This window comes from Eschrichtius robustus, chromosome X (assembly GCF_028021215.1).
Source record: "Eschrichtius robustus isolate mEscRob2 chromosome X, mEscRob2.pri, whole genome shotgun sequence".
NCBI classification, from domain to species: Eukaryota; Metazoa; Chordata; class Mammalia; order Artiodactyla; family Eschrichtiidae; genus Eschrichtius; species Eschrichtius robustus.
In genome coordinates, this window is record NC_090845.1 from 94566106 (window position 1) to 94638194 (window position 72089).

The window sequence follows — 72089 nt, forward strand, 5'->3', positions numbered from 1 at the left end:
TGGAAAACTAAAATTTCTGATTTTAAAATCAATACATTTCATGTATGTAAATGGGTCGACCATTTGATACACATATCTCAATTTTTTTCTCTTTAAACAAGTTTAAAGATTAGAACCAAAGATAGTATATAAATGCATCTATTGTAGTGAAATAAAAACTATTATAATAGTGATAGCTGTGAAAAGTACTTTAAAATTTTTAAAGATATTTACTCCAAAATCATTGTAGCAAGGTATAATACCACCAACAGTGTATCTTTTTTCTAAATACTTTAAGTCAGGGTAATAGTTTATTTTTAATGTTAGCAAAAGTGATAAGAATACATTGATTTTTATATCATTTTTGCACATGCATATTTAGAGATTTAATGAGGATGATCATCCTCCTCTATCCCTACAGCTAAAAAACCTAAGAAATAACATAGCAAACAAGCAAAGAAAACTCTGAAAGTTAGAAAGGAGGAGACAGATTGGCTAGGGAGTTGGGATTTAAAGAACACAGCAAGTTAGCTACTTTGGTTTCCTTATTGCCTCCTGTATATCCCAGACAGTGCATTGCAGAATCCTCCAACTCAAAAACACCAACAGGCACAGACAAAGTAAAAAAATAAAAGTTCCAGTGAAAGTCTATTCCCCCTGGCCAGATCCTGGATAAGAGTGGCTTAACAACAGAAAAACTTTTTGACAATACCCACCCTACTCCAGTGAAACACAAATGATAAAACCACACTCCTCTCCCAGTTTCAGTGGGGTGAACAGAAAGTGTGTTATCCATCCTATATACCCACCCCATGGAATTAGCTGCACTCTAATTTCCCTACCTGGTAGTGTCAGTGGGGCTGGCCAGGAAGCTAATTCATGCCCCACCCGGAAGAAGCAAGCAGCACTGTGATTCTTCAACCAGGTGATGGAGGGGCTAGCAGGCAGCTGATGTGGAGAAAAGGAAACCCTCGTGCACTGTTGGTGGGATTGTAATTGGTACAAACACTATGGAAAACAGTACAGTATGGAGGTTCCTAAAAAATTAAAAATAGAACTACCATATGATCCAGCAATTCCACTTTTGGGACATATCTGAAGGAAACAAAAACATATCTGCACCCCCATTTTCATAGCAGCAATATTTACAACAGCCAAGACATGGGAACAACCTAAAAATCCATCAATGGATGAATGAATAAAGAAGTGTGGTATATATACACACACAATGGGATATTACTCAGCCATATTAAAAAAAAAAGAAGGAAATTCTACTGTTTGCAACAACATGAATGGACCTTGAGGACATTATGCTAAGTCAGACACAGAAAGACAATCACTGTATTATTTCACTTATACATGGAACTAAAAACAAAATCAAAATCAAACTCATAGAAAAAAGAGACCAGATTTGTGGTTACCAGAGGTGGGAGTGTGTAGGTGTAGGGGATTTGGATGAAGATTGTCAAAAGGCACAAACTTGCACTTATAAAATAAATAAGTCCTGAGAATGTAATGTACAACATGATAACTATAGTTAACACTGGTGTGTGTTATATAAGAAAGTAATAAACATAGTAGAGTTCTCATCACAAGGAAAAGCACATTTTTTCTATCTATATAAGATGATAGATGTTACCTAAACTTACTATGATAATCATTTCATGATGTATGTAAATAAATCATACCTTAAACTTATACCTTAAACTACATTAACTACCTTAAACTCTGGACCTGCCGAAGAGGCAAGAGACTTTTTCTTCGCTCTTTGTTTCCTGGTGCATGAGGAGAGGGGATTAAGAGCACTGCTTAAAGGAGATCCAGAGACGGGCACGAGCCGCAGCTATCAGCGCGGACCCCAGAGATGGGCCTGAGACGCTAAGGCTGCTGCTGCCGCCACCAAGAAGCCTGTGTGCGAGCACAGGTCACTATCCACACCGCCCCTCCTGGGAGCCTGTGCAGCCCACCACTGCCACGGTCCCGTGATCCAGGGACAACTTCCCCGGGAGAACGCACGGCGCGTATCAGGCTGGTGCAACTTCACGCTGGCCTCTGCCGCCCCAAGCTCGCCCCGCACTCCGTACCCCTCCCTCCCCATGGCCTGAGTGAGCCAGAGCCCCCGAATCAGCTGCTCCTTTAACCCCGTCCTGTCTGAGTGAAGAGCAGACGCCCTCAGGTGACCTACATGCAGAGGCGGGTCCAGATCCAAAGCTGAACCCCGGGAGCTGTGCCAACAAAGAAGAGAAAGGGAAATTTCTCCCAGCAGCCTCAGAAGCAGCGGATTAAAGCTCCACAATCAACTTGATGTACCCTGCATCTGTGGAATACCTGAATAGACAACGAATCATCCCAAATTGAGGAGGTGGACGTTGGGAGCAAGATATATTATTTTTTCCCCTTTTCCTCTTTTTGAGAGTGTGTACGTGTATGCTTCTGTGTGAGATTTTGTCTGTATAGCTTTGCTTTCACCATTTGTCCTAGGGTTCTGTCCATCCATTTTGATTTTTTTTTTTTACTTAAAAAAATTGTTTTTCTTAATAATTATTTTTTATTTTTTATTTTAGTAACTTTATTTTATTTTATTTTATCCTCTTTCTTTCTTTCTTTCTATTTTTTCTCCCTTTTATTCTGAGCCATGTGGATGAAAGGCTCTTGGTGCTCCAGACAGGCATCAGGGCTGTGCCTCTGAGGTGGGAGAACCAACTTCAGGACACTGGTCCACAACAGACCTCCCAGCTCCACGTAATACCAAACGATGAAAATCTCCCAGAGATCTCCATCTCAACACCAAGACCCAGCTTCACTCAACAACCAGCAAGCTACAGTGCTGGACACCCTATGCCAAACAACTAGCAAGACAGGAACACAGCCCCATCCATTAGCAGAGAGGCTGCCTAAAATCATAATAAGGCCACAAACACCCCCAAAACACACCACTGGACGTGGACTTGCCAACCAGAAATACAATATCCAGCCTCATCAACCAGAACACAGGCACTAGTCCCCTCCACCAGGAAGCCTACACAACCCACTGAACCAAAGTAGCCACTGGGGACAGACACCAAAAACAACGGGAACTACGAACCTGCAGCCTGCAAAAAGGAGACCTCAAACACATTAAGCTAAGCAAAATGAGAAGTCAGAGAAATCAACAGCAGATGAAGGAGCAAGGCAAAAACCCACCAGACCTAACAAATGAAGAGGAAATAGGCAGTCTACCTGAAAAAGAATTCAGAGTAATGATAGTAAAGATGAACCAAAATCTTGGAAATAGAATAGACAAAATGCAAGAAACATTTAACAAGGACCTAGAAGAACTAAAGAGGAAACAAACAACGATGAACACCACAATAAATGAAATTAAAAATACTCTACAAGAGATCAATAGCAGAATAACTGAGGCAGAAGAACGCATAAGTGACCTGGAAGATAAAATAGTGGAAATAACTACTGCAGAGCAGAATAAAGAAAAAAGAATGGGCTTCCCTGGTGGCACAGTGGTTGAGAATCTGCCTGCCAATGCAGGGGACACGGGTTCGAACCCTGGTCTGGGAAGATCCCACATGCCGCGGAGCAACTAGGCCCGTGAGCCACAACTACTGAGCCTGCGCGTCTGGAGCTTGTGCTCTGCAACAAGAGAGGCCATGATAGTGAGAGGCCCCCGCTTGCCGCAACTAGAGAAAGCCCTCGCACAGAAACGAAGACCCAACACAGCCAAAAATAAATAAATAAATAAATAAATAAATAAATAAATAAATAATTTTTTAAAAAAGAAAAAGAATGAAAAGAACTGAGGACAGTCTCAGAGACCTCTGGGACGACATTAAATTCACCAACATTCAAATTATAGGAGTCCCAGAAGAAGAAGAGAAAAAGAAAGGGACTGAGAAGATATTTGAAGAGATTATAGTTGAAAATTTCCCTAATATGGGAAAGGAAATAGTTAATCAAGTCCTGGAAGCACAGAGAGTCCCATACAAGATAAATCCAAGGAGAAACACACCAAGACACATATTAATCAAACTATCAAAAATGAAATATAAAGAAAACATATTAAAAGCAGCGAGGGAAAAACAACAAATAACACACAAGGGAATCCCCATAAGGTTAACAACTGATCTTTCAGCAGAAACTCTGCAAGCCAGAAGGGAGTGGCAGGACATATTTAAAGTCATGAAGGAGAAAAACCTACAACCAAGATTACTCTACCCAGCAAGGATCTCATTCAGATTTGAAGGAGAAATTAAAACCTTACAGACAAGCAAGAGCTGAGAGAGTTCAGCACCACCAAACCAGCTTTACAACAAATGCTAAAGGAACTTCTCTAGGCAAGAAACACAAGAGAAGGAAAACACCTACAATAACAAACCCAAAACATTTAAGAAAATGGGAATAGGAACATACGTATCGATAATTGCCTTAAATGTAAATGGATTAAATCCTCCCACCAAAAGACACAGACTGGCTGAATGGATACAAAAACAAGACATGTCTATATGCTGTCTACAAGAGACCCACTTCATACCTAGGGACACATACAGACTGACAGTGAGGGGATGGAAAAAGATATTCCATGCAAATGGAAATCAAAAGAAAGCTGGAGTAGCAATTCTCATATCAGAAAAAAATAGACTTTAAAATAAAGACTATTACAAGAGACAAAGAAGGACACTACATAATGATCAAGGGATCAATCCAAGAAGAAGATATAACAATTGTAAATATTTATGCACCCAACAGAGGAGCACCTCAATACATAAGGCAAATACTAACAGCCGTAAAAGGGGAAATAGACAATAACACAATCATAGTAGGGGACTTTAACACCCCACTTTCACCAATGGACAGATCATCCAAAATGAAAATAAATAAGGAACACAAGCTTTAAATGATACATTAAACAAGATGGACTTAACTGATATTTATAGGACATTCCACCCAAAAACAACAGAATACACATTTTTCTCAAGTTCTCACGGAACATTCTCCAGGATAGACCATATCTTGGGTCACAAATCAAGCCATGGTAAATTTAAGAAAATTGAAATCATATCAGGTATCTTTTCCAACCACAATGCTATGAGACTAGATATCAATTACAGGAAAAGATCTGTAAAAAATACAAACACATGGAGGCTACACAATACACTACTTAATAACCAAGTGATCACTGAAGAAATCAAAGGGGAAATAAAAAAACACCTAGAAACAAATGACAATGGAGACACGACTACCCAAAGCCTATGGGATGCAGCAAAAGCAGTTCTAAGAGGGAAGTTTATAGCAATACAATCCTACCTTAAGAAACAGGAAACATCTCAAATAAAAAACGTAACCTTGCACCTAAAGCAATTAGAGAAAGAAGAACAAAAAAACCCCAAAATTAGCAGAAGGAAAGAAATCATAAAGATCAGATCAGAAATAAATGAAAAAGAAATGAAGGAAATGATAGCAAAGATCAATAAAACTAAAAGCTGGTTCTTTGAGAAGAGAAACAAAATTGATAAACCATTAGCCAGACTCATCAAGAAAAAATGGGAGAAGACGCAAATCAATAGAATTAGAAATGAAAAAGGAGAAGTAACAACCGACACTGCAGAAATACAAACGATAATGAGAGATTACTACAAGCAACTCTATGCCAATAAAATGCACAAGCTGGAAGAAATGGACAAATTCTTAGAAATGTACAACCTGCCGAGGCTGAACCAGGATGAAATAGAAAATATGAACTGACTAATCACAAGCACTGAAATGGAAACTGTGATTAAAAATCTTCCAACAAACAAAAGCCCAGGACTAGATGGCTTCAGAGGTGAACTCTACCAAACATGTAGGGAAGAGCTAACATCTATCCTTCTCAAACTCTTCCAAAATATAGCAGAGTGAGGAACACTCCCAAACTCCTTCTACGAGGCCACCATCACCCTGATACCAAAACCAGACAAAGATGTCACAAAGAAAGAAAGCTACAGGCCAATATCACTGATGAACATAGATGCAAAAATCCTCAACAAAATGCTAGCACACAGAATCCAACAGCACATTAAAAGGATCATACACTATGATCAAGTGGGGTTTATTCCCGGAATGCAAGCATTCATCAATATACACGAATCAATCAACGTGATACACCATATTAACAAATTGAAGGAGAAAAACCATATGATCATCTCAATACATGCAGAGAAAGCTTTCAACAAAATTCAACACCCATTTATGATCAAAGCCCTGCAGAAAGTAGGCATAGAGGGAACTTTCCTCAACATAATAAAGACCATATATGACAAACCCACAGCCAACATCGTCCTCACTGGTGAAAAACTGAAACCATTTCCACTAAGATCAGGAACAAGGCAAGGTTGCCCACTCTCACCACTATTATTCAACATAGTCTTGGAAGTTTTAGCCACAGCAATCAGAGAAGAAAAAGAAATAAAAGGAATCCAAATCGGAAAAGAAGAAGTAAAGCTGTCACTGTTTGCAGATGACATGATACTATACATAGAGAATCCTAAAGATGCTACCAGAAAACTACTAGAGCTAATCAATGAATTTGGCAAAGTAGCAGGATACAAAATGAATGCACAGAAATCTCTTGCATTCCTATACACTAATGATGAAAAATCTGAAAGTGAAATTAAGAAAACACTCCCATTTACCATTGCAACAAAAAGAATAAAATACCTAGGAATAAACCTACCTAAGGAGACAAAAGACCTTTATGCAGAAAATTATAAGACACTGATGAAAGAAATTAAAGATGATACAAATAGATGGAGAGATATACCATGTTCTTGGATTGGAAGAATCAACATTGTGAAAATGACTCTACTACCCAAAGCAATCTACAGATTCAGTGTAATGCCTATCAAATAATCACTGGCATTTTTCACAGAACTAGAACAAAAAATTTCACAATTTGTATGGAAACACAATAGACCCCGAATAGCCAAAGCAATCTTGAGAAAGAAAAATGGAGCTGCAGGAATCAGGCTCCCTGACTTCAGACTATACTACAAAGCTACAGTAATCAAGACAGTATGGTACTGGCACAAAAACAGAAATATAGATCAATGGAACAGGATAGAAAGCCCAGAGATAAACCCACGCACATATGGTCACCTTATATTTGATAAAGGAGGCAAGCATATACAGTGGAGAAAAGACAGCCTCTTCAATAAGTGGTGCGGGAAAACTGGACAGGTACGTGTAAAAGTATGAAATTAGAACACTCCCTAACACCATACACAAAAATAAACTCAAAATGGATTAAAGGCCTAAATGTAAGGCCAGACACTATCAAACTCTTAGCGGAAAACATAGGCAGAACACTCTATGACATAAATCACAACAAAATCCTTTTTGACCCAGCTCCTAGAGAAATGGAAATAAAAACACTAATAAACAAATGGGACCTAATGAAACTTAAAAGCTTTTGCACAGCAAAGGAAACCATAAACAAGACGAAAAGACAACCCTCAGAATGGGAGAAAATATTTGCAAATGAAGCACCTGACAAAGGATTAATCTCCAAAATTTACAAGCAGCTCATGCAGCTCAATAACAAAAAAACAAACAACCCAATCCAAAAATGGGCAGAAGATCTAAATAGACATTTCTCCAAAGAAGATATACACATTGCCAACAGACACATGAAAGAATGCTCAACATCATTAATCATTAGAGAAATGCAAATCAAAACTACAATGAGATATCATCTCACACCGTTCAGAATGGCCATCATCAAAAAATCTAGAAACAATAAATGCTGGAGAGGGTGTGGATAAAAGGGAACACTCTTGCACTGTTGGTGGGAATGTACATTGATACAGCCACTATGGAGAACAGTATGGAGGTTCTGTAATAAACTAAAAATAGAACTCCCATATGACCCAGCAATACCACTACTGGGCATATACCCTGAGAAAACCATAATTCAAAAAGAGTCATGTACCAAAATGTTCATTGCAGCTCTATTTACAATAGCCAGGACATGGAAGCAACCTAAGTGTCCGTCATTGGATGAATGGATTAAGAAGATGTGGCACATATATACAATGGAATATTACTCAGCCATAAAAAGAAACAAAATTGAGTTATTTGTAGTGAGGTGGATGGAGTTAGAGTCTGTCAAACAGAGTGAAGTAAGTCAGAAAGAGAAAAACAAATACAGTATGCTAACACATATATATGGAATCTAAGGGAAAAAAAATGTTCATGAATATCCTAGGAGCAGTATGGGAATAAAGACGCAGAGCTACTAGAGAATGGACTTGAGGATATGGGGAGGGGGAATGGTAAGCTGTGACAAAGTGAGAGAGTGGCAAGTGAGAGAGTGGCATGAGAGAGTGTATACATATATACACTACCAAACGTAAAATAGATAGCTAGTGGGAAGCAACCGCATAGCACAGGGAGATCAGCTCGGTGCTTTGTGACCACCTAGAGCGGTGGGATAGGGAGGGTGAGAGGGAGGGAGATGCAAGAGGGAAGAGATATGGGGACATATGTATATGTATAACTGATTCACTTTGTTATAAAGTAGAAACTAACACACCATTGTAAAGCAATTATACTCCAATAAAGATGTTTAAAAAAAAAACAAATGGAACCGAAAAAAAAAAAAGGATAACCAACAAGGACCTACTGTATAGCACAGGGAGCTCTGCTCAATATTCTGTAACAATCTAATTGGGAAAAGAATTTTAAAAAGTATAGATGCATGTATATGTATAACCGAATCATTTTGTTGTACACCTGAAACTAACACAACATTGTTAATCAACTATACTCCAATATAAAATAAAAAGTTAAAAAATAAAAAAAAAATTTAAAAATTAAAAAAAGATAAACATATAGAACAGTGGGATCGAAGAGAGAGTCCAGGAGCAGATTACACATACCTGGACAACTGATACTTTACAAAGTTGCCAAGGCAATTCTGTGGAGAAAGGTTAGTCTTTTCTACAAATGAGGCTGGAGCAATTGAATATCACATTTTTAAAAAAATGAACTGGATCTAAAACTCACACTAGGTACAAAAATTGACTTAAAATAGATCATAGAACTAAACTTGAAACCTAAAACTATAAAAAATTTAAAGGAAAACATAGAAGAAAACTTTTGTGACCTTCAGTTAGACAAAGATTACTTAGATATGACATCAAAGTACAATCCATATGAGAAAAAATTGACAAATCAGACTTCATCAAAAATTTTAAATTATGGTCTTTGAAAGACATTACTCTAAGAGAACAAAAAGACAAGTCAGACTGTGAGAAAATATTTGAAAAGAAGATATCCCACAAAGGACTTCCATCCAGAATATATAAAGAGCTCTGAAAAACAAACAATCCAATTAGAAAAGAAAAACAGGCAAAGATTTGAATCAACACTTCACCAAGGAAGGTTTACAATTGGCAAATAAGCATATGAAGGATGCTGAATATCATTAGTAGTTAAGGAAGAATAAATCAAAACCACTGAACATGTAATAGAGTGGCTGAAAAAACGTGTATACCAAATGTTGCTGAAGATGTGAAGGACTGAACTCTCATACACTTCAGATGGGATAGTAAAATGGTACAATCACTTTGGAAAACAGTTTGACAGTTTCCTAAAATGTTAAAATACACCTACCATATAATCTAGCCATTTCACTCCTAAGTATCTACCAAAAAGAAAAAACTAGCATGTGTCCATACAGACTTGTGCAGGAATAGCAGCTTTATTTTTAATAGCCAAAAACTGGAAACAATCCAAATACCTATTAATAGATGAAAAAATAAACAAATTGTTGTACATCCATTCAATGGAATACTAATCAGCAATAAAAATAACAGTAATAAAAAGGAATAAACTGTTGATACATACAACAAGGATAAATCTCAAAATAATTATTCTGAGTAAAAGACATAAAAAAGATTGCTACTGTATAAGTGCATGTACATAAAATTCTAGAATAAAGCAAACAAACAAGTTTATAGTGACAGAAAGCAGCTCAGTGGCTGACTGGGGACTGAGTGGGAAAGGGGCAGAACAAAGCAGTGCAGTGAAATTTGGGGGGTTGATAGATATATTAATTATATTGATTGTAGTGATAATTTCATTGGTGCATACATACATCAAAACATTAATTATAAAAATTTATATATGTGCAGTTTATTATATGTCAGTTATACCTCAATAAAGTTGTATAATGAAAAGCAGGTTATGAAACACTAAGTAAGAGGATCTATACACTAGATACTACAATATGTAATTGCTGAAAAGAATGAGTTGGTATATGTAGTAATATGGAAACATATCATGTTACGTTTAAAAAAATAATAAAATGCAGAATTGCATGTATTCCATGGCCTCATTTTTAAAGTAATAGAATACATGCGTGTGCATAATATGTAAAAAATCTGGAAATATATGGCAGTAATTAACAGAGTATATCTGGGTAGGCAGGCAGGAGGTGGGGGTGGTAGAGATACAGGACCATATCAACTTCTATATTATACAATTCTGTACTGTTCACATTTTCTTTAAAAACATGCATTATATTTGTTATCAGAAAAATGATATAACATTTTTAAAACATAGGGACTATCTTGTTAAAATTATCTTTTAAATGATGAAAAAATATTTTTGGTATGAAAGTGTTCAAGTATTTTGTCGAATACAATAATCCTAATTTCAAATAGCATTCACAGGCATATGTGTGAAAATTTATGAAAGATAAAACTACAGACATTAACAGTGAGTACCTCTGGTGTGTTATACTAGACAGTATATATATATATACCTTCTTGTATTTCTGTATTTTTGTATTTTCTATAAGCATGTGTAATTATTTTACAGAAAAATACTGGCAATAGACACTATATTCCTACTGTACCTATTGTACCTTTCCCATCCTTCCATATTATAGGTGATAAAAACCCATTGACTACTTTCCCCAGATCCCATTTCCAGCTTGGTGTCTATTAGGTTCTGTTAATGGGAGGCACTATCAGGAGATTAGAAAGTAGGAGAAAGAGAGAAGCCATTTTTCTTTTTTGTTTTTTTCTTTCTTTCCTTCTTTTCTTTTTCTTTTCTTCTCTTCATTTTTCTTCTCTTTCTTCTCTTTCCTTCCCTTCCCTTTATTCTCTTCACTTTTCTTCTCTTTCTTTTCTTTCCTTCCCTTCCCTTTCTTCCCCTTCCCCTATCTTTCCTTGATTCCTCCTCAGGCAGAAAGCGCCCAGTTGTGCAGGTAAGTCACAGATGCTCTGGCAGCCTAGGCAGCAGTGTGCTCCAGGCTCTGGCTCTAACTGTAGCAGTGGGGGTTCCAGAAGCCTTGTTGACATAGCACTTGTCTGCTCTGATCCCCATAGCTTCAGGGCACTCATGTGCTTTGGCTCTGATGATGAAAGTAGCAGGTGACTTCAAGCATGCAGATTTCTGTAACATCAGTGTTGCTCTCTCTCACACACATGAATACAGACACACATACTTACACCTTAAAATAAAATAACAATGAGAATATGTTGGTCTTGGGGTATTATGATAGTACTCTTATAGTTCTTTTCTTTCAAGTAGATTCCATGCATGAGGCCTCCTCTGTATGATCCCCATTTTTTTCTCTTCATTCTTATATCTCTACTGCATTCTCATTGACAAGATTCCTTCTTTGACATAAGACATTCCTTTGCTGATTTTTCTTCTCTGCCCTGTCCTTAATCCAGTATGTTCAAATATTGCCCATTCAAAACAAGTTTTCAAGCCCCCTTGGAGTTTTAGGAGGAAAAGACAAGGGCCCCAAAGGTGAGAACAATTAGTAATCCTAAAACAAAAGAGTCTGATTAAAACCACTGCTTCAGAAGAGAATCAGGAATTAAACACAGACCAATGCCCCAAGGATTTTTCCAGAGCATAGAGAATCCATGCTAGATTTCGCATCTATATTCACCTACATTAATGGACCATGTGTACCTTCAGATACTTTGTGGTTCATTTGGGCTTCTTTTTTCCTTACTCCTATTCTTGCTATGCCTTCTTTAACCTCTTGATACACACCTACATAGGTTAGTACTAAACACTTTTAAACATTATTACTTTGTTTATATGGCTTCATATACCGTGTTGTTAGTCTTCCATACTTAAACTTCTTTTTCACAAGTTTCCTGGAAATTCTCAGATATTTTCATTTCAATTGCACTACAGTATTCTTTTGATTACTTCTATCAACTCTAGAGATAGTTATTAAGATTTCTCTAATTTTATACTTATGCACTCAAAAAACTGAGGTATATAGACATTAAATAATTTACATAAGATCACATGACTAATAAGTGGCAATATGGGGAATAAATTCATATCTATCAGATTGCCTGTCATATTGAGAATATCAAATATATAAAAATCCTGGCATGCACTTCCCTGACAATTTATACAGACTAAACAGTGGACCTTGTGAACAACTATCTATCTATCTATCTATCTACCTATCTATCATTTCTCACTAGAAAATGAGGATAACCTCTATTCAAAGTAAATACAGGAATAATTCTGGTCCAGCCTAATCCTTCTTTTATGGGCCCCCTAGAGAGTAAGATGGCTCCTTCTTGCTTTAGAGTTCTCAAGAAAGACCAGAAAGGGACCTGCTTTATGGTGTTAATCCCAAGAAGAGTTGTGTCACGCTGCAACTGTAACCTGTGATCTCAGAGTGTGGCAAGAGCTGGTGTTATTTTTTTAATTACCTGTGTACTGTGATAATGTAGTTGTCAATTCTTCATCACCCTTACTTAATTTTCTTTTAATTTACTGTAATATCACCCTAAGTGGTCTAACTCATAGTATCATTAGCCATTGGCAGTGTCTAAGTTTTAGTATTGACTCAGGAACACAAAATCTCCAAATGGAGCAAACTCAAATTTGTATTCCAAGAGGTCATAGGTCAGAGGATTCTCTGTGGGACTTCATTTCTCTGCACTGGAAGCACTTTTTCCCTCACTGCCATATTCACACACATTTCACCAGAGATTTCTCAGCCCCCTTTGGCGATGGCAGTGACTCACTGATTAGCTTGCCTTTCTCTGTGTGTGAGCGCTCAACTCCAGTAAATTCTTTTCTCCTGCTCTTGCACTTAAGATGAGCTGACACTTAGCCCGTATGCGTGCTTATGATCATGCTGTTTGTTCATAGCCAGTCTTGTATATTGGTCAAGGCCAATGACTTAGGGATTGTTAACATGCTTTGTATATCATCTGAGAAAAAATCTGCTTTAGATAAATTTATCTCTAACGTGTCAAAATTTATTAACTCACTAATAAGGGAAGCAGCAAGATAACAAAAACATTTAGAAGAGAATGTGCCAGTTCTGAAAGGACATTGAAATGGAATGGTTACAAAATTGGAGACTATGAATACTTACATAAATACAAGTAGTTTTTTATAGTAACTCAAGTTTCCTTTCACAAAGTCTTAAACACATAATGTCCTTGCCAGTTGTTACAAAGCAAGCTTGTAGCAATATGGTACATGCTGACTATCAGTCAGAAGATAAAAAAAACAGAGCATTTATGCAGCAAATGTTCTGAATATATCTGCCTAAGATTGGGATTAAGTTTTCATCCTCCAGCAATAGTGAGTAATAGGGACATCTATCAGGAAAGCATGAAACAAATTCAACAGAGATTGGAAACAGCATACCAAAAAGTAAGTTAGTGCCAGTGGGTTTTTTTTCAAGCTGAAATGAAGATACAGAATACAAAGTTTGCCCATTTCTTAGTTTGGGGATAATTGTTTTTTCTTTGACTATCACTACTTTTGGTTTCCTCCTCCAAAACGCAATACTCATTCTCATTTTAACTTACTGTTAGATTAATCATTTTTTACAATTTTTGAATTTAGCAAAAAATGAGCACAGGTTTACTTTATACACTATTATTACAATCATGATCATCAGTAAGATTTGTACTTACATTGATATTGTTGCTTTAATTCAACTTCAACATCTAGGAAGAATTTCCATATAATTCCAAAGTAAATCAATCTTAATGGTAACAAATTACATTTTTCTATGAATCTGGGGTTTTAGAGTGTGTTCTTTTTCTATATAACCTGGTATATTTACATAAGTGCATCAAGAATGTTACTGAAACTGAGTCCCCCTAAAGCTGAGTTTATGATTAACGTCTCTATCCAAAACTTTATTTCCTTTCTTCTCCAGAGCCTGTTCCCCTCAAGATTGAGGAGTATCAAAGAAAAGGGGGTATTGAAACCATATACAAGCCCCAGTGTCCCTGTCTTCTGAAGCAAAAGACTTCGGCTTTAGTCTCCCAGGCCTCCCCTGAGTCTGGAAAGGCTGGCTCAAGAGTTAATGATTAGGAAATGTGAAGATGTAGAAACAAAGAATAGCTTTTTGGTTGGGAAACTGGTAACAATTTAGACTACAAATCCACCACATAGCAGAATCACTGAACTCCCAGTTCCCTGAAAGATATAGATACAGGCCTGACACACATTCCTACGTTGTTTTTACAGGAAGCAGACCCCCACCAGATGAAAACTGCTGACCACAAGCACATAGACCCCAGACAGGTTGAAAACAGAAGATTGGTGATGCTTGAAACTTAACCTTTATGCCAACCAATCTGAGAATTATGCATGAGCTGATCAAGCACCCTGTAGCCCCCTCCTTAACACTGCCTTTAAACACCCTTCCCTGAATGGCATTGAGGAGTTTGGGTCTTTTGAGTATGAGATGCCCGTTTTCTTTGCTTGGTGCCCTGCAATAAATGTTGTACTTTCCTTAACCACAACCTGGTGTCAGTAGATTGGCTTTACTGTGCCCAGGCAAATGGACCCAAGTCTGGTTTGGTAACATTACTAAACATACACATGCCTCCTAGTTATATAGCTAACAACTTTTATGGAGAGAAACTACCAAGGCCTGATAACTTTTGTTGGAAGATTATGAAAGGAATTCAAAGCTCTGTTTTAAATAGTTCCTATTACTTCAGAAATGCCCTTTCCCATTTTCATGACTTATGCAAAGCTAGTGAACAAGGACCAAGAAATTCACCTATATTTGTTTGCATACTTATTACTGTGCAGCAACCCCACATTTCCAGAGATCGACCCAAATTTCTAAGGTTGCTGACCTGACAGAAAAGCGATATTATTTACTACCTGTGAGGCAGGGACTCTTTGAGCAACAGAGCAAGTACCAGACAGTTCCCTGGGAGGTCTTTTTAGGCATTGATATCAAGTATAATCCTTGTTTCTTGGTAGTAGTTTTGTCAATTCTGATTAGGTGATTTTACCTTCAAATGTAATATTTCCAGTGTGGTTACAGTTACAAATTTGATTTGATTTCTGTTGAACTACAGTATTGTTTCAATTAATTTTGTCAACTCTAAAAATAGATATTAAGATTATACACATTTTATAGATAAAGAAATTGAGGCACACAGAAGTTAAGGAATTTATTTAAGATTACACAACTAATAAGTGGCAGAGCTGAGAAATAAATTAATGTCTGTCAGACTGCCATCATATTGAAAATATCAAACATGTAACCATTTTGCCATATGCCTCCCTGGCAATATACAAATGCTAAAGAGCGGGATTTTGAACAGTCTTCTAGGTATCTAGAGTTATCATCTCTAAGTTTTTTATTCCCCTGAAAATTCATATTTACAGTCTGCTTTCACATTAAAATGTCATAATATAAACACATACGAAATTTTATGTGTTTCTGAATTCTAATGGGCTATGCTCTATCCTGTAATATTCTGAAGAAATTAATCTGTTGCATCCTAAAATTTGATGACATGAACTACACCATAATATATTCTCTGTGGATTTTGTTGGCGGGGGGCAGGGGGAATCACTTGAATTGCATGCCACTTGAAGGGTGAGATATTTCTGTTACCCTATGATTTTGGGAGGTAGAATTTAAAAGGAGGAGGAGGAAGAGAAGAAAAAAGAGAAGAAAGAGAAGAAAGAGAGGGACTTCCCTGGTGGTGCAGTGGTTAAGAATCTGCCTGCCAATGTAGGGGACATGGGTTCAAGCCCTGGTCCAGGAAGATCCCACATGCCACGGAGCAACTAATCCCATGTGCCACAACTACTGAACCTGTGCTCTAGAGCCCGCGAGCCACAACTACTGAAGCCCACGAGCCTAGAGCCTGTGCTCTGCAACAAGAGAAGCCACCACAATGAGAAGCCCGCACACCGCAACAAAGAGTAACCCCCCGCTCATCGCAACTAGAGAAACCCCATTAGTTAATGTTAAAAAAGAAGAAAGAGAAAAACTTGATGGTGTAAAGACTGAATAGAGAATATCAAGCACAATACCTAAAACATCTCAATGCTAACAATCACAAATTTTTCTCATTCATTTCACTTAGTCTTCCCTTAGTCACATATAACTAATTCTTGTTCCATTCGTCTTCAATCAGCAGTTTATTGCTTGAAGCCCTTGCATCTGGACTAACATAGTACCAGAAAATTTGAATCTCCAGTCCTTTATACAATCCATTCATTGTGGATCTAAGGCTAACTTTCATGGAACTCTCTTCCATTATACCCAAACATTGACCTGTAGCTTGTGACAGGGACCCTTAAGTTTACATGTGTGTGGAAGGGAGATACAATACTGACAGGCTTTGTTAATTTATTAGAGCAGTTGAATATATCAGGATAGGAGCATGGATTAACCTACTGGGTAAGATACACAAATGTATGGACCTACCATGACCTTTCCTTAGAGATTTAGGCAATATTTGTCAAAAGTAAGTGTAAGAACATTTTATGGATTGTGATTGACAAATCTAAAGGTCTTGAAAAATCTTCCCACAGCAGACAGCAGGAGCAAGAAGAACTACAATCCTGCAGCCTGTGGGGAAAAACACCACATTCACAGAAAGATAGACAAGATGAAAAGGCAGAGGGCTATGTACCAGATGAAGGAACAAGATAAAACCCCAGGAAAAAAACTAAGTGAAGTGGAGATAGGCAACCTTCCAGAAAAAGAATTCAGAACAATGATAATGAAGATGATCTAGGACCTCGGAAAAAGAATGGACGCAAAGATCGAGAAGATGCAAGAAATGTTTAACAAAGACCTAGAAGAATTAAAGAACAAACAAACAGAGATGAACAATACAATAACTGAAATGAAAAACACACTAGAAGGAATCAATAGCAGAATAACTGAGGCAGAAGAACGGATAAGTGACCTGGAAGACAAAATGGTGGAATTCACTGCTGTGGAACAGAAAAAAGAAAAAAGAAGGAAAAGAAATGAAGACAGCCTAAGAGACTTCTGGGACAACATTAAACGCAACAACATTCGCGTTATAGGGGTCCCAGAAGGAGAAGAGAGAGAGAAAGGACCAGAGAAAATATTTGAAGAGATTATAGTCGAAAACTTCCCTAACATGGGAAAAGAAATAGCCACCCAAGTCCAGGAAGTGCAGCGAGTCCCATAAAGGATAAAGCCAAGGAGAAACACGCCGAGACACATAGTAATCAAATTGGCAAAAATTAAAAACAAAGAAAAATTATTGAAAGCAGCAAGAGAAAACGACAAATAACATAAAAGGGAACTCCCATAAGGTTAACAGCTGATTTCTCAGCAGAAACTCTACAAGCCAGAATGGAGTGGCATGACATATTTAAAGTTATGAAAGGGAAGAACCTACAACCAAGATTACTCTACCCGGCAAGGATCTCATTCAGATTTGATAGAGAAATCAAATGTTTTACAGACAAGCAAAAGCTAAGAGAATTCAGCACCACCAAACCAGCTCTACAACAAATGCTAAAGGAACTTCTCTAGGCAGGAAACACAACAGAAGGAAAACACCTACAATAACAACCCCAAAACAATTAAGAAAATGGTCATAGGAACATACATATTGATAATTACCTTAAACGTGACTGGATTAAATGCTCCAACCAAAAGACACAGGCTCACTGAATGGACACAAAAATAAGACCCATATATATGCTGTCTACAAGAGACCCACTTCAGAAGTAGAGACACAAACAGACTGAGTGAGGGGATGGAAAAAGATATTCCATGAAAATGGAAATCAAAAGAAAGCTGGAGTAGCAATACTCATATCAGATAAAATAGACTTTAAAATAAAGAATGTTACAAGAGACAAGGAAGGACACTACATAATGATCAAGGGATCAAACGAAGAAGAATATATAACAATTATAAATATATATGCACCCAACATAGGAGCACCTCAATACATAAGGCACCTGCTAACAGCTATAAAACAGGAAATCGACAGTAACACAGTAATAGTGGGGGACTTTAACACCTCACTTACACCAATGGACAGATCATCCAAAATGAAAATAAATAAGGAAACAGAAGCTTTAAATGACACAGTAGACCATATAGATTTAATTGATATTTATAGGACATTCCATCCAAAAACAGCAGATTACACTTTCTTCTCAAGTGCACACAGAACATTCTTCAGGATAGATCACATCTTGGGTCACAAATCAAGCCTCAGTAAATTTAAGAAAATTGATATCATATCAAGCATCTTTTCTGACCACAACGCTATGAGATTAGAAATGAATTACAGGGGAAAAAACGTAAAAAACACAAACACATGCAGGCTAAACAATACTTTACTAAATAACCAAGAGGTCAATGAAGAAATCAAAGAGGAAATCAAACAATACTTAGAGACAAGTGACAATGAAATCACGACGATCCAAAACCTATGGGATGTAGCAAAAGCAGTTATAAGAGGGAAGTTTATAGCTATACAAGCCTACCTCAAGAAACAAGAAAAATCTCAAATAAACAACCTAACCTTACACCTAAAGGAACTAGAAAGAAGAACAAAAAAACCCCAAAGTTAGCAGAAGGAAAGAAATCATAAAGATCAGATCAGAAATAAATGAAAAAGAAATGAAGGAAATGATAGCAAAGATCAATAAAACTAAAAGCTGGTTCTTTGAGAAGATAAACCAAATTGGTAACCCATAAGCCAGACTCATCAAGAAAAAGAGGGAGAGGGCTCAAATCAATAAAATTAGAAATGAAAAAGGAGAAGTTACAACAGACACTGCAGAAATACAAAGCATCCTAAGAGACTACTACAAGCAACTTTATGCCAATAAAATGGACAACCTGGAAGAAATGGACAAATTCTTAGAAAGGTATAACCTTCCAAGACTGAACCAGGATGAAATAGAAAATATGAACAGACCAACTACAAGTAATGAAATTGAAACTGTGATTAAATATCTTCCAACAAACAAAAGTCCAGGACCAGATGGCTTCACAGGTGAATTCTATCAAACATTTAGAGAAGAGCTAACACCCATCCTTTTCAAATTCTTCCAAAAAATTGCAGAGGAAGGAACACTCCCAAACTCATTCTATGAGGCCAGCATCACCCTGATACCAAAACCAGACAAAGATATTACAAAAAAAGAAAATTACAGACCAATATCACTCATGAATATACATGCAAAAATCCTCAACAAAATACTAGCAAACAGAATCCAACAACACATTAAGAGGATCATACACCATGATCAAGTGGGATTTATCCCAGGGGTGCAAGGATTCTTCAATATATGCAAATCAATCAAGGTGATACACCATGTTAATAAATTGAAGAATAAAAACCATATGGTTTTTATTATTTATAAAAACCATATGATCATCTCAATAGATGCAGAAAAAGCTTTTGACAAAATTCAACGCCCATTTATGATAAAAACTCTCCAGAAAGTGGGCATAGAGGGAACCTACCTCAACATAATAAAGGCCATATATGACAAACCCACAGCAAACATCATTCTCAATGGTGAAAAACTGAAAGCATTTCCTCTAAGATCAGGAACAAGACAAGGATGTCCACTCTCACCACTATTATTCAACATAGTTTTGGAAGTCCTAGCCACTGCAATCAGAGAAGAAAAAGAAATAAAAGGAATACAAATTGGAAAAGAAGAAGCAAAACTGTCACTGTTTGCAGATGGCATGATACTATACATAGAGAATCCTAAAGATGCCACCAGAAATCTACTAGAGCTAATCAATGAATTTGGTAAAGTTGCAGGATATAATATTAATGCACAGAAATCTCTTGCATTCCTATACACTAAGGATGAAAAATCTGAAAGAGAAATTAAGGAAACACTCCCATTTACCATTGCAACAAAAAGAATAAAATATCTAGGAATAAACCTACCTAAGGAGACAAAAGACCTGTATGCAGAAAACTATAAGACACTGATGAAAGAAATTAAAGATGATACAAGCAGATGGAGAGATACACCATGTTCTTGGATTGGAAGAATCAATATTGTGAAAATGGCTATACTACCCAAAGCAATCAACAGATTCAATGCAATCCCTATCAAATTACCAATGGCATTTTTTACGGAGCTAGAACAAATCATCTTAAAATTTGTTTGGAGACACAAAAGACCCCGAATAGCCAAATCAGTCTTGAGGGGGAAAAAACGGAGCTGGAGGAATCAGACTCCCTGACTTCAGACTATACTACATAGCTACAGTAATCAAGATAATATGGCACTGGCACAAAAACAGAAACATAGACCAATGGAACAAGATAGAAAGCCCAGAGATAAACCCACGCACCTATGGTCAACTAATCTATGACAAAGGAGGCAAGGATATACAATGGAGAATAGACAGTCTCTTCAATAAGTGGTGCTGGGAAAACTGGACAGCTACATGTAAAAGAATGAAATTAGAACACTCCATAACACCATACACAAAAATAAACTCAAAATGGATTAGAGATCTAAATGTAAGACCGGACACTATAAAACTCTTAGAGGAAAACATAGGAAGAACACTCTTTGACATAAATCACAGCAAGATCTTTTTTGATCCACCTTCTAGAGTCATGGAAATAAAAACAAAAATAAACAAATGGGACCTAATGAAACTTCAAAGCTTTTGCACAGCAAAGGAAACCATAAACAAGATGAAAAGACAACCCTCAGAATGGAAGAAAATCTTTGCAAACAAATCAACGGACAAAGGATTAATCTCCAAAATATATAAACAGCTCAATATTAAAGAAACAAACAACCCAATCCAAAAATGGGCAGAAGACCTAAATAGACATTTCTCCAAAGAAGACATACAGATGGCCAAGAAGCACATGAAAAGCTGCTCAACATCACCAATTATTAGAGAATTGCAAGTCAAAACTACAATGAGGTATCACCTCACACCAGTTAGAATGGGCATCATCAGAAAATCTACAAACAACAAATGCTGGAGAGGGTGTGGAGAAAAGGGAACCCTCTTGCTCTGTTGGTGGGAATGTAAATTGATACAGCCACTATGGAGAACAGTATGGAGGTTCCTCAAAAAACTAAAAATAGAATTACCATATGATCCAGCAATCCCACTACTGGGCATGTACCCAGAGAAAACCATATTTCAAAAAGACATGAACCCCAATGTTCATAGCAGCACTATTTACAATAGCCAGGTCATGGAAGCATCCTAAATGCCCATCGACAGACGAATGGATAAAGAAGGTATGGTACATATATACAACGGAATATTACTCAGCCATAAAAAGGAACGAAATTGGGTCATTTGTTGAGACTTGGATGGATCTAGAGACTGTCATACAGAGTGAAGTAAGTCAGGAAGAGAAAAACAAATATCATATATTAATGCATATATGTGGAACCTAGAAAAATGGTACAGTTGAACCGGTTTGCAGGGCAGAAATTGAGACACAGATGTAGAGAACAAACGTATGGACACCAAGGGGGGAATGCCGTGGGGGGATGGGGGTGGTGGTCTGATGAATTGGGCGATTGGTATTGACATGTATACATTGATGTGTATAAAATTGATGACTAATAAGAACCTGCTGTATAAAAAAATTAATTCAATTAAATTTAAAAAAATTTTTTTTAAAAAGGAATCATATCAGACACTACAAGACCAAATACGTAGACTTTAATCTGGGAGAAATCAAAATGCTTTGTATGCTAAAAGAGCCTCAAGAAAAGCTGGCCACACTTTCTCTCACTTCTGTTAGAACTAAACAAAACTATCTTTTTTTTCTTACATCTTTATTGGAGTATAATTGCTTTACAATGTTGTGTTAGTTTCTGCTGTATAACAAAGTGAATCAGCTATACCTATACATATATCCCCATATCTCCTCCCTCTTGCATCTCCCTCCCTCCCACCCTCCCTATCCCACCCCTCTAGGTGGTCACAAAGCACCGAGCTGATCTCCCTGTTCTATGTGGCTGCTTCCCACTAGCTATCTATTTTACATTTGGTAGTGTATATATGTCCATGCCACTCTCTCACTTCGTCCCAGCTTACCCTTCCCCCTCCCGGTGTCCTCAAGTCCGTTCTCTACATCTGTGTCTTTATTCCTGCCCTGCCAGTAGGTTAGGTTCATCAGTACCATTTTTCTAGATTTCATATATATGCGTTAGCATATGGTATTTTAAACAAAATTTTCTTGCTTGCTAAGTGATGTATTTCTATACATTTTTTTTCAGTATTAAACATTTTGAGGTTACTTAGTGGGTACAAAACTTTACAACTGTCATATCTTGAAAATAATGAACAAATTGCAATAAAACAAATGGAATAGCAGATGAAAACAAAATGTCAGCTTTATTAAGAGGGGGAAATAAATTGTAGGATATTGCTCATTATGAGAATAAAATGAGAGTAACAGAAACCCAGATTTAAGCAAACTGTCCATCACCTAGAGGCCTTTCCGGTCTAGAAGAAGCAGAGAGAGCTTACAAGTTGCACTGCTTGAACTTTTGTTATAGGGAAGTAAATATCACAAGTAGGAAAGAACATTGTGAATTGTCTGCTAGTGCCCTTTGTCTGATTCTACTATGTTGTGCGTTTCTTTCTTATTGAAATATAACAGCTAGTTTAGGGATATTTTTGTTTACCCAATCATATACATTGAAAAGCATTTCTAAGTTTGTGGTTGATTTTCGACTGTGGCTTATTGTGATATTACGATTGATTTTTTTTTTTTCAATTTCGGTTTGGTCAGATTTTGTTGGGGGATTTTTCTCTAGAAATAACCTAAGGAAGGAAGTATTAGGAGACCTGAATGAAAGAAGAGACATACTGTATTGTGTTCCAGGTTCAGATTCAAAACTGTAAAGAATTAATTCTCCCTAAAATAAAGTTATTAATCCACTACAATCGCAATCAAGGCACTTAGCATACATTTTAGTGAAGCTTGACTAACAGGTCTTAAATTTACCAGAGATAAAGTATGAGAGATAGCCTGAAAAAAATATGTAAGGATTATTTTACCTGCATCTTTATTATATGAAAAAGAGATTTGCTACCTCCTTTTCTTCTTTCAGGAAATCACAGACCCTAGGGGTTTAAAAGAAAATTGAACGGACATATGTTTCCATTACACGTTAAAGTTCTTTAAAATGAACATTTCTTTCCTTTAACTGTATTTCGGTTCAACTTGGAGGTTCTCCTCCTTCTAAACGAGGGAAGGACCTCCTGCTTTCCCCATCACAGGGAGGGGGCGGAGCATCCCCTAGAAGCTTGGAAGTGAGCCGGCCCTGGCCAGTCTTGGGGGAGGAGCCGCATTACATACAGACTTCGGAAGCCTCCGCCGAAGAGAGAAGAGAAGAAGCTTGGAGGTAATGGCTGTCGTAAAAAGCTAGTTATTTTCGGAGATTTCTGGGGACTTGGCAGTTAAGGTGAGAAAAGAAGGGACTGCTGCTTTGGAGTCGTGGGAAAGGAGTGTCGTTTTGTGAGAGCCGTTGTTTCTGTGAGGGAATTATATCTGGATTTTGTATTCCTTCCAGATATTTTAAAAGTACACACTTTAAAAGTGGGGGAGGTGATCAGATTACACCTGTGGAAAAAATACTTCATGAGGTTGCAAAAGCTGACTTTCGAATAGGGCATTTTATCTTTCAATCAAAAAGCAATGGTAACAGAGATAAATGATGAAACAAAACTTGAAAATTAATCTTCCTTACTTTGACAAAAAAAAGATTGTGATAATGCCAAATGAAAAATGAAGTTATTAGTTTGGAGTGTTGGCTTTTTATATTACTTTGGTTGTTGATTGTGTTTCCAACAAATCTTACTGTTTTGGTGGAGTTTGTGTAGTAATAATCTGAAGTAATGTATAACTGCAAATTTAAGTACTTCTGGCAATAAGAAGTTTAGTTTATTGTCAGGGAATACTCAATGTCTTAAGAGGATCGCTTTTTTATAGATGTGCAAAGGACGATCACTGTCTACATCTCTACCTAGCTATCAAAAGAATGATATAGTCCTATTTGTACTGTAATATGAAAAATATTTGTAAGATCATAAACTGAAGAATAATAGACATATTGATGTAATAAAACACAGCAATATATCTAGTAATAAATGTCTAAGGAAAAAAGAGAGGAAATTTTCCACTTCTTTTCCCACATTTCACTTAGCCGGAGTAGCTATGTCAGCATAAAAAAAAACTGAGATGAGAATTTAAAAACATGGGGGAAAAAAACTACCTGCCAAAAAAAAATGTGTAAACATATAGAAACATGGAAACGTGTTCAAATATGTTGGTGAATAATTGTAATTTAAAATAGTGTATTCTAATATGTACATATATATGAATACATTATTTGAAATTACATATATACACACACACATATATATATGATGAGGGAAAAATCAAGGGGATTAGACTCAAATGTAAGCAGTAAACAACTCAGGGGTTGGAGAAAGAATGATGAGTATTTTCTTCTTTAGATTTTATGTACCTTTAGATTTTTTTTGGAAACACATAACGGAGCTGAAAGGGAAAAATCCATTTTGTTACAGACATTTAAATAGATACCCGCACACACTCCATTGTCTTTAGCTGAAGGTGGGTTTTTCTGTGGATCTGAGAAGGCTGGTTATCTGGTTGCTTGTGCGTTTCTTGCAGTTCAAATATTTAGACTATTGTACAGACTTTGGTTCAAGCAGAAGATGTTTATTTATATTTTTATGTACTTTGAGAAATAATTCAAAAAATGTTTAAAGCATATTATGGAATAGTCATGTAGGATAGTACATCCATAATTTTGAATACTATGCAGCTGTAAAAAGAATAAGCTATTGCAATGAGCTAAATGCAAAAATAAGAAAAGATGTAGAAGGTATACTCTAAAAATAAGCATATTGCAGAATGGCCTGTAATAATATTAGTACATTATATGTAAGAAAATTTTGGAGATATACATGCTACTTTATTAATTGGGGATATATAAGTGTAGTTGGAAACAGAACATTTCAAACTTTTATATATTGCATTTCTCCATTTTTAAATCTTATTTTTAAAATAGTAAGCTTGAATAATTTTCATTGTGAGAAAATGAGAAAAAATTTTAGAAATGAGAATAATCTTGAAAAGTTATTCACAAAAAGATGATGTAGAAAATATTTATTGATGTGGAAAGTTGTTAAAATATATTCTTAGGAGGGATAAAGGTCTGATTTCAAAAAATATGCACATTTATTAATATGTATAAGAAAAATCTGTTAATATATAGAGCAAACCATTATATTTTGAACATTATTGTGGGGATTTGCTTTTTTTCTTGAAACATTGAAAGATGGAGAAAGATATACAATATGCATGAAAGATATTATAATAACAAACGTTAAAATGAGGAAATATGATCCCATTTTTCTATAACACGCACACAACTCTTAAGTTAATGAAAAAGTCTAGAAGCCTGAGAAGGCTACTGTCTGGATGGCTCTAGTTCCCACCCTTCCTGACCAAGGACCTGAGTGTCTGCAGCTCTGGTTCTAGTCACAAGATGGCGCTTGCCAGGTGTTCTAAATTCAGGCAACCATTTTCATGAAGTGGACAAAGCAATGAAACGTATTTTCTATTATGAGACAGATTATGAGACAGTATGTAGAGTGTGACTGAGGTTCGTTGAAAAATTGCACATGTATAAAATAAAAAAACACACAAAGACTGATGTGAGAGTTCAAACAGAAAGCATTAAAAAAAGTAGCTACACAGATTTGGCCTGTAGAAAGGCACAAGGCAATTGTTATTTCCCTTCTTTCCTGTCCCCAAAGCATACTTTTCCCTAGAGGGATGATTTTAGCATGAACCTAATAACATAACTGTGTCACAAAGAACATTTCAAATAACAAAAACAAGAAGGAAAATAAACAAGGCATCTACATCACACATGAGATTTCATCTCATTCCTGTGTTTCAGAATGACATGCCTGCTGAAGTTTTGGTAGGGAAGCTTCTTTACACCTTTTCCATTTAATTGGTTTGATCCCCTTGGACAGCTTAGGTTAATATCAGAGATGCACATGACCTGGGGAATCTGCACGTGATGCCAGTTGAGCCTCAGAAAGTCAGCACGACCACAAAAGTGCCAAGCAGGGAGAAGGCTCTGCTGGACAAGCGGTTGGAGTGAGAATAAAAACAACCGGATCACAGGGCCAGACCCTGCACGATCCATGTGACATTGGGTAAGGCTCTTCCCATCTCATGAAATATTTCACATTAAAGACATGTTGAGAACTTGGGGTATAATTTATTTGGCTTCCTGCTTTGCAGCCATAGCATTTTAAAAGTCACGTTTCATAGTACAATCATGTTAGGTTGAGAATTTGAGCTACAATTCATTTCGCTCCTGGTTTTGCAGCCGTAACGTTTTGTAATTAAAAGTCATAGCTTCTAGTTTTGGGGTAAATATCTCATGTATTAAAACCACTATGAAGAAATAGTGCAAGAGGCTACTCAGGTGTCTACCAGAGGTTCCAGCCAATGACCTGACTCTACAATCCTTGACACCTTTGCTAGGTTGTCATCACCACATGCTAGATAGCATAGTTACAAGTATTTCTTAAGACCTGCTTAAGGTCTCACAGCCTTCCTTGAATAGACTTCTGCATACTCTCTTGAATAAGGTTGTTGATGCTGAACCTCACTATCTGTGTCCATGAGATCTTTGGTTGCTTTGGACAGACAGGGCAGCACTAGCAGCTTTGGAAACATTAAAGCCCAGCATTCCCTCGTGATAACCCAGTGGGATTTAAAAGGCCCAAATTATCCAGGAACACAAATAATTTTCCTGCCACTTCCAAAGCCCCTCCCACATGCATTCCGTTCTTACAGTACAACAGAAATAAGAAAGATGTGATATTGGGTTTGTGTTATCATAATTCTTCTCTGTTTTCCTTCCCCTCCCCCAAAAGATGTCCATGTCTCCAACCTCCTCTGTCTGATATGCACTACTTATTTTTCTGATTCGTATCTTGCCTCCATCCTCATTGTCCACGTTCTTTCTGCTTAAGAGGGTAAACTTCTTATCTGATCCCTTTTCTTTTTTGCCATATTTCAGTCTAATCCAGTTATCGCCCATTGAAAACACTTTAGTCAAGCTACTTCGTGAAGTTTCAGAGGTTAAGAAGAGGCTTCAGCAGGTGAGAGCCGTTTACTAACCCTAATGCAATAAAGTTAAGGGCTCTTCAAAAACACTGATTTTCTAGAAAACCAGGCAGCTAGAACCAGACCAGGGTCCTGAGGAATGTTCCAGCACAGTGTGTGTCTGTTGATTGAGTTCTTGTCCATATCCCAGTGCACTAACTGAACATGTGCAAATTCAGTTTCTCTGTGGTTAAATTAGGACTTCTTTTCCCCCTTTTCCCTCCTTCTTGTCTCCTCGGTCTCTCACTACACACTTAGACAGCTACTAAACTCTTTTTTTTTTATCATTGTACCATTAAATGTGGTTTAATATTTAGACACCCTAGGTTAATGTCAGAGATGCTTGTGAGTCATGCATGTTTCTTAACTGTGCTATCTAGTATGGGGACATGACAAGTTAGCATAGTTATCAAGGATTTGAAAATTTTCTCTCCACTGAGCTAGTAAAGGTCTCAAACCCACAGCTGTCTGCCTGCCTGCCTGCCTGTTTGAACACATCAAAAACGTAACTCTGTCATAATGCCTCTGTGACAAAACCCAAGGCTAGACATTGGGTTCTACAGACAGAAATCCATATCGCCTCACCAAAGAAACTTCGATGTCCTTTACTCAGATTGGTTAACGGAATAATTTTGATCCAGCCTGACCCTTCTGTTATATGTGTCTGGAAGAATGGTGACTTCTTTCTTTAGAGCCCCTGATGCAGACAGTTTTCTTTCTCTCTGTTTGTTAATCACAGGAAGAGCTGTGTCATACTGCAGCTCTGTTTCTCTAACCTGAATTAGTCAGAGGTGGCAAGAGACAGGAGTTGTGTTTACTTGTTCTCTGTGAAGATGGATGGGGTTGTGAGGGCCTCACCAACTTTACCTACACTTTATAATTTTTTGTGTTTGAATTAGCATAACATTAAGAGAACTAACCCTCAGAATGATCCACGGGCAGTATGTAGGTTTTGGCACTTCCTGGGAAACAACACCCCTAGGTTAAAGGCAATAAAAATCTAAATTTAACTCTTAATTTCTTGAATATTTTGTGAACAAAAAAGCTCAATAAAAGAGGATATTGAATTCGAAATTGCAAACAACAAAAGTACAAGAACAAGAAGTTGCCAATTGTAAATGAGGATAAGATGAAATGGGCATTTCCCTGCATAACAAATGATTTTCAGTCGTTGTACTGCTAGGAGCCTGCAACACAAAAGAGACAGATCGTAACTACTCCATGGCTAAGTGAAACTATAATGCAGATATGGTCAGTGCAAGAGCACAGTGCAGAAATATATATATATATTTTTTTAAACTTTTTGGGTTTTTTTTATTTATTTATTTATTTATTTATTTATTTATTTATGGCTGTGTTGGGTCTTCGTTTCTGTGCGAGGGCTTTCTCTAGTTGCAACAAGTGGGGGCCACTCTTCATCGTGGTGCGCGGGCCTCTCACTGTCCCAGCCTCTCTTGTTGCGGAGCACAGGCTCCAGACACGCAGGCTCAGTAGTTGTGGCTCACGGGCCTAGTTGCTCTGCGGCATGTGGGATCTTCCCAGACCAGGGCTCGAACCCGTGTCGCCTGCATTGGCAGGCAGATTCTCAACCACTGCGCCACCAGGGAAGCCCAGAAATATATTTTTTAATTTGTGTGAGAGGTGGAGAGTTATAGATAAGTACGGTAATTATTGAAAATTGTTGTGGTTCACCAGTGTGTTCACCAGGAAGGACATAGATTGACACTCACTGGAGGTTACATTCACTAATTCCCCTACAATCTGAAGGTGAATGACATCATCCTTGGTTCTACTCAAGAGACAGGAGAGAACACATCTTTCTGTTTGGGATTCTGATAAGACTTTGGCTTTGATTTTGTTTTGCCCTCTTCCCAGCTTTGTGACCTTGCAGATACGTGAGCAAGAGTGCCCATTTCCTCACTCTCTTGTCAACTCTCCATTGTATCATTTTTTGGCCTTATTATAAGTCAAATTAGGTAGAAAAGTGAAATCTCATTGCTGTCTATGTTTGCATCTCTTTATTAGGGGAGGTGAGTATCTTTATGGATTGTTTAGTTTTAATTTTTATTTTGGATGTTTGGGTTTTGAGGAGCCCCACTGAATAGCGTCTCCCTTTCTCCACTGAACAAATTGAACAAACTGATATAAAACAAATGAAGTTGCAGATGGAAGCCTAAACGTCAGCTTTAGTACAAGGTGAAGGTAAGTTGCAGGGCATTGATTATTGTGAGTCAAGCGGGCTTTAAAACAACAAATTTAAACAATTTTACCAGACAGCCTGGAGGTTTGCAACTGTACAAGGACAGAGATACCCGTGCAGAGATGTAGTTGCACTGCATGAGCTTGCTCACAGGAAAGTAAATGTTGGGAGTGGGTAAGAATTTTTCCCTCAGAATATTGTGAATTGTCTATTTAAGTCCCTTGCTCATTTTTTTACCTCACTTGTTTTCCTTATTGATTTGTAAGAGCTACTTTAGAGCTATTTTTTCAATGGAAAACAGCTTGTCAAGTTTATTCTTACGTTTTCAACTTTGCTTTATAGTGTTTTTTTACCATAAGTAGTTTTTTTTTCAGTTTTAGTATATTCAGATACATATCTCTCATATCTCTCTTCATTAAGGATTTTGGTTGATGTTTTGCGTTTTAAAAAATGACTTTACTTGAAAAACACTGAAACTTTCTGAAGGATGAAGGAGACAAACTGAGTAAAAAAGAGACATATCATGTCCCAGGGCCAGAAGCATTAAAATTGTAGAGATTTAATTCTCCACAAAATAATGTATTAATTCACTACAATCACAAACAAGGACTTTTGTGTGGTCTTTTAGTGGACCTTGACCAGCTGAGTCTTAAAATAATTTGTAGAAATGTTACCAGAAAAGGCAAGAAAAATATGTAAGAGATATTTTCAACTGGGTCTTTACTATATGATAAAGGGATTTGCTATTTCTCTTCAGGAAATCATCTACCTCTGTGGTTTGAATGGAAATGAAAGAGACACATGTTGCCATTTCTCTTTCAAGTCCTTTAAAAATGAACGTTTTTCCCCTTTAAGTGAATTTCAGTTAACTTGGCGATTCTCCTCCCTCTAATTGAGGGAAAGGCCCCCTGCTTTCCCCATCACAGGGAGGGGGGCGGAGCATCCTCTGAGAAGCTTGGATGTGAGCTGTGCCTGGCCACTCTTGGGGGAGGGGCTACATTTCACGAGGCTGCAGCTGACAAGAAGCTTCAAGGTAATGGCTGTCTTAAAGCTAGTTTTTTTCTGGGAATTTCTTCGGGCTTTAGTGTTACGGTGAAAAAAATAGAGACTGTTGCCTGGGAGAGGTGGGAATAGAATATAGTTTGGGGGAAATTCCTGTTACTGTGACAGAATCAGTCCCCTGGAAAATTCAGTTTCTCCCGATATTTTTTGAAGTCCACAGTGTGGGAATGGGCGATCAGATTACAGCATCTAAATTAAGACTTAAGTGAGGCATGCTGTTCATGTTAATTTTTTACATGGCATTCCATGTTTCTATCTTCGTTACAGATTTTATTATGTTTAAACATTTATTATTCTACAAAAAAATAACTGATAGAAAAATGTAACCATAAAAAGTGCTTGGCACATACAACCACAAATATAAATGTACAACGAACGTGGAAGGGATTCAGATATGCTGTTGAGTGATAACATTTGTAAAAAAAAAAATGTGCATTTTTCTTACAGAGGGAACTAGATTCCCATGTTAATAGTCAGCATCTCTGGAGTGTTCAGATTTCTGGGGATTTCAAAATATATTTTAACCAGTTTCAGCATTTTTAGAACTGTTTTATTCCATGATAATTTTTATAATTAGTAGAGCAAAATGAAGCTGAAACAAATTGTACCCATTTGGTTTTAGACACATAAGCATTCACAGACAAACACAGACATTCAGACATACGCCCCCCCCCCACCCCCGCCAGTCTTTTGCCGATAGTGGAAATTTTCCTGGACCTGATCAAGCGCGTAGCCTGTTTGCTGTGTTGGCTACACCCTGCCTGTGTCCTCCTTGCAACTCATTCTTTCAGACCACAGGTATGGCCATGGTCAGCAATAACCATTTTTCTATATCTTTTAAGTTTAAGAGTGAGACAGAGAGAGGATTTGGTTTATTTCTACTAGCAGTTTTAAAAGTATTATGTGACGTGGTGCATCCATACAACTACAATTGAACGTTAAATAGCTGACAAAAGTATGAAAATGTAGCGATTTGAAAAGATGTCTGAGAAGTAGTACTAGCTGAATAATGCAAATTGCAGAATGGCAAACACCATATTAGGTCATTTAAAGCTAGAGGACTGTGTTAATACAATATGTGTAACAACATCAGAAAAAATAGAAGGGTACCTACACTAAATGGGATTATTTGTATAGTGTGAGAGACAGGACAGTCCTTACTTTCTCTATTTTAAAATAATTCTTAACGCATATTTAGTCATTTCTTAACAATATCAGAAAAAAAGTTTGAGGTAAAATGTTACAAATTAGGGGGAAAATTACATTTGAAGTGATTGAAACAAAGTTACATTGAAAATACTTATTAATATGGAAAAACTTTCAAACTGTGCGCTTGAGCACGGTAAAAAGCTGGTTTGAAATTATATATATTCATGTATATATGTAAAGAAAAATATTGAAAGATACTCAGGAAATAATAATATTGATCATTTTTCCAGAATTATACTTTCTTTTTAAAAATCTTATCTTTTCAATTTTCAGTAAGCATGCAATTTTTTTGTCAGACCATTGCAACTAAAGACATTAGCATTCCATTTTTTGTGTGATGCATAAAAAAACTCTAAATTTGAGTATGGTATATTCTAGAAGCCTGAGAAAATTGCTGGCTTGCCAGGATGTAAGTTCCCACCCTTCTCCCTTAAGAACGATCTAGTATTAACAGGATGCAGCTCTGGTACTGGTCACAAGATGGCGCTTGTAGGGTTTTCCATGTTTTCTCTAGGCAACTATTTTTATGAAGTAAGGAAACAATGCCATGAAATGTATTTTATGTTAGCAGACTATCAGACAACATGTAGAATGTGATTGTAGTTCCATTGAAAAAATTGTACATGCCTAGAAGAAAAAGCCCTACACGAGGACTGATGTGGGAACCCAAACAGAAACATTTTGAAAACAAAGCTACACAGATTTGGCCTGTAGAAAGGCACAAGGCAATTGTTATTTCCCTTCTTTCCTGTCCCCAAAGCATACTTTTCCCTAGAGGGATGATTTTAGCATGAACCTAGTAACATAACTGTGTCACAAAGAACATTTCAAATAACAAGAACAAGAAGGAAAATAAGGCATCTACATCACACATGAGATTTCATCTCATTCCTGTGTTTCAGAATGACATGCCTGCTAAAGTTTTGGTGGGAAGCTTCTTTACATCTTTTCCATTTAATTGGTTTGATTCCCTGTCTCCTTTTGGACAGCTTAGGCTAATATCAGAGATGTACACGACCTGGGGAATCTGCATGTGATGCCAGTTGAGCCTCAGAAAGTCAGCGCGACCACAAAAGTGCCGAGCAGGGAGAAGGCTCTGCTGGACAAGCAGTTGGAGTGAGAATAAAAACAACCGGATCACAGGGCCAGACCCTCCACAATCCACGTGACATTGGGTAAGGCTCTTCTCATCTCATGTTAAAACATGGTTAAATTGAGAATATGGAGTGCAATTTGTTTCTTTTTTTTTTTGAAAAGATGAATTTATTTTTATTTTTTTATTTATTTAACATCTTTATTGGAGTATAATTGCTTTACAATGGTGTGTTAGTTTCTGCTTTATAACAAAGTGAATCAGCTATACATATACATATATCCCCATATCTCCTCCCTCTTGGGAGGGAGATGCAATTTGTTTCGATTCTGGTCCAGTGACCATACTTTTTAAATGAAAACCACGGATTCTAAGCAGGAAATAATTAAATGTGTTAAGCTCCTATGAAGAAATAATACAGAAGACACAGGACGCAGCCCCAGTCCAGGTTGCACTGCCCTTCTGTGCCCCAAGGCCCGCACTGGCCATCTAAGGAGAGCCACTGGCTGTGATCGCTACTAGGTAGTATATTTCTGTGCTTTGAAGATAAAGCAGAAATCTTCTTTAAAAAGAAAAAGAAGTTATGCAAATGAGTATGATGATGTCTACTTATGGAAGACTTGCAGGTCCCAGCCAACTGCCTGACTCTCAATAAATCCTTGAAAACTACCCTATCCAATAAGTAGCCATGACAGCCATTCCAAATATCTGGCTCCTAAGCTCATCCTCTTAATGAGGTCATTGTGTTGTTGTCTGAATCCAAGAGACACAAACCCCAGTATCTGTATCTTGCTGCCTAGATAGGGCAGCACTGATAACTTTAAAAGTTTAAAAGATCACCCTAGAATTAACCTCAGGAGGCCCCAAAATACCAAAACACCCAATAACAGCAATGGTGTCCCTGATGCATTTCATTCCTCAACACTCCCCTTTCTGAAGCTCCCACCATACACACACTCATTCATTCCTTATATTTAATAGCTATAATAGGCCTACATACAGGGACATTATAGAACTATTTCTCTTTTCTTGTATTTTTAAATATATTTCCCCAACCACAGTATGTTTCTTTGGTGCCCAGTATTTATTCATCTTTTTGTCTGTCTTCACCATTTTTATTTTCCACCTTCCTTCTTTGACAGAGAGATCCCTTTGCTTATTCTCTTTTTTCTTTCTGTTTCTTTGAGTATTGCTCATTCAGAATTGTTTATTCAAGCTTCCTTGCAAGTTTTCAGGAGGATATGTATAAGCACAGAAGGGGGAAACTACTTAGTAGCCCTAAGGCAATAGATGCCTGTAAAATCACTGTGTTTGTGGTTAACCAGTCAGTCATATACAGACCAATGACCTAAGGATTTTTCTAGATGATTTGGAGTTCACTGGTTGATTCCCAGTCTATATCTTGATGTACCAGTCAATCACATGCACATTTATATCTTCAATGGCTCATTTTGAAATCTTTCCTTCTTTTCCCCTTCCTTCTTATGTTCATATCTACTCCTTGCTACACGCTTAGACTGTTACTGAACTTTTAAAAATTATTTTAACCTTGTAGTATATTTTGATATCTGGTAGTTCCAGTGGTCCCTTTAGTGAGCTATTAAAGTTAGAACTCAGTCCGAAACCCATGTCTGAATATCTGTTTGAGAACTTCTAACACATAACAAGCTTGGCATAAGCTTGTCTGAGAAATTCTGAAGTTTAGGCAGTATATCTTTAACAGTCTCTCATATCTCCTCACTAAAGAACTGATAAGTACCTTTATTCAGAGTGCTCACAGGAATAATTTTGGTCCAGCGTGGATCTTTCTTTTCCTGTGGGTGTCTCAGAGGCTGGTGGAGGTGGAGGGTGCAGTGAGAAAGGGATTCCCTTTATCTTTAAATTCCCCAAGGCAGATACAATGAAGGTCTTTCTCTTTGCTTGATAATCCTCTGAAGAACACTACAGCCTAGTCTATCTACTTGAATACTCAGTGTAATGAAGTGTTTTTTTTAAGTTTATTCTTTTTTAATAAATTTATTTATTTTACTTATTTATTTTTGGCTGCGTTGGGTCTTTGTTGCTGTGCATGGGCTTTCTCTAGTTGCGGCGAGCAGGGGCTACTCTTCGTTGCAGTGTGCAGGCTTCTCATTGCGGTGGCTTCTCTTGTTGCAGAGCACGGGCTCTAGGCATGCAGGCTTCAGTAGTTGCAGCACACGGGCTCAGTAGTTGTGGCTCGCGGGCTCTAGAGTACAGGCCCAGTAGTTGTGGCACACAGGCTTAGTTGCTCCGTGGCACGTGGGATCTTCCCAGACCAGGGCTCAAACCCGTGTCCCCTGCATTGGCAGGCGGATTCTCAACCACTGCGCCACCAGGGAAGCCCTGTAATAAAGTTTATTTGCTGTGTGCTGTGATGATGACGTTGTGGGGTCCTCATCAACCTTCCTTTCATTTTATTTCTTTTAATGTTTCCCATTCCATCATCCTGACTCTTGAATTCCTAGCAGCTTCATCCATGGGCACTGTGTAGGTTTTAGCATTACTTGGGAAATACAAAAATCTCCAAACATGGCAGGTTTATCTTCTTGTGACCTCTAGGTCACTGGTTGGTGTTTTTTTTTTTTTTTTCTTTTTTCCCAATCATGTTTACATACATTTGACCAGAGATTATTGTGTCCCTTTGGCCCTGGCAGTGATTCACTATCTGGCTTGCCTTTTTCTTACCTGGAATGCTCATCCTTAGTAAGTTTTCTTCTGATACTCTTCTGCTTTAAGTGGGCTGACATTCAGCCAGTGAACATTAATAATAAGATCTTAACTTTGTTTACAGGCAGTTTCAACTGTTTGTGCCTGTGCCTTAGGGGTCATTGAATATTTCGAATATCCATTAAGAATCTAAAATTTCTTTCTTTAACTATGCTTATGGCCCCCTTGTGGTTTTTGGGAGTATTCTAAATGGACCATTTCTACTCTTTTATATGGACCTCACACACTAAAAATATTGACATTTGTTTATTCTATAACCATTCTGTCTCTCTTATGTTATTTGGCTTCTACTTTCTTACTGGAGACATATTCTTAACCAGATCTCCGTCTCCAGATTATAGCGCTTTGACTTCTCCTTCCTGTCCTTCTACTCATAAGGTTGAATGGCACGCATCAAAAGTCAGGTTCTTAGGTGCCCCCCGCAACATTTTTAAAACAAACTCAGAAGTAGAAGTTAATAAAAGTTAGTTAAAACATGGAAGCAACCTAAATGTCCATCGCCAGAGGAATGGATAAAGAAGATGTGGTACATATATACAATGGAATACTACTCAGCCATAAAAAAGAAGGACATAATGCTATTTGCAGCAACATGGATGGACCTAGAGATGGTCATACTGAGTGAAATAAGTCAGACAGAGGAAGACAAGTGTCATATGACATCACTTATATGTAAAATCTAAAAAAAGATACAGATGAACTTATTTACAAAACAGAAACAGACTCACAGACACAGAAAACAAATTTATGGTTACCAAAGGGGAAAGGTGGGGAGAAGGGGTAAATTAGGAGTTTGGGATTAACATATACACACTACTATATATAAAATACATAATCAACAAGGATCTACTGTATAGCACAGGGAACTCTACTCAATATTCTGTAATAACCTATATGGGGAAAGAATCTGAAATAGAATGGATATATGTGTATGTATAACTGAATCACTTTACTATACACCTGAAACTAATACAACATTGTAAATCAACTATACTCCAATATAAAATAAACATTAAAAAAATAAAGATGCTAAGCATAACAAAAAATATATAAAGAAGTTAAACAAATTGAATATCTAATATATTCTTTGTACACTCCAGAGGATATTTTTACACATACCTGTGGAACTCACAACCTCCTTTGGCAATCACTGGCCAAAAGTAGAAACAAAATTCCTGTGTGTATCCCCATTACTCTCACTGTAAAATTCCAACTTCTTAGGTAGGTCATATTCTGATTGGATGCCTGTTTAAGACTTAGGTTTATTAAGGTATAATTTACATAGAGTTAAATTCACTCTTTTAGGTATATAATTTGATGAGTTTTGACAAACATATACAGTCATGTAATAACCAGTACAGTCAAGGTATAGAATATTTCCATAACTCCAAAATGTTCCTTCTTGCCTGACTGTAGTCAGTACTCTCTCTCAACCCCAATTCCTAGCAACCACTGGTCTGATTCCTGTCCCTATAGTTTTTCATTTTCCAGAATGTCATATAAATGGAATCATACAATATCTAGCCTTTTGCACGTGGCTTCTTTTACTTAGCATAACGTTTCTGATATTTACCCATGTTAGTGCATGTATTAGTAGTTTATTCCTTATTATAGCTTACAGGTATTCTGTTATTTTACAATTTCTGTATCCACTCACCAGTAGATTTATAGTTTATGCTGATTATGATTAAAGTTGTTATAAACATTCCAGACAGATCTTTGTACATAAGTTTCATTTCTCTTGGGTAAGTACCAAAGGAATGGGATTTCTGGGTTTTTGGTAAGTGTATGTCTATATTAGAAACTGCCAAACTGTTTTCTAAAGTAGCTGTGATATTTTGTATTTCCACCAATAATGTATAAGTTCCAGTAGCTCTGCATCATTGCAAGCAGTTGATATTGTCAGATTTTTTTCTCTTTTTAATATTAGCCATTTTTATAAAGGTGTTAGTGGTATCTCATTGTAGTTTTACTCACATATCTTTAATTACTAATAGTGTTGAGCATTATTTAATGTGTTCAATTGATGTTTATATATTTTCTTTGATGCAGATCTATTTAAATTAGTTGTCTATTTTTTAAATTGGGCTGTTAATCTTATTATTGAATTGCAAGAGTTCTTTATATATTCTGGATACAATTTTTTTAATCAGATACTTGTTTTGCAAATATATTCTCACACTCCAGATTTTCATTTTATTTTTTGAAGAGCAGAAGTTTTCAAGTCAAATTTATGAAATTTTTTTATGGTCCATGCTTTTTGTGTTCTAATAAATCTTTGCCTAAATGAAACTCTCAAAGATTTTCTGCATTGTTTTCTTCTAGGAATTTCATAGTTTTTGCTTTTATATTTAAGTCAGTAATCATTTTGAGTCAATTTTTGTATATGGTCTTATCTAAGGGTTCAGAGTGAATATTTTTGCCCATAATGTCCAATTTTTCCAGCACTATTTGTTGAAAAGACCATTATTTCTCCATTTAATTACCATTGTCAGAAATCTGTAGACCATATTTGCTGGTCTATTTGTATTTTCTTTATCTATATGTCTATCTTGTGCCAAATAATACACTTTTTTGATTACTATAGTCTTGATATCAGGTAGCGTGAGTCTTCCAACTTTGTATTTCCTTCTCAAAATTGTTCTGGCTGTTCTACTAGTTCCTTTACTTTTCCATATACATTTTAGAGATACCTTCTCAATTTCTACAGAAATCCTGCTGGGATTTTGATTGAGATTGCAATGATTCTATAGATATGTTTGGGGAGAAGTTACATCCTAAAAATAGTTCACCTCTCAGTCAGTGAACTTGATGTACTTCTCCATTTATTCAGCTCTTCCTTAATTTCTCTCGCCATTTTTTTTGAAGTCCTCAGCATGCAAATCATGCACATATTTGTTAGATGTATTCTAACAGTATTTCCTGGGTTTTGATGATATAATAAATGGTACTTTGCTAAACTTCAACTTCCACATTTTATTGTATAGAAACAAATTATGTTAGCCTTATACGCAATTATACTGATAAACTTATGTATTAGGTCTAGTAGCTTTTTTTTCTATTGGTAAATTCATTGGGATTTTCTGCATAGATCATCATGTTGTCTGCAATTAAAAACAGTTTTATTTCTTCCTTTCCAATCTGCATGGCTTTAATTTATTTTTCAGGTGTTATTTATTGGTTAGGATCTCCAATATAATGTTGAATAGAAGTGGTGAAAGCAGACACCCATGCCTTGTTCCTGATTTTAGGGGAAAAGCGTTCCATGTTTCAACATTAAGTGTGATTTTAACTTTAGGTTTTTTATAGATAACATTGACCAGGTTGATTGAGATCCCTTTAAATCCTAGTTTGCCAAATATTTTTATCATGAATGTCTGTGGAATTATGTCAAATGCTTTTTCTGCATCAATTGAGATGTTCTCTATTTTTCTTCTTCATTTAGTCTGTGATATGGTGAGTTACATTGATTGATTGGCAAATATATAACCATCCTTACACTTCCAGGATAAACACCATTTATTCATAATATTTTATCCTTTTTCTATACCATTGGATTTTTCTGTATCATTTTCTATGTAATTCTATATCATTTCTGTATCTGTATCATTGGATTTGTGTCTTTGTTTCTGAGGCATATTGATCTGTAATTTTCTTTGCTTGTTATATTTTTTTCTAGTATGAGGTTAATGCTGCTATCATAAAATACGTTGGAGATTGTGTCCTCCTTTTCTCACTTCATTATCATCTGGCTTGCATAACAAACTTTATTTTGCTTAGAGTGCAGCCTGAATGCCAGAGGATTTTTCCCAATGGTCTTTCTCCATCCTAAATTTTCAGCAGTCCCTTTACACCTGTGTCACTGGTTAGGGAGCGTGGTGTCTCTCTTCATGCTCTTGCCTGTTTTGCAGCAGTGGGCCTCTGTTATTAGGTGCTAGGCTCGTGGTGAGGCAAGGGGTGTTCTCTGTTTTTCTGTCTAACCTCAACCTTAGAGAGGCACTATGTACCTAGACCTGGTGGTTGCACTTTCTCAGCATTCTTTCCTCCAAATGTCAGCTAGCCTCTGATTTACATCTGGGGTTGACCTTTGGTGGGAGTTATATTCTTGTCCCTTCCTCAGCAGTAGCTCACCACTGCTTTTTACTCATATAGGATCCTGGACTCAAAGGTTTCCTGCTCCTTCTCAAGGGCAGAGGTTTTTTGCTTTTACTGCTCCCCAGTAGCTATGGATTTCTGCCTTTGTCTTGGGGATGGGAGGGTTTCCTATCTCCCCCTCCCCAGGAAGGTGGCTTCTGCTTTTCCCTTAGTGACTTAAGGCTTTTGCTTCCCATGATTGAAGGGTTTGAATTAGTGTGTGGGGCTACGTGTCTGTCTGCCAGCAACAGCTGATTGCCTCCTGCATACCTGAACACTGACATGGGTTCCTTTTGGTCTTCTGCGTTGTCCCCAGTCATGTTTGTGTGCTTCTGGTTAAGGACTGTGAAAAATAACTTAGCAGTGAGTGTATAGGTGTCTTGGGTGCCACATATTCCAAACTACTGACACACTAGCCCATTAAAAGTTTAAGAATTTAAAAATTCATTAAGCTTTCAGCTGATTTTTTTTTTTTTACCTGCTTGTGTGACAGCTACTTCTGTCTCCATGCTTTGCCAAAGGGGCTGGTTACCCTTTGGAATTCATTTTACCTCAGTTCTGTGATGAGCTCAAGGGATATTATAGTTTTGTAGATTATTTAGATTTTTGTCATTAAGTTATGGGTGACATTCTTTTACAGCTTTTTATATCCTAATTTGAAATGGAACTGATGCTTTCTAATAATATATGTATGGGTGTTATTTTTGTTTTCTTTGTTATTAAATGTGCTTTAGGAAGAAGCAGAATATTTCTAAAGCATACTTACAAGAGTTGATTTTTATATACTAGTTATTAAATTTTTCCATTTAAATTTTTATTTTTTAATTATTAAACATTAAATCATACTTTAAAGTATCATACATAATATATGACTTTTTGTATACACTTCTTTGGATTTTACACATGTATAAATTCACATAATCACTATCACAGTCAGGATATGGAAGATTCCATCACCCCAACAACTTCCTGTGCTATCCCTGTATAGTCACACCCTCTCCCTACCTGTAACCCCTAGCAGCCACTGATCATGTCACTATACTTTGCTCTTTTTGAAAATGTCACATAAATGTAATCATACAGTATTGTGGTAGACACACCCTAGGTGACCCACTCCCTTGTGTAGTTCCCTCCCCTTAGGTATGGCCAGAACCTGTGACTTGCTTCCAATCAATAGAATTTGGCAAAAGTGATGGGATGTCACTCACTCCCATAATTATGTTATAAAAGACTAATTTATGTTAAATTAGATACAGGATTCTCTTTTAAGTTGCAGTGACTCCCAGTACATAACTATTTCAAATTCATTAATTAATTCACCATTCATCCAGCCCACATTTTTAGAGCATTTTTCATTTGTGATGAGGTAGGTTCAGTGTGTTTTAATGATTAAAAGCATGGACTCTGGAGTCAAAGTACCGGATTCAAATCCCATATGCCCAGTAGTCTCTAGATATCCTCGTAAAAGTTAATTAACCTCTCTAATGCCTCATCTACAAAGTGGTAATATTCAGAATACCCACCTAACAAGATTTTGTGAGAATCGAGGGAGATGGTGTATACAGAGCACTTGGCAGAGTGCCTGGAACATGGTAAGAAAACACTTTTGGTTTCTATCATCTTTGTCATTATTATTAATAATATTACTCTTGTTATGCAGAATGAGTTGGGTATGGGACTCTCCTACATGAAATAGCCATCTGGTTATTAAATGAAATAATAGGCCAAGTGCTGGGAACAGTGCCTGGCATATGGAAAACTTTATAGGTATTAGATATTATTATATCTATAATTATTATCTATCTTCATTAAGATAATAGTAGTAGTAGTATTAGCATTAATTATTATTGGATATCATTCCTCTCCCCTCCTTCTACAGAGCAATGAAATATAAAATGTTGTCCAAGGAATTAATATTTTACTTTGCATTTTGTTTGGAAAATGGTGTGGTGGTGTAGTATTTCCTGATTTATGTGCAATATAGAAAATAGACAAAGTAAACACAGCAAAGTATAATTTTAATGTAATGACCATATTTTATGTGCATTTGGTTTTTCCCAAACATGTGAAATAAGAAGACAGAAAGAAATATTATGTTATAAAATATATAATTGAATATATCTCTTCATTTAAATAAATCCATATTTACACTAGCCTGATAATCCTCTTTAAATTATGTAATAATACTTTGAAAGCTTTGAAAAGATTAATTCTATAATAAGAAAATTATTTTTGTTGGTGATTGTATATAAGATCAACTTTTTTTTCTACAACTAGAAAGAGAGACTGGAAAACACAGTGACCTAGGTAAGCTAGAACCTTATTGTTCCACTGGGTTAAAGTGATTGGAATGGGGTGGACCCATTATTCAGAGGTTCAGGATCTTTCATCCCTAATGAGTTACATCCATTTTCTAAGTCACTTCTTGGTCCAGAATGGCTGTCCAAATTCTGTCATGGTCAAATTCTAGGGGGGGAAGTAAGATAAAGAGGGAAAATGAAAAAAAAAGTAAAGCCCAAGAGGACTGTTTACCCCCTTTGGAGGTACCTTCTCTAGAATCTTCACAACTATTTCTGTTTATATTCTTTGGCAAGAACTTCCAGCACATGGCCATGGCTCTTTGTTAGGGAGTCTGGGAAAAGAAATATTTTAAGAGTTTACACTGCCACCCTGAATGCAACTGGGGTTCTGTTAATGAGGAAGAATGCAAAGAGTGAATTTAGGGTGGGCAAATAGAAGTTTCTGCCCCAGTCATTATAAATATGATACATGGTTGTTAAAAAAAAAAAAGTAAACAAATAACAGAAGTCTATGAAAGACCAAAAGGGAAAACTTTCTGTGGCAGAGAGAATGCTACGTGTTCACCAAATTCTGTTTCATTTTCCTTCTGGGCCATGGGGAGACTACCTTCCCCAGCCTCTATAACAGTTTTAGCTAGTTGACTGTGACCAGCAGTGAGCGATGTTTGCCAGACCTGGCCCTGAAACCTTCCACAGGATTCTCCAATGACCCTCTTCATAAGATTGTTAGCCAGGTGCAAAAACTGTGGAGGACTTCAAGGCCAAAGAAGATGGTAGAGCCATAGGATGGAGGAAGTTTGAGTCTCTTAATGACTGCTTAGAACGGAGAATCCTCTCCCTCTCCGGCCGTTTGATGACCTCCATTGAAATTTGACATCAGCATTATAAACTCTTTTGGGGCTGAGCCTCTGAGATTTAGAGGTTGTTTATAGCACAAAACATTACATACTGTAATTATTAGAGCCCTCAATAATATACTGGCCTAGAGATTATATTCATTAGTTTATTAGTATGTATTATTCCAATATTAATGCTTACCTAAAGGTGGATTTTAAAATTTTACATATATATATATGTTTTTTTATTTTCTGTATAAATACATTTAAAACACATATAAAAATAAAATTTATATATAAATATATATTCATATACATTACATAGTATATAATACAGAGGCCAAAAAAACACTTCATTCCCAAATATCTCCATTCCTCAAATTATCACAATGAGATATCACCTCACACCCATCATAATCACTATCATCAGAAAGAACACAAATAACAAATGTTGACGAGGATGTGGAGAAAAGAGAACCCTTGTATACTGTTGGTGGGAATATAAACTGGTGCAGCCACTGTGGAAAACAGTCTGGCGGTTTCTCAAAAAAAACTAAAAATAGAAGTACCATATGACCCAGCAATTCCAGTCCTGCATATATATCCGAAAAAAACACAAAAGCACTAATTTGAAAAGATACATGAACTCCAATGTTCGTAGCAGCATTATTTACAATTGCTAAGATATGGGTGCAACCTAAGTGTCCGTAACAGATGAATGGATAAGGAAGATGCCATATGTATATACAGTGGAATACTACTCAGCCATAAAAAAAGAATGAAATTTTCCCATTTGCAGTAACATGGATGGACTTGGAGGGTATTATGCTACTGAAAGACGCTTAGCATAATATCACGTATGTGGGATCTGAAAAATATCACAAACTAGTGACTATAACAAAAATGAAGCAGACTCACAGATACAGAGGACAAAGTAACGCTTACCAGTGGAGAGAGGGAAGAGGGGAGGGACAATATAAGGGTAGGGGCTTATGAGGTTCAAACTACTATGTATAAAATAAGCTACAAGGATATATTGTACAACACAGGGAATATAGCCAATATTTCATAATAACTATAAATAGGAGTATAACCTTTAAAAATTGTGAACCACTATATTGTACACCTGTAACAAAAGAAAAGATTATGTATTTTGAGTGCTAATATAGAGTCGTTTCCATAGATACCTAATCAAGACTAATAAAGGTGTTTTCTAAACCAAAAAAAAAAGAATAAAGTAGACAGCAGCCACTGAAACCTAAGGCTTTGGCTGCTCTGGCAGAAGGATGCCCAACATCATCCTAAGTTTGGGAGGACCCTAGAACTGAAGTCTTCACAACCCGTAATATCTTGTGTCTCTTTACATCTCCCATTCTGGATTTCAAACTGGATTATACATTGAATGCTGTCAATACAGCAAACATTTGTTAAGCATGTGTATTTCTAGATGTTGAACTGGGTTCTGAATTAATCAGGAGCAGATAGTAATTCTCTTTGACCAATGTATTAGTTTACTTCTTCTGCTATAATAAAAATTTTTACATATATATGTTTATTTTATATATAAATAAGTGTATATATAAAATAAATACATTTATATATAAATAAGATATATAAAAATAAATTTATATATAAATATTTATATATAAATATATATATTACATATTATATAATAGAGACCAAATAAAACATTTCATTCCCAAATATCTTCATTTCCAAAATTATCACTAGCAATATTTTAAATTGAATTTCTAAATTAAATCAGAAATCTAAATTTTAATTTAACACAGGAGAATTTTAACTAACAAAATGTGCAAGATATATTTCAGACATAAAAGCAAATACATGTGAATTTTTGAAAGTTAATTTCCCCCACATTGAATTGTGTGAGTGAAAAATACCAATAAAATATAAGAAGAAGGAATTGCCATTTATTGATGAGGGTATATGAAATGGGTGCTTTCCTGCCTAATGAGTGATTTTCATCCTCTGATCAGAAATATCCGTGTTCATGAAGACGTCTCTGGAAATTTCTGAAGCATTTAAGAGAACTGAATAAAAGGAGAGACATACCATGGCCTGGAAACAGAAAAAAAAAAATTATAAAGAAGTCATTTTCCCTAAAATGATGTGCAGTTTCAGTGCAATCCCAGTTAAGATCCTTAGTGAACTATTTTAATGAAGCATGACCAGCTGGGTTTTAAATTTACCTACCAAGGTAAGGTGCAGAGAAGGCAAGGAAAAAATATGATAAAATAGTTTAAATTAGTTTTTTTTAATAAAGTGATTTGCAAACTCTTTTTTTCAAGACATCACCACCCTAAGGGAAACTAAACGGACACTTGTTGCCAATTCACTTTCAAGTTCTTTAAAAAGGAACATTTCTACCCTTTAACACTTAAGCAGTTTAACTGGGCAATTCTCCCTCCCTTAATTCAGGGAAGGACCGGCTGTCTTCATCACAGGGAGGGGGCGGAGCATTCTCTGAGAAGCTTGGGAGTGAGCTGCGCCTGACCACTCTTGGGGGAGGAGCTGCATTTCACCAGGCTGCAGCTGACAAGAAGCTTCCAGGTAATGGCTGTCTTAAAGCTAGTTATTTTATAGGGATTTCTCAGGACCCTAGAATGAAGATGAGAAAAATAGGGACAGTGGTCTTAGAGTGGTGGGAAAAGTGTGTAGTTTTGAGATAATTGCTGGCATTTTGAAAGAATTAATCCTTTGGAATTTTTGTATCTCCCAGTGCTTTAAAAGTCCACAGTGGGAGAAGGAGTGATCAGATTACAGCCTCTATATTAAGACCTCAGTGCAGCACGGGCGTTCATGCTAATTTATTGACTTGGCATTCGATGTTTATATTGCTAGACATTCTGTTACTGTTTGAATTTTTAAGCATTTATTAATTTACACAGAAAATGATGGATAAAAATATATGGCAGCATGGAGGGAAATACTTCTATAATTTGATTGACACATAGACTATGTATGTGTCACCTGTACATGAGCATGGAAAGGGGAACAAGTATGTATTTGAGTGAAGACACTTGCACACATATATGCATGTATATATGTGTGATTTTTTTAAAAATCTGGGAGAAAATAAGCTCCCATGTTAGCATTTCTGGATGGTCAAGTTACTATTTTAATATTATTTCTTAGCCTATATCACCATCTTTAGAGTAGATTTCCCCATGATTAATTTTATAATCATGAAAGAAAAATGAAGCTGAAACAGCATATCCAATTTGCTTCAAACACATAAGCATTCATAGACGCACACAGACATGCAGACATACCCCCCCACCCCAGTCTTTTGCCGATAGTGGAAATTTTCCTGGACCTGATCAAGCGCGTAGCCTGTTTGCTGTGTTGGCTACACCCTGCCTGTGTCCTCCTTGCAACTCATTCTTTCAGACCACAGGTATGGCCATGGTCAGCAATAACCACTTTTCTATATCTTTTAAGTTTAAGAGTGAGACAGAGAGAGGATTTGGCTTATTTCTACTAGCAATTTTAAAAATAGTATATGGCAAGGTGCATCCATAAGTGGAATACCTATGTATCTGGAAAATAAAAACATAATCCTTTACATGTAGAGATTTGAAATGTCTGAGAAATAAAGTGAAAAAAGCAAATTGTAGCATAGCATTTGTCATATTATCTCACTTAAAAATAAATATGTGTGTTAGTAAAACATATATATGCTACTATATAATTCATGCAACCAAATCTGGGAAAACATATCTGCCACACTATTAACAGGATTGTTTATTTGTGTAGTTGGAGAGACAGGACTAGCTTTACTGCTCTCTATTTTTAAAATATTTAAAATATTGATATATACTTACTCATTTACGTGTTTTACGTCATCAGGAAAAATATTGAGATAAAATGTTATAAATGTAGGAAAAACCTCATTTAAAGTAATTCATAAATCATGTGGAAAATACCTATGTAGGATGATGTTCAAACTATGCTCTTAATTGAGATCTGATGTTGTTTTGAAATGATATGCATTTATCTATACATGTAAAAAACTCTGGAAAGATAGAAAATATTCAGAGTGATTATTTATATAGAGAGTTGTACTTAGTTTTACATATATCCTTTTGCATCTTTTCAATTTTAATAAGCCTCTGCATGTTTTATAACCAGAAACATTATAGTTGAAGACATTTTAATCCTCCTATCCTACACAATAAACCCCTTGAACTTAGAAAGTTCTAGAAGCCTGGAAAGGCTCCTGGCTGGCTAAATGTCGTTCCCACCCTTCTCATAAATAAGAAAAATCTGATAGTGATTGAGGCTCTGTGTGTAGCGCCTGCGGAGGCTGCAGTTCTGCTTCTGGTCACAAGGTGGCGCTTGACAGGTTTCCTAAATTTTCTCCAGGCAACCATTTTTATGAAGTAGGCCAATAAAGCAATGAAACATATTTTGTATTAGTGGACTGTGAAACAGCATGTAGAGTGTGAATAAAATTCTGCTGAAAAAATTGTGTGTAAAGGATGAAAAATTCACACGGTGATTGATTTGAGGATTCAAACAAAATCTATAGTCGGGCTCATAGTAGACACAAGGCAATTGTTACTTCCCTTTCTTGTCCTAACCTCACACTTTTCCTGGGAAAGATGATTTAAACATGAACCAGATATCATAACTATATCACACAGAGAGAATTTAAAATAATAAAACCAAGGAGGACAGTAAATATCTACATCACAGATGAGATTTCATTTCATTCCTGTGTTTCAGAATGACATGCCTGTAAAGTTTTGGTAGAGAAGTCTCTTTATGCCTTGCCCATTTAATTTGTTTGATTCCCTGTCTCCTTTTGGACAGCCTGTCTCCTTTTGGAGTGAGAATCAAGACAGACGGATCACAGGGCCAGACCCTTCCTGATCCACATGACATTGGGTAAGGCTCTTTTCATTTCACAAAATATTTCACATTAAAAATATGTTGAGAACTTGGGGTATAATTTATTTTGTTTCTTTCTCTGCAGCTTTAGCATTCTTAAATTAAAAACTACATTTCATATTAAAATCATGTTAGGTTGAGAATTTGAGGTGTAATTCATTTTGCTCCCTGTTCTATAGCCATAATGTTTTGTAATTAAAAGTAATAGCTTCTACTTTGGGGAAAGAATCTCATGTGTTAAACCACTATGAAGAATTCATGCAAGAGACTATTCAGATTTCTACCTGAGGTCCTATCCAACCACTTGACTCTCAAGAGATCCCTGATAATTATCCTATCCAATATGTGAACCTGGTAGCCATTCTAAATCTTTACCTTCTAAGCTCATGCTATTAACAAGGTCATTGTGTTGTGGTCTGGGTTCAAGAGACAGAGACCCTATTATCTTTGTCTGCCTGCTTTGAGTAGACAAGGAAGCATTTATAGCTTAAAAATTATAAAGCTGTGTGTTCAGCTACAACAGTGCTTCCAAAGAGTTCTTAGACAAGTAGCCTCAGCATCATTTGATAACTTATTAGAAGTGCAAAACATTGGATTCTGTCTAGACCTTCTGAATAAAATTCTCAGGATAGGGCATAGAAATCTAGTTTTAACAATCCTCCAGATGATTCTGATGCACGCTAAGTTCAGAGTCCCGCTGCCCCAGGTATAACATTAGGGGCACAGAAGTCTGAAAATATCTAATAACATAGAGTTCCTGACACACCACCTCTGCCATCATGCACGTACAGTCACTCTTTAATAATCATGTGCAATAATGAGGGTAAGTTCTTTAGTTTGAGATATTATAAAAACACTTTTCCAATTCTCATCCCGCACCTTATATTATTCTGCATTTTTCTCCTCCGTCTGATGCCCCACTGAGCATTGTCCTTTCTTCTGTCTCTTCTCTATTTGCAGTTGCTCACCTACTTTGGCAAAATAAATTTATTTGCTGATACTTCTCTTCTCTTCCTTTTCGTTATTTCAGTATCTTCCATATTGTCCCATTCAAACAACGTGTTCAAGCATCCTTGGGAAATTCAGCTGGAGGAGAACAGGCCACACAAGCTGTAAACCCTTTGTAATTCTTTGTAGTTTTAAAAGGGGCATTGCTAAAAGTATTGTTTGTGGTAGGAACTTCCTTAGCAGTGACAAGAATAGCCAGACACCTCAATCTCTGCTAGTAAACTCTTGGCACACAAATCTAAATCATAATGGATGCCAAGTATGTCTTATGCAATTGGCAAGACCAATTGTGGCCAGCAAAAGTTTTGTCCAGATCTGAGGCTTCATCAAACAGTAAGAGAAAAAAGACATTTTCCCTAGAAGTTCAGATACTCTCACTAGATGAAACGATTAAAGTGGAAAGCACAGAAACAAAGATCCTCACTAAATCTCAAGTTGAAGCTATTGCCTCCTCACTAGCAGCACAGTCAGAGGCCAGTGACCCACCTAGAGAGGAAACAGCCTATGCAAGGTCACTAAAAATGGCACTGGATATTCTGAATGAGAGAACAAATTTGATTCAAGCAAGCAGTTCAGATGAGGGAGAGACCACGACACTGTCTCAAAATGTACCACAAAAGCTTTCTGACTCACCCCCTCGTAAAAAGTATCGGAAGCACGAAGGAGACTTACCAAAGTGTCTTGAGGGAAATGAAAATTCAACATCCCTGTTAGTATCTTCAGAGAGTGATGATTCCCTGTATGATGATAAATCACGGGTGCATGCAGTCACTGATACTATTCCAAGTGAAATGGAAACAAAGTCATCACAAAACTTCAGCTGGCGCCACACTTTCCCTTCACTTTCAGAAGATGAGGATGAAAAGGAGAGCCAGAAAAAGATTGACATCTCAACAATTATGCCTTTGCATTCCACAATTAAAGAGGAATATGTTAAAGATGAAAAGTTCACTCCAACTTTACCATCAGATAGCTTCACTGTGCCCAAAGCTTTGAAAGAGGAGGCACAGGACATCTGCCCAGAGGCCCCGGCTATTCCCTCTGAATGCTCTACCTTCTCAGAGAATAGTGAAGATCCTGGAGAGGGTCCCTCCAATCCATGCTCAGATACCAGCCAGAATCAACCTACTGTGGAATCAGAGATGGGTGCTGTGGCATCCCCTAGGCCTTCTTCATGGGAACACCAGGTTTCCTTTAGTGCCTCTAACCATGCCATGGATTATTCACTCCTTGTGAATAATGAAAGAAATCTTCAGACACTGGATTTTGAGGAACTTGGGGAAGAACTTCAAGCTTCTGACAAGTCAGTTCATCTAAATTCTATTGATGCTTCCATATTAGATGACAGTGAGGAGGATGAAGAACTTCCACGTTTCATTTTTCATTATGAGCCACGTTCATTTGAAACAGGAATGATAGTCTGGTTTAAATATCAAAAATATCCATTTTGGCCAGCAGTGGTAAAAAGCATCAGGCGAAAAGAGAGAAAAGCAAGTGTGCTTTTTGTTGAGGCAAATATGAATCCTGAAAAGAGAGGCATTAGAGTGCCTTTTAGAAGATTAAAGAAATTTGACTGTAAAGAGAAACAAGCACTAGTGGATAAAGCCAGGGAGGACTACAGTGAAAGTATTGACTGGTGCATCTCGCTGATTTGTGACTACAGAGTTAGACTAGGTTGTGGTTCTTTTGCAGGCTCTTTCCTTGAGTATTATGCTGCTGACATTAGTTATCCACTTAGGAAAGTAATCAAACAGGATACCTTCAGGAACTTATTTCCAAAGCTGCAAAATGAAAATCCTGTGGAATCAATGGTTGTGACTTCCCAGACCAAGAAAATGTCCTTCCAGAAAATTCTTCCAGACCGAATGAAGTCTGCTCGGGACCGAGCCAACAAGAACCTAGTGGACTTCATTGTGAATGCAAAGGGAACAGAGAGCCATCTTTTAGCCATTTTAAAAGGCACGAAAGGGTCCAGGTGGCTGAAATCATTTTTGAATGCAAATAGGTTCACACCCTGTATTGAAACATACTTTGAGGATGAAGATCAGTTGGATGAGGTGGTGAAATATTTACAAGAAATCTACAAGCAAATAGATGAAAAAATGCTGACTCTGATAAGAGATGATAAAATTAAATTTATCCTGGAAGTTCTTCTGCCGGAAGCAATCATTTGTTCAATTTCTGCTGTTGATGGATTAGATTACAAGGCAGCAGAAGCAAAGTATCTAAAAGGGCCATCTCTAGGATACAGGGAAAGAGAATTATTTGATGCAAAAATCATATTCGAAAAGAGACGGAAACCATTAACAAATGAAGCTCGTTAAATCTTCTGAGAGTCCAAACCGTAACAGGGAACTTCCATAGATGCTAGTTTAAAAAAAAATCTCTGAATGATTCTAACATATAAATATTTTCCAGAAATGGGAGACTTTGGGTGATGAGTTCACTTTTTCTTTGCAATCTCTAGGATCTATGACTATTGCTACATCTTCATTTCCTTTTCCTGTGCTTCTTCAAAGTCAAATTATTAACATATTTCAGCAGTTCTACTTTCCCATACATTTTTAGAATGCATAATTCCTAAATGATTTATAAGGGAAAGTGCTATTTTGTTTTTTGACATTTTTGTGTCTATGCTGTATAGTTAAATACAGTGTGCACAATCATTTTAATATTAAAGTTGCACTGGTATTAGATATTAAGCAAGATAATTAGAAAAAAGTTAAAAAGCATCAATTATATATTTTTGCTTAATTTTTATAAAATATTAGGTTTTCTCTTAAGATAGCTGAATTATTTTTCTTGCCATGCTTATTTATTTTTGGAAAAAAATATCTCTGAGATATAGAACCAAAGATAGAGATGCTTTGCTATATATTATAACTAACTACAATTGCTTTTGCAAGAAAACAATGTGGAATTCAAAAATAAAGTAAATGAATTACCAGCATGCAGTCTTTGTGTGTGTGAATAACATCTCAGCATGCAGAAAATAATTTTGGCAGCCTTTAACAGGATTGTCCATTCTACACTTCCCTGAAATTCCATGTATGGGAGTGTCTATTATTCAATAGCTGAATGGTTTCTTAAAACAGACAGGCTTTTGGCTGTCTTCATAACTAACATTGGCTGTATCTTAATATAGCCTTCTGACCACACGTGGAAGGCAGCTAGAATCATTGTATTCATGGTCTGGCTACTCTAGATGTATGAGTCCAGACTGACTGCTTAAGAGCCCATCTGGTTTGATATAAACTGTAGAAAATGCAAGCACTTTGTTCTGAGTCTTGTATCTCCAAATACATAGTCACTTGTTTCAAACCAAGCAATTTTTATCATCTGGCTTATTCATGCAGTAGTTCCAGTTGCTTTCAATAATATAAATTCCAACTGGTAAATCATTCCACACTACTAGAAAGAGTAGATGGACCAAAATCTGTGAATTTGGAAATGGGTCACAGAAAAAGTCTCTATTTGGCAAAATATGACAATTATCCCAATGTGTTTAAAAATACACAATTGAAAGTTAAAGCCTGAAGCCAATAAACTGTTTATTCTAACTTGAAACAAGACTTTAGTGAGAATAAATATTAAGAGAGCTATTTTATTTTAAAAGCTTGATGTAAAAATAAATGCTAAAGGCTCTACATGAACCTGTCTGCATTTTTCAGAGTGAGACAGCTGTCACTCTTGGGCTTTAGTTATGTGTTCACATGGCCACGTGTTTATGTAAAAGTTGCAGAAGTTTGATGTTTTGATTTTCCATAAAACTATTATATCTTTCACCTTGGATGTCCACTTCACCATACTTCAGATTGTACAGCTACATAAGTGGTGTTTCTGCATATATATATATATATATATATATATATATATATATATATATGATTTGTTTGGAATTTTTGCTTATTGTAGTTGTCATGATTTTAATGCTTGTTATACATTATCTTATAATTCTAAATAAATATTCACTTTCATGATTGATTTTGTGTTATTTTAAAAGAAAGCCTTCAAAACTGTGTAAGCTTCAGATTTCACAGAACCTTTTCTGGACCCTGTCTCCTGCCTGACAAAGACCAGACTCCTTGGGCATATAGCCTGTACCAATCCACATAGTTTCCTCATGATCCTCATGATTCTGAGGATCATTTGACAACAGACTATCACCACACTCTGTGTGGACCTTATACCCTGGGAAAACACACTCTGTTTACTCTATAATATTGTGTCTCTTTGATTCTGATATATTATCCAGCTTCTGTTTTCTCAGTGGAGCTAACTCTATCTCTTGGTTCTAATATTTTATTTACTACCTAATTCATTTATTTGTTCATTTATTCACACAATTGTGGGTCAAGAGAGCAAGCAATGTGTGGGTTAAAGCTCTGCTCTGAGAATTTAAGGTGGCAGATTTAAGGTGAGCCAGATGACAATCTAATTTCTAAAATGACTAAGATGCACTTCTTCATCATAATAATGAGAAATATTTCTTAACCTCATGGACTAACTGTATTTGAAAACCAAAGCCCGAGGATTCCCCATATTTGTGAGTGCCTGGGTGTCTGGTTTGGGGTAAAGGAGGGGCACCTAATTCCTCCTGGGATGTCATTTATATTGTGGCATATTTTGAAGTAAGGAAGATGTGCCTAAACATGCATTTATTCTCCTCTTTAAGTAAGTTGACATTTGGGGTGTGGAAATAGATGAGTTTGGCTTCCAACTCAGTGTGGATTCTGAGATCCCTTTCAGCCTGAGTGGTTGTTAGGGCAGGCTCTAAGATTGCCCTAAACTGGATCTGTAATCTAGGTTTGTGTGTCTAATGGGAATGCACAACCTGTTATTCACCCTAACACATTGGATTAAGAAGACCCTCATCTCCTCCAGTCATAAGGCAGACTGCTGAATATCAGACCCAGATTCTAATTGTAAGGTTGCAGAGCTGCATGGAAACTGCATTCACAACAGTTACAGATCTCTATATCAATATAAGTATCCTAATAAAGAAGGAGTAGAACTCTGAGACCTGGAATAGTGATGAGTGTGGGAATCTTGAATACCTATAATCCTCTGTACACTCAGCCTGGTAAAAGCAGCCCCCTAACCCTTACTATTGGAGAGCAACCTCCCTGTTCCTAGAGACAAGGCAATAGCCTCATCTAAGGCAGCTACCCCAAAAAGACATTGCTTGTCTTTCTCAACACCCAACACTGATATTTTTCATTGCTTCCAACTCATGACAAGGGCAAGGTATCATCACAGCACAAGGAACAAAATACAGTCTCTGTTTAGGTGGAAAATCCAGAAAGAACTATAGGAACTGGCTAATGTGTACTAATATGAACAGGGATAATATACATTGGAATGGATTTTGAGGACTCACTGACATGAGTCATAGGAGTACAAACCTATGACTCAGGGTTCAATGACCTGGAGCTGCCTTCATATGCTGCTTGGGTGGCATTTTTAAGCTTGGACAACAGGCTACAGTAAATGAGATGGAGTATTAGAACTTCCTTGCCAGAGTACTGAGGAATTGGTGAGAAGGTCAAAGGGAGTGAAGGTATTAGAAATAATTTATTGCATGAGACGAGGACCTATCTCTAAACTACTTTCCCTAGGAGGGCAGAGAAAACACTACAATAATAAAGACTGTGCTGGTGAGGGGGAACACTTGACATTTTTGAGAAACTCAATGTTGGATCTCCTCTGCAAGCCATGATTGGAACTAAACTATGTTGCAATGGAGACGATAAGATTCCAGAATGTCAGAGCCCAGGTAGCAGCACAAAACCTCAGGAGCAAGTTGGGTATAATTACCATAATGCGAAGCAAGGTCGGAGTGGAGTCCAACTAGTTTGACTGACAGAAATACGTGGCAATGCCTTGTAGATAGTATTCCAGGGCTAGAGTATGAACAGCTCACTTCTTTTGTACAAAAAGAAAAACATGAGACTTGGCAAGTCAAAGTCTGATGTTAGCAGCTGCAGTGGAAAATTGTGGTCCCCCACCAAGTTTTCAGATCTGCAGTGCAAGTTGTTCTGCTACTCAGGCCATATGACTCAGCATATCTGATAATGCTTACAGCATCTGTGATGGATAAGGATGCACTATCTATCTAAGTCATTCTAAGCCGCAATATGGGAGTTGCAACACAGAATCCTGGGGTTCTGAACAAAAGCCATACCTCCTATGTCAGTAAGCTACTTGCCAATTAAAACATAGCTCCTTATATGCTATTGAGGTTAGTATATATGGAGTGCCTAACCAAGAGTTAACAAGTGACTATACGACAGGAGCTGCCCACCACAAGCTGTACGTTATAAGATTCACCAAGCGATAAAGTCTGGCAGGCTCAGTAGCAGTCCACCCACGATGGAAATGCTCCAGGATCCAGCCTGAGAAAGCACAAATAAACTGACTGATTGCACAAACCCCCATGCCTTTGACCACTGTTACAATGATGCCCCTCGTGAGGCAGGGGGTGATCTATGACCAACTAATGGAAGAGGAAATTATCAAGACTGGTGCACAGATGTGTGAGCATTAAATTTTTTTTTTCTTGTAAGTCAGCTATACTTTAATTTTTAAAAGTGTAAAAATAAATAAATAAATAAATACTAGAGTCAACAGTAATCAAGTGAATAATACTCCACTTGTATTTCATAAAGAATAACCTTTCGCAAAATTAAGTGATGTATACTTCTTTTTTTTTTTTTGGAAATAAATATTTATTGTTTTGGCAAGGTTGGTGAAAAGGGAAGTAACCTGATCAGAACAAAGTTTTAGCAAAATTAACCACAGCATACGTCATGTCAGGAGGGCAGATCAAGAACATATGCCCATTTTTTTTTTCAGCCCAGATCCCTCTGAGCATTAAATATTAATGGTGGCTATAAACGGACTGCCACCACACTTCAGCTTCAGTTAGAGTAGCCCTAAAGAATAATGTTGAAGGGTAAAACTTCCAGTTGGCAGACCTGTGAGCATTACACCAGGTTCTTCACTTTGTATAGAGGGAGTAGTAGCTTGAGGTGGTCTCCTGGACTGTGGTGAATGATTTGGCTGGTATGTCAAGATCTTGGAAGAAGAATGATTGGAAATTGAAGATAAGGAAGTCTGGATATGAGGCATGTGGTTAGAACTATGAGAATGGAAACAAAGCATATGTGTCTCTGTGCCTCATATTAATGGCCATCCAAGGAACTGACTGTAGAGAAGGCACTTAACAACCAAGTGGATCTGATGACTCATGTGGATGTCAAACAGCTTCTCTCCTCAGTCATCATGGTTCTGGCACAATGAATCCATGAATTGTCCTGATGGCAGGGATGGAGCCTAAGCTTGTGTTCAACAGCACTGGTTCTCTCTCTCCAGGGATGATCAAGCTACTCCCACTTCTGAATGTATAATTCCCCAAGAGCAACATCTGATGCTGGGCACTCAATTCTGTCCCTTCCTTCAAGGATATCATCCAGCTACCTCATTCTACATTGAATGCACTGCACCCATTCTATCTTAGAGGTGGTAGTTAAAATCACAAAAATGGATGCCGACTTTGGACCCATAGGGTCAAGCACCACTTGCCTGTAGTGATGTGCAGTTTCATAACACATCCTTGTTTGACTTTTCTTCCTTGCTTCACCACACGTTTTTCTTACTCTGACTCATTAGAATCTCTTGCCAAATGAGCTACTCAAATGGAAACTCTTGTATCACACTCTCTTTTGTGGACACTCAAGCTAAGATAACCAGCAATAATTATGTATATATTTTATAAAATATAAATAGGCATCACCAAATCAAAAATGTATTAAAGATTTTAAACTTATTCATGTATGAAAGCTATTAAAAATCAGTAATTTCCAGTTCTGGATAAGACAGAGTCCAACATTTCCCCCTATCCCTTTTGCCAGAATCAACAACTTAAGTTTTCACCTTAGAAAACCAGAGAAAGAAGAGCACATTAGATCCAAAACAAGTAGAAGAAAGAAAGTAAATATTGGAGCAGAAATCAAAAAAACTGAAAAGAGGGAAACAATAGAGTAAATCAATGAAACCTAACTCTTAGCTAGGATAACCAAGAAAAAGAGAGAAGACACAAATAACCAATATCAGGAATGAAAGAGGGGACATCACTACTGATCCCATGGATGTTAAAAGGATAATAAAATACTATCAATAACTCTATAAACACAAATTAAATAACTTAGATGAAATGGGCCAATTCCTCAAATTTAAAGGAAATTATTTTATTTTATTTCATTTCTTTTAAGTGTACTTAATATTTTAAAATGGAGTTCACATTCTTTTTTTTTTTTTACATAAAAAGTCACTGGTGTCAGATATTGGGCAATAACAATTTTTAAAATTTAATGTATATTTTTCCAGAAATATAAATCAATTTTTTTTTTGCTTCATTGGTATAAACTGTTGGATTTCCTTTTAAGATAATTCCTGAATTTCCCCTATTATGCCTATTTATTTTTTGAAAAATAGCTTTGAGACATCAAACCAATGACAGATAATATCTTATATATTATCACTAACTTCAATTGGTTTTGCCAGAAAACAACCTGCATTTAAAAAATAAAGTTAATGCAGTCTATTATGTGTGTGAATGAAATCTCAGCATGCAATAAATCATTTTGGCAGCCTTGAGGAAGATTCTTCACTATACACTTCCCTGAAATTTCATTTATGGGAGTATCAATTCTTCAATGGCTGGATGGCTTCTTAAAACAGACAGGTTTTTGGTTGTCTTCCTAACTGATAGTGACTGGATCCTCTTAATATAGCCATCTGACAACATGTAGAAGGCAGCTAGAGTCATTGTATTCATGATCTGGCTAATCTATGAGTATGAGTCCAGGCTGACTGCTTAAGAGCCCATCTAGTTTGGTATAAACTGTAGGAAATGTAAGCACTTTGGTCTGACTCCTGTATCTCTAAATACATAGTCATTTGTCATAAGCCAAGAAAGCTTTATCATCTGGCTTATTCATAGAGTAGCTCATAAGTTTTAGTAATATAAATGCTGACCGGCAAGTCATTCCAGGCTGCTAGAAGGAGTAAATGAGCCAGGATCTAGGAGTTTGGAAATGTATTACATAAAAAGGCCTCCACTTAGGTAAATATGACAATTACCTGAATATGGTTAAATACAGGCATACCTCAGAGATGTTGCGGGTTCAGTGCCAAACCACCTCAATAAAGCAAATATTTCACTAAAGGGAGTCACATGAATTTTTTGGTTTCCCAGGGCATATAAAAGTTATATTTACACTACACTGTAGTCTGTTAAGTGTGCAATAGTATTGTATCTAAAAAAAGTAAATGCCTTAACTTTAAAATATTTTACTGCTATAAAATTCAAACCATCATCTGAGCCTTCAATGAGTCATAGTCTTTTTGCTGGTGGAAGGTCTTGCCTCAATACTGATGGCTTTTGATTGATCAGGGTGGTGGTTACTGAAGGTTGGGGTGACTGTGGCAGTTTCTTAGAATAAGAACAATGAAATTTGCCACACTGATTGACTTCCTTTCAAGAACAATTTCTCACTGCACATCTCCATCAGAGCTCTTGAGTGACCAGGTACATTGTCGTTGGGCAGTAATATTTTGAAAGGAATCTTTTTTTCTTAGCAGTAGGTCCCCAACAATGGACATAACATATTCAGTAAACCATGTTGTAAACAGATGTGCTGTCATTCAGTCTTTGTTGCTCCATTTATAGAGCACAGAGTAGATTTAGCGTAATTCTTAAGGGCCCTAGGATTTTCAGAATGGTAAATGGGCGTTGACTTCAACTTAAAGTCACCAGCTGTATTAGCTCCTAACAAGAGAGTCAGCCTGTGCTTTGAAGCTTTGAAGCCAGGTATTGACTTCTCTCTAGCTATGAAAGTCTCAGATGGCATCTTCTTCCAATATGAGACTGTTTCATCTACATTGAAAATTGTTGTTTTGTGTAGCCACCTTCATTAATTTTCTTAGCTAGATGGTCTGGATAACTTGCTGCAGCTTCTACATCAGCACTTGCTGCTTCACCTTGTGCTTTGATGTTATTAAGATGGTTTCTTTCCTTAAACCTCATGAACCAACCTCTGCTAGCTTTAAACTTTTCTTCTGCAGCTTCCTCACCTCACTCAGCCTTCATAGAATTGAAGAGAGTTAGGGCCTTGCTCTGGATTAGGCTTTGGCTTAAGGGAATGTTGTGGTTGTTTTGATCTTCCACCCAGACCACTGAAACTTTCTCCATACCAGCAATAAGGCTGTTTCCCTTGCTTATCATTCGTGTGTTCACTGGAGCAGCACTTTTAATTTCCTTCAAAAACGTTTCCTTTGCATTCACAACTTGGCTAACTGTTTGGCGCCAGAGGCCTAGCTTTCAGCCTATCTCGGCTTTCAACACACACCTTCCTCACTAAGCTTAATCATTTCTAACTTTTGATTTCAAGTGAGAGACAAGTGACTTTTCACTTGAACACTTAGAGGCCATTGTAGAATTATTGATTAGCCTAATTTCAAATTGTTGTGTCTCAGAGAATAGGGAGGCTTGAGGAGAGGGACAGAGATGGAGGAATGACCAGTTGGTGAAGCAGTGAGAATACACACATTTATTAAGATTGCCATCTTATATGCGTGTAGTTCATGGAGTCCCAAAACAATTACATTAGTAACATCAGAGATCACTGATCACAGATCACCAAAACAAATACAATAATAATGAAAATGTTTGAAATACTGCGAGAATTATCAGAATTAACACAGAGACACAAAGTGAGCAAATGCTGCTGGAAAAATGGTGCCAATAGACTTGCTTGACTCAGGGTTGCCACAAACCTTCAATTTGTAAAAAACACAATATAATATTCCATTTGCAGCAACATGGATGGACCGAGAGAATATTATTCTTAGTAAAATAAGCCAGACAGAGAAAGACAAATACTATATGGTATGATTTTTATATGCAATCTAAAAAATAATACAAATGAATGTGTATGCAAAACAGAAACAGCCTGTGAGTCTGTTTCTGTCACAGAACACAAACTAGTGGTTATCAAAGGGGAGAGGGAGGGACAAATGAGGGGTATGGGATTAACAGATACAAACTACTATACATAAAATAGATAAGTAACAAGGATTTACTGTACAGCACAGGGAATTATACCCAGTATCTTGTAATAACCTATAATGGGATATAATCTGCAAAAAAAAAAAAAAAAAAAACTCGAATCACTTTGCTATACACCTGAAACTAACGATATTTTAAATCAACTATACTTCAATTTAAAAAATGCAATATCTGTGAAGCACAATAAAGTGAAATACAATAAAATGAAGTATGCTTCCATACATGATTAAAAGTTAAAATCTGAAGCCAATTAACTGTTTATCTTAACTTGAAACATGACTTTTTAAAAAATAAATGTTAGAAAAACTATTTTATTTTAAGAACTTGATGTGAAAATAAATACTAAGGACTTAACCTAGACCTGACTGCAGTTTTGATCCTTATGGTAGGTCAACTGCACCTCACATGTGATGTCATTTACATATTTTTTCACAGTAATTACTATTGTAGCTGAATTTATGGGAAGAATGAGACCCACTTTCTTGATTTCTCTCTAGCTTTATAGAATCTCCTTTAATAAAAATTATATTGCATTTCCTATTCAATGGGTGATTATCCATTTTCCTTCTACTTCATAAGTTAATGTTTTAAGAGGAAGACAGATGTTCAGGTAAAATAGTTGCAAATAAAAATTGTAATATGTTATACACATTTTCATTGTTGATTTCAATGTGTGATGTAGAATTTTTAAAAAATATTTATTAAGTGGCCTGCTGAAATTGTGGAGTAGAGAAGTCCAAGGATCTTTCAATCCACTGAAGCAACAAATAAGCTTCATAAAACTGTCAAAATCAATTTTTTTGAAACTCCGGAATCTAATCAAACACATTCAACAGCAACCAAAATGTCCACTGACGGATGAAGGGATATAATGTCCACTGACAGATGAACGACTAAACAAAGTATGGTATATACATACAATGGGCTATTATTCAGCCTTAAAATGGAAGGAAATCCTATCACACCTTACCACATAGATGAACCTTGAGGATACTATGCTAAGTGAAATAAGCCAGTCACAAAAAGACAAATACTGTATGATTCCACTTCCATTAGGTATTTAAAATAGTCAAATTCATAGAAACATAAGTAGAATGGGAGTTACCAGTAGCTAGGGGAGGATGGAAAGGGGAATCACTATTTAACAGATATAGAGTTTAAGTTCGGCAAGATAAAAAGTTCTGGAGATCTGTTTCACAACGATATGAATATACTTATGCGTGCTGAACTATACAAGTACAGATAGTTATGATGGTAAATTTTATGTTATGTGGCTTTTTTAACCACAGTTTTAAAAACGCAACAACCTGGGGAGTCCTTAAAGAAGAAAGAAGCTGATAATTGTTGCTAACAGAGTGTCAAGGCATTTTTATTTACCTGCTTATCATCTGCCACTCGCCAGCTCAGAGATGCCCATGTGGATGATAGCCCACATGCCTGGAATGGCTTGTTAGTGCCAGAGGAGCAACATGAACCTTGTTTTCAAAGAAATGTGATTGTGTGTTGTGACCTGTCCGGCAGCTCCCTGAGGAGAGCTGTTCATGGACTTCTCTTTGTTTTGCATCCCTCAAAACGTTCTCAAGGTTTGAGTAGCCTCCCTGGAGGTATATGTCAAAAGCCTGTAAAGGAACATACAAGCCACCATCTGGAGCAAGGAGTAACAGACACGGCAAGAAGCAGACAAACTGAAAAGCCTTGCAAGGAAGAAGCTGGGGAAGGAGACACATGGAGGATTAAGGGTTTTGAAATGCTTTTGTTTATATTGGGGACTCTCAAAGGACACATGCATACCCAAGAATAGATGCATAGTTACAAAAGACCTGAGAAGGCCCGAGTTTTAACCTCTGCTGACCTTAAGGTTCAATGTAAGCAGGAAGTGAAACCGAAGGCTGAGTTCTTAATGGCCTGGCTAAGCACTGAAAGCGTGCCCCAACTCAGAGTCAATGCACAAAAAACAGGAGAGGTTTTCTTGTTTGTTTGTTTGTTTGTTTGTTTTTGCTCCTTTCCTCCTCCTCCTCCTTTCCCCCCTCCTCTTCCTCCTCCCCACTGTCTTCCTCCTCCTTTCCCCCCTCCTCCTCCTCTTCCTTCTTCTTCTTCTTTTACTTTCTCTTTTTCTATTGACTCCAGGCTTTTAAGGAAATCTCTGTCAAATCAGTAGCTGGCCACTAGGCTAACAGAACAGAGACTTCAGTGACTACACACAACAAAGAATACAATCTTTGCAAAAATAGAAAAATTAGAAAAGTAACTAAGCAAAAAACTACAGTATACAACAGCAGAAAAAATAAAATAAACCTGAGGAGAGTAACCGAAGGAGAGTTGGTTGTGTATACTAATACTAGCTTTTTAAAAATTAAAAGATACAAAGAAGGACATTATATATTGGTAAAAGGGTCAGGTAATCAAGACTATATAACAATTAAAAACATATAAGAACAGTATGGAGGTTCCTTAAAAAAACTAAAAATAAAACTACCATATGACCCAGCAATCCCACTACTGGGCATATACCCTGAGAAAACCATAATTCAAAAAGAGTCATGTACCACAATGTTCATTGCAGCTCTATTTACAATAGCCAGGACATGGAAGCAACCTAAGTGTCCATCGACAGATGAATGGATAAAGAAGATGTGGTACATATATACAATGGAATATTACTCAGACATAAAAAGGAATGAAATTGGGTCATTTGTAGAGATGTGGATGGACCTAGAGACTGTCATACAGAGTGAAGTAAGTCAGAAAGAGAAAAACAAATATCATATATTAATGCACATATGTGGAATCTTAAAAATGGTATAGATGATCTCATTTGCAAAGCAGAAATAGAGACACAGACGTAGAGAACAAACGTATGGATACCAAGGGGGAAGGTGGGGTAGGATGAACTGGGAGATGGGGATTGACAAATATACACTATTGATACTATGTATAAAATAGATAACTAATAAGAACCTACTGTATAGCACAGGGAACTATACTCAGTGCTCTGTGGTGACCTAAATGGGAAGGAAATTGAAAAAAGAGGGGATATATGTATACATATAGCTGATTCACTTTGCTGTACAGTAGAAACTAACACATTGTAAAGCAACTGTACTCCAATAAAATTTTTTTTAAATCACCAAATTATGGAATTACATTTGACTGTTAAAAATAACTTATATTAATTACATTCAAAGTTAATTATATTAAACTAAATAAAATTAATTATATTTTAAATTTTTTAAAAATAAAAACATATACACAGGTAACAACAAAACCCCAAAATATATGAAGCAAAAATTGATAGAATTTAAGGGAGAAATATTTTCTACAATAATAGATGTAGTGTTCTATAACCCACTTACAATAATGGATAGAATTACAGAAATGATCAGTAAAGAAATAGAGAACTTGAACAACACTGTAAACCAATTGAACATAAAATATATGTACAGAACACTTCACCATACAACAGCAGAACACACATTCATCTCAAGTGCACATGGATCCAGGATAAACCATATGTTAGACAAAACAAGACTCAATAAATGTAAAAAGATTGATTGAAATCATACAAAGTATATTTTCTGACCACAAAAGAATATAACTAGAAATCTATATCATAACTAAAACTTGAAAATTCACAAATATGTGGAAATTATACAACACACACTTAAACAACCACTGGATTAAAGCAGAAAACACAAGAGAAATTTAAAAGTAACTTGAGATGAATGAAAATAAAAGCAAAATATATCAAAATTATGGGATGCAACACATGCAGGACTCAAAGAGAAAATTATGATCATAATTGCCTATTATAAAAAAAGGTATCAAATCAATAACCTAACATCGTATCTTAAAGAACCATAAATAAAAAAGCAAACTAAATGCAAGGCTAGCAAAAGAAAGAAAATAATAAAGCTTACAGCAGAGGTATAAAAATACAGAATAGAAAAACAGTAGAGGGACTTCTCTGGTGGTCCAGTGGCTAAGACCCTGTGCTCCCAGTGCAGGGGCCCAGGTTCGATCCCTGGTCAGGGAACTAGATCCCACATGCCACAACTAAGAGTTCGCATGCTGCAACTGAGTTCACACACCGCAACTAAGAGTTCACATGCCGCAACTAAAGATCCTGCATGCCGCAACGAAAAAGATCCCGCATGCCACAACGAAGATCCCATGTGCCGCAACTAAGACCCAACATAACCAAATAAATAAATAAATATTTTAAAAAAGAAAAACAGTAGAAAGAATCAACAAAACCAAAATTGGTTCTTTGAAAAGATCAACAGAATTGAGAAATTTTTATGTAGACTAAGAAAAACAGAAGATAAAAATTGCTAAAACCAGAAATAAAAGTGAGTACATTACTACTCAACTTACAGAAATCAGAAGGATAATAAGAATGCTATGAATGACAGGATATCAACAAATTGTGTGTTATATGAAATGGACAAATTCCTAGAAATAAACAAACTATCAAAACTGATTCAGGAAAAAATAGAAAATATGAATAGTTCTATAATAAATAAGGATATTAAATAAGTAATCAAAAACTTCTCAAGTAAGAAAAGCCGTTGACCAGTCTTCACTGGTGAATTCTACCAAACTTTTAAAGAAGAATGGACATTTATCCTTCTCAGAATCTTTGAAAAAACAGAGGGGGGAATTCTTCCTTACTCATTTTGTGAGGCCAGCATTACCCTGTTCCTAAAGCCAGACAAAAACAACATGAAAACTACAGACTAATATCCCCCATGAATATAGATGCAAAAATCCTCAACAAAATACTAGCAAACTGAATACAACAGCAGATTTAAAAGATCAGATACTATGACTAAGTGGAATTTTTCCTAGGAATTCAAGGGCAGTTCATCATACAAAAATCAAACAATGTAATACATCATCTTAATAGAATAAAGGAAAAACCCCACATGATCACTTCTACTGATGTAGAAAGAAACATTAACAATTTCCAACACCCTTTCATGATTAAAACCCTCAGCAATCTCAGAATAGTAAAGAACTTCCTCAACCTGATAAAGGGCATCTAAGAAAAATCCACACCCAATATACATACTGAAGAAAGACTGAAAACTTTCCCCTGAGATCAGAAGCCAGACAAGAATGCCTGCTTTCACCACTTCTTTGAAATATTATGCTGGAAGTTCTAGCCAGAGTAATTACTCAAGAAAAAGGAAAATAATGGGGCATTCTCTTAGTTACTCTGGGCCTTTTGCCTCTCCCTATTAATTTTAGAATCAGGGTTTTTTTAAATCCATAATATAATTTGCTGGAATTTTGAGTGGGATTGTGTTGAATCTATAGATCAAGTAGGGAAGAACTGACATCTTAACAATATTGTTTTCCTACTCATGTATATGAAATATTTATTTATTTAGATCTTTTATTACTTCTGTAATAAAAAGTAATGAAAGAATTTTGTAACTTCCTCATACAGATCTTGTACATATTTTATAAAATTTCTGCCTAGGTATTTAGGTTTTTGTACTAATGTAAATGGTGTTGTGTTTTTAATTTAAATTTCCAACTGTTCATTGCTGATATACAGGAAAGCAATTGACTTCCATATATTATCCTTGTATCCTGCAACCTTGCATAAATGTTTACTAGTTCCAGGACATTTTTGTTGACACCTTTGGGATTTCCTTCATTGATAATGATATCATCTATGAACAAAGAGAGCTTTATTTCTTCCTTTCCAAACTGTATTCCTTTTATTTCCTTTCATTGTCTAATTGCATTAAATAGGACTCTCAGTACAATACTGAATAGGAGTAGTGAAACTGGCCATCTTGCCTTGTTTCTGAACTTGAGGAAAGCATCTAGTTTCTCACCATTAAGTGTTTTGTTAGTTGTAGGCTTTTTTGTAGATACTGTTTATCAAGTTTTGGAAGTTCCCCTCTATTTCTAGCTTGTTCAGAGTTTTTATCATGAATCTGTGTTGGATTTTATCAAAAGCTTTTTCTGCATCTATTGATATAATCATGTGATTTTTCTTCTTTAGCCTGTTGATGTGATGAATTACATGAATTGATTTTTGAATAATAAACTAGCCCTTGTATACCTGTAATAAATCTCTCTTAGTCATGATGTATTGCTTTTTTTATACATTGCTGGATTCAGTTGGCTAGGATTTTGTTGCAGATTTTTGCATCCATGTTCATGAGAGGTATTGTTCTAGAGTTTTCCCTTTTTTTGTAATGTCTTTATCTGATTTTGGTGTGAAGGAGATGCTGGACTTCTTCAGGAGCAGTTCTACTGTCTTCTTCTAGTGTATGGATGATGCGTTCTTGTGCTTTTGTTTGTCTCTTAATTTTTTTTGTAAACTGAGAATTTTGAATATTACAATTGGTGCACTCAGTAAATAAGATTCTCCTACCTCTCCCAAGTTTATTGTTGTAGTCTTTGTAGTAGTCGTTGTTTGTTTGTTTAGTGACTTCTGTACTAATTTTGTAAAGTCTGAATTCCTTCTCATGTCTAGACATTGAAATCTCTTTTTTCTTCCACTTGCTTAGTGGTCAGCTAGCGATTTGACAAAGATTCCCTTAAAGGCCTGGAATTTTTAAAATCCCAGTTTTTGCAGACAGGGCCTTTGTGTATGTTGAGGCATGTCTTCAACACTGAGCCTGTCAGTTTGTAACTCTGCCTTTTGTCCTTTTTTTGCTTGCAGAGCATAGAAGTCAGCCAGAGATGAGAGCTTATAGCCTTCTCAGGTCTTTTCTAAGTATACACTCTACCCTGGGCTTGTAAGAGGCTTTCTATATTTTCAGGAATATGTCATAGTTTTCCTAGCCCTCATTTCCCAAATGTCTCATTCCCAGACTTTCCTAGGCATTTTGGTGAGTCTATTAATTGTCCCAACTGTAATCCATTACCCTGGGCAGCAGCAACTGATTTGACTTTAAGTGTTTTCAAAAAATGTACCCAGCAACCACCACAGGGCTGGGAGAGTTAGGTGTGATAAGAGCAAGCCTTTAAACCAGTACTCCAGGGATGCACGAGACAGACCAAAACAATCCAAACAGACCAAAACAACCACCTTTCTTTTACAATAAGGTCCCTATTATCTTTCTAGTGCAGCTACCCATACGGAGAATGCAGCCTGTTGTCTTCAATGCCACCACCAAACTGGGGAGAGGGGAATGGAACCAGGGTAATTTAAAACGTCACAAAAATCTCTTATCAAGTTTCAGCCTTTTTTCCTTGATACTTTCCCTGGTTGCTGCAAGCTTTTGGTCAGTGTCCAGAGTTCTTAAAAAGTTGATTCAGATAGGTTTTTCCCCCAGTTTATTCATTGCTTTTGTGGAGGACAGAATTTTCTTGTTATCTACTACTCCATTTTTGTTCAATTCTGTTTTTTAAACTTTTTTTAAAATTACACTCTTGTGAAATAACTGTATATTCACAAGCAGTTATAATAAATTATACAAGAGACCCTTTTTACGTTTTGTTGTCCAATTTGCCTCATTGGTAACACTTTGCAAAAGTATAGCATAATATCACAACAAAGCTATTTATATTGACACAATCCACCAACCTTACTTAGATTTCCTCAGTTTTACTTGAGCTTCTGTATGTGTATTTAATTATATACATCTTTTTCCCTGAGTAGGTTTGTGTATTCACCACCACAGTCAAAATACTGAACAGTTCCAACACCATGAGGATCTCTTTTGTTGCTCTTTCATAAACTTACTTACCTCCCTCTCCTCCTTCACCCATCCCTAACCAGTGGCAAACACTAATCTATCCTCCGTTTCTCAAATATTATTTCAAAAATGTTATGTAAATGAAATAATAAGATTTATAACCTTTTGGGTTTGTCTTTTTTCACTCACCATAATTTCCTGGAGTTTCATTCAAGTTGTTGTGTGTATAGCTTATTCATCTTTATTGCTGAGTAGTATTCCACAGTATGACTGTAATATAAAGAAATTATAGTTTCTTTAACCACTTACCCTTTGAAGGATAACTGAGTTGTTTTCATTTTAGACTATTACAAATAAAGCTGCTGTGAACATTTGTGTGAATATTTTTTATAAAAATGAATCTTCATTTCTCTGAGGAAAATCCCTAAGAGTGCAGTTGCTGAGTCCTATGGTAATTGCATGCTCAGCTTTATAAGAACTTGCCAAACAATTCTCCAGAACAGTGTATATCATTTTAACTTTCCACCAGCAATATATGTGTGATCCCATTTCTCTGCATCCGCACCAATGTTTGGCATTGCCCCCTCTCTCTTTATTTTTTTCTTTTTTGGCCACACCATGCTGCTTATGGGATCTTAGTTCCCTGACCAAAGATTGCACCCGTGCCCTGGCAGTGAGAGCACTGAGTCCTAACCACTGGACTGCCAGGGAATTCCTGCCACTCTCTTTTATTTTAGCCCTTCAAATAAGTATGTAGTGATATCTCATTGTGGTTTTAATTTGCATTTCTCCAATGGTTAAATATATTGAATATCTTTTCATGTGTTTGTTTTCCATCTGTATAGTCTGTTTGGTAAAATGTCTGCTCATGTCTTTGGCCTACTTTCTAGCTTCTATTTACTATTGAGTTTTGAGAGTTCTCTAATATAATCTGAACGCTAGTCCTTTGTAGGATGTGTACTGTGCAAATATTTGTCCAGTTTGTAGCTTTTCTTTTCATCCTCTTCACATGGACTTTCAAGAGCAAAAGCTTTCAATTTCAATGAGGTCTAATTGATCAAGTTTTCCTTTTTTTCATTGTGCTTTTAGTATAAGAACTAAGAACTCTGCTTAGCCTTATTTCCCAAAGATTTTCCCTCATGCTTTATTTTTTTCCAGAAATTTTATAGTTTTATGTTTTACATTTAAAGCTGTGCTCCATTTTGAGTTAAGTTTTTTAACAGGTATGATGTTTAGGTCACAGTTTATTTATTTTTGGATGTCCAATTGCTCCACACCATTTGTTGAAAAGCCTATCCCTCCTCTACTGGATTGTTTTTACAACTTGGTCAAAAATCAATTGAGCATAGTTGTATGAGTCTATTTCTGGATTGTCTATTCTTTTCCCTTGAACTATGTATGTATCTCTGCACCAGTACAACAATATCTTCCTTATGGTATAGATATAGATATAGATACACACAACATTGGATAGAGTGGTGTTATTCTTCTTCTACAAAATTGTTTTGGCTATACTAAATCCTGTGCCTTTATATATACAATTTTGAATAAGGTTGTCTATGTCTACAAAAGACTACTGAGATTTTTATAGGAATTGCAACAAGCCTATAAATAAATTCACATCTTTACTATATTGAGTCATCCAATCCATGAATACAGTATGCCTCTCCACTTATGTAGGTCTTTTATTTCTTTCCTCAGCATTTTGTAATTATCAGCATACAGAACCTGTACGTGTTTTGATAAGTGTATACCTAAGTATTTCAACTTATTTGCAATTATAGTAAATTATGTTTTTTTCAATTTTGGTTTCTGCATGTCCATTGTCAGCAAATAGAAATACAATTGATATTTGCATGTTGATAGTTTATTCTGTGACCTTACTGAACTAACATTTGTTCTAAGCAGATTTCGTAGGCCTATACAATTCCTTTGCATGAATATGTGGTAGCAGCTATTATGGCATATAATAAAAATGTACACTCATGAAAGAATCTGGAAACTATGTCACTAAACAAAACCTACATGTACTAAGTATCATCATATGAGAAACATGGAGTAGAAGTGGAAATTAAGAGGACAGAAATATACTTAATAGTAAAGATAGGCACTTCAGGCAAGAATTTGTCATTGGGGCTGCCAATCATTGCAAATTTCAAAACTTAGAAGATAGCAATGTCTCAAGTGACACTTCTGATAGAGGAGTCAGTATTCATGAGTGGGATTTTCCCCACTCATCCATAGATGTTTAAATAATATGGTTCCATGTTGACCTCTTTTTTTCCATATTGACCTCTTAAAAGGAGATTTCTCTCACTGAATTTAAAATTAGGCTTTCTCATCTAAACAAGTTGCATAAATGATTGGCAATACTGAAGCTAAGATTGTGTCCATGTACCCTCATTTCATCAAACACCATTCAATTGTTGCTATGGTCTTTGGCAACACCATGTACTGTGTTCTGGGAACATAATTTTCCATGGCATAATTGCCTTAAAAATCTGGAAGTTGTTTGTTTTCTACTTGTATTTATGATGAGCTTCTTAGAATGCCAGCTTCAGGACCATCTTCAGAGGGATTTTTTGACTCCTTTATTTCTGCTTCATATCTTAGGGCCTGGCACATAAGAGATACCCTCAAAACATTTGTTAAATAAATTAAATGAAGGAGTGATATGGAAATCAAATCTCTTGATACCTGCTGTTTATTTGTATTTTTTTAAAAAGTGAAGCTCATGAGAAACCGTGATTCAACTCCTGTGATTTCTGAGGCTTTAAAATACTTTACCAACAGAGAGGTATTAGTCAAAGGGTACAAACAGTTATGCAAGATGAATAAGTCCTAGAGACCTACTGTACAGCATAGTGCCTACAGTTAATAATATACTGAATACTTAAAAATTTTCTAAGAGGGTAGATCTTAAGTGTTTTTATCACAAAAATGATAGTAATAAATAAAGAGGACAGGAGAAAACTTTTGGAGGTGATGGATATGTTTATGACATAGATTTTGGTGACGTGACGTTTTCATGGTTGTATACTTATCTCCAAATTCAAGTTGTATACATCTAAAATGTACAGCTTTTTATGTCAATCATACCTCAATAAAGTGATTTTTTAAAAAGCACTATACTCATTCCAATGAAATACATCGGAGGATGTAGCTGTTGACATAAGCTCAGCATTATCCAGGCATCAGGAACGACTTTGGCCAAAATTAAATAGAAAAAATACATGGTGGAGGAGTTTAAGATCTTTGAGTTTTAATTTAATTTGACATAGGAGCAAAATAATTTTTATTAAATTCTTTGGAGTTTATTTATTTATGGGAAGTTCATAAAGGGAAAGGGGAACTTTTTATTCGTTTTCAAATTTGGAGCATCTCTACATTCTGGTCATTTTATTATTGGTATATCTAAATGTGATCTTATATTAGAACTTCTGATGAACTATATTGAACAACATAGACGGATGTAAGGGAAGATGGGAAATAGGAGAGGGAGTGAACTTAGAGTAGGAAACTAGGACTACAGAGAAAGCAAGACTATGTTTGTAAATGAATAATTTGCTGCTACAGGTGTGGGAAATCTTGCTAATGAGATCGTGGTAACCAGGTGGCTAGATGAAATCCACAAGGAATTGATGGTACTACTGACTGTAGTACCAGCAGCACAGGGCTCAATTGGCAAGTAAGAAAGTTTCAATATGGTGAGTAAAAAGACACCTCTAATAAAATCTGGTGATGGGATATGCAGCTACACACTTGGCTTACTTAAGTCTAATTAATGGTTAAGACATGTGAGTTAAAAGAACAAAGACCTTATGAAACATTGGGATGAAGGTGGGTCGAAGGTCCTCCATTTCCCTGGCTACTGGTTTCCCTGTTGAAGGACTTCACAGTAACACTCCTGATCTCTCTCCCTAAACTTCCCTCCCTTGGGGAGGATGAATGGTGAGCTTGGGAGAAGAAATTGTATGCCTGGATCAGTCCCTTCTTTTGTCATTGGATCTGACTGTCTACAATGAGGGTTCATTCTGGCTTTCTTTATGCTGTAAGTTAAAATGGATCCTTTCTGTGGTACTAGGAAATGATGAAGGCAGCAATTTTCTAGCAGTAACAGAGATTGGATAAGTAAACTTGTCTAGCTCAAGGGGGAATTATTTGCAAGCGTTTTGGTTAAATATCAGGAATAAAGCTAACATTTTGATGTCCACCTCTCTGTCACCCAAATCTTATTTTTCAATTGATTCTAATCTAGGGAACATAAAGAAGTACTTAACACATCTTCTATATTAACTTCAAAAGAAAAATAAAGCCATTCAAATC

At 36.4% G+C, this 72089-nt stretch overlaps 1 protein-coding gene across 3 annotated transcripts; it reads left to right on the top strand.

Moving 5' to 3' along the window:
* Window positions 1–23657: 23657 nt before the first annotated feature.
* PWWP3B (PWWP domain containing 3B) lies at window positions 23658–51472 on the top strand. 3 transcript variants are annotated; one of them, XM_068533964.1, is made up of 5 exons: window positions 23658–23712; window positions 32928–33113; window positions 45486–45617; window positions 47883–47957; window positions 48991–51472. In XM_068533964.1, the coding sequence occupies exon 5, from the start codon at window positions 49217–49219 to the stop codon at window positions 51290–51292; it is 2076 nt and encodes a 691-aa protein (XP_068390065.1). In that variant the 5' UTR covers window positions 23658–23712; window positions 32928–33113; window positions 45486–45617; window positions 47883–47957; window positions 48991–49216; the 3' UTR covers window positions 51293–51472. The 3 variants fall into 3 exon arrangements, with proteins under 3 accessions (XP_068390065.1, XP_068390066.1, XP_068390067.1); XM_068533965.1 differs by lacking the exon at window positions 23658–23712 and adding an exon at window positions 27389–27463; XM_068533966.1 differs by lacking the exon at window positions 23658–23712 and adding an exon at window positions 30679–30700.
* The last annotated feature ends 20617 nt before the right edge of the window (window positions 51473–72089 follow it).

What these genes read in the sequence shown, in the direction of transcription:
- PWWP3B (XM_068533964.1), top strand. Translation starts at nt 49,217, where the DNA reads ATGGATGCCAAGTATGTCTTATGCAATTGGCAAGACCAATTGTGGCCA.